Raw genomic sequence first — 72,089 nt, forward strand, 5'->3', positions numbered from 1 at the left:
TCATACTGCATTTCCTTGGCTGGAAGGTGATGACCCCAAGAGATTATGGAAATATAGGATTTATTTCCAAAACCAAACCAACCAATCAAAATGATAAAAAGGAGCTGGCAGCGTGCGCAGGGGATGCGGATGGCTCAAGGAGAACCCGCTCAGTGCTCACAGGGCAGATCGCATCACATTGGAGCATGGGAGAGTGTGACAGCAAATAAATTGGACCTTCATTCAACCATTTAGAAGTGGAAGGAGCTCCCTGGTGGAGGTTATTCAATTTGGTTAGGAAAAAAAAAAAAAAAAAAGAAATGGAGGTGGATACATTTCTTCCTGCCTCTCTATTTTTACCTCTTAGACTCACTCTGCTGGTGATGGAGGAGCTGGTGCCATGGGAAGAATCATTTTGGTGGCTCTGGTCCACACAGAAGCAGGAATTGCCCTGCATTTATATGAGCTGCTATTTTCCTGAATGCTTTAATAGTGCTAGGTTTGAAGTGTTGCCATTAACTCAGCGAGGAAAGTGCAAAGGATCAAATTCTTCCTTTTTATTTCTGCTGTTCATCGTAACTAGCCCTGGTTCACGTCACTTATGCATTCACAGAATTGTGCCAGCTGTGGGATGGGTTTTCTCCTTGCAATATGGTGCTATTGGCATTGGGAAGAGTGGGTGGCTGAGGAGGAGGAGGAGAAGGTCCTCCTGTTCTCCTCAGATCCTCTGCCTTCACTGCCCCATGTTGCTTCCATAAGGCACCATCCCTGATCTCAAAAATGATTGTGGAAGGAAGAAGCAGTGAAAAAATCAAATGAATCATCTTCATTCAAAAGGAAAGCAAGGCCAAGGAAACATGTATATACTTACAGCTCCTACACAAACTCCACTTTGCACCAACAAATGCCTATTTAAAAGGAAGCAGTCCTATCCTCAGAGCTCACTCTCTGCCCTCTCTTCCAACTCTTGCAGAGCAAATTTTGCTTTCTCCACATTTTCCAGCCAGATTACGGATTCTCTGAACTTTAAAGGTGATTAAGCAGCATGATACTGGCCAGCACGGAAAGCAGGAACTGTTCCGAGGGCATTTCTTAAGCTGTCAGAGTCCTTCTGAAAGGCACCTGAGAGCTGCAATCCTCTCAGATTGCCCCGGAGGTGGCAGCATTTCTAATACCAGGGGTGCAGACCAGCAGGGCTTTTTGCAAACACATTGCTACATTTTTCCTAAGGTGTAAGGTGCCTGGCTTGTACACGTGCATTGCAAATCTGCAGGGCAGGTGTCCTCTCTGCAACCACTCTGCAGCCAAGGAATCCCTTGAGGTGCATGCAGAGGATGCTGCTCACTGTGTCCTGGAGGTAGTGCAGGTGACAACGCTGGCACAGGAACCCTCAGCCAAACAGCTCCATGGCATGGCCAGGGAAATCTCCCAGCACTGCCAGCCCTCTGTTTCCCTGAAACCATGGTAACCAGAGAATGGCTTTAAAAATAATTAAAATATTTTAATATATTATGAAATAATATATTGAAATGCTGCATTTCTGGCAGAGAAGATCAGGAGATCGCGGCTTCTGCAAGGTGTGAACATGCTGTCTTCCTGCATCCCTGATTAAACTGGGGCTATGCTCAGCATCTGCCCAAACACATAGTGGAAATTCATCACGAAGAGCACTGTAAAATGAAGCAGGAGAGGAAATGTCTGCACACATTTGAGCTGAGCAGAACAGAGCTGACACCAACCCTGTCTGGTGGCTGTGTGGCAGAGGGGATGTGCATGGCATGGCACGGTCATGGCAAGGTCACAGCACAGCAGGCAAAGGAGGTGGCACAGAACTAGGGGTCATCATGGGACTCCTATTGCCTCTGCCAAACACAACCAGAGCAACCCAGTGCTGCCCAGCATGAAAGAAGGGGAAAAAAAGGAGTCAAAAAGGGACAGGAAAGCCCAACCAGAGAGAAACTCAAGCTCTGTTCTGTCCTTCCCATTTGACAGCTTTCCCATCTTGACTGAAGCACAACGTTGGTAAACAGTATTTCGTGTCCTCACTTTCCTCTGACATGTTGACGTGCAATTCCTCATCCTTTTTTATTATGCATCCTGAGCACAGCACCCAGAGCCTTCCTGCAGTCACAGCTGACAGCCTGGAGTTCTCCCCCATCGCAGCTAAGGCGTTAATAAAAGCTGTTTTGCTCGCGTTGGTGAGGCTGAATCTGAGCTTAATGGATTTTTCCGCTACAAGAAAGTAAGAAAAGAATTAAAACAGTATTCTGGAATGGCTTAAATCTTAAAGTCACACGGTGATAAGCCAAAGGGAGAAGAAAGTTTTTCTAAAACGTGTCCGGGCTTCAGAGGACAACTTCAGAAAGAAACATTTTGGAAATGGGGAAGTGCCAGGAGGGCGTTTTCCCCAACAGCAGGCTCTTGTTGGAGGACCTGAAAATTGTACTTAAACACTGAATTGCTCCATTGTTAGAAGCACTTAAAACATAAAACCTACCAGAAACACGTTTCCCTGTGCGGGCTGTGGGAGCGAGCGCAGCTTTTAGATCCGTTGTTATGCAAATCTGCCTCGAGTTTCAAGCTAGGTTAACATCTATTCTCCAGGCAATTAAAATAGGAGTCGCTAAAGTGGTTCTTGCACCGAGGTTAACTTTCTACAGATGTCAAGCGGTGGGTTTGCATTCTAAAATGATGGGAGGAGCCCCGGTCCCCCCTGCCAGAGATGGAGGGTCGCTGGAAGCACATCGGTGTCGGTACTGAAGCCTGAGGGTTGCAGTTCAGCCCTGACCGCCCCTCAAAGCCAGGCTGAAAATCCCAGTTTGCAGCTCCTGCTGATCCCATGCAGTCCAAGGAAAATTGCTAGAAAAGCTCAAGCAACGAACACATCTCCCGTTGCACCCAGCCGAGCGAACAGCCGAGCTGGCAAGCACCTGCGTGCCCCAGGGGTATGGGAGAAGCAGGAGAGCCGCATTTCCTGCACCTCGGTAATTTGGGCTGGTTTTTCCAACAGGCAGAGCACTGCTGCTTTGTTCTTGCATGAGAGGGTCCCAGCTGCAGACGCTCAGCAGGATCAGTGCAGGGACTTGGGTACTCTAAGGGTGGGCTGAGGGCTGGTTCAGGATGCAGAGCACAGAGGGACAGCAGGGGGGTAATGGGGGTTAATGGCTGTGCAGTTAGAAATCATATTCTTTCAGCCCACGTAGAGGGCTAGTTTCCAAGAGAGCCATTATCTTGGCTCTGGTGTGTGGATATCAGAGCTCCTATGCCCGTTTTATTGGTTAAGTACATGGTTTTATGGCTGTTTATAGGAGTACTCCTGCATACAGAGCAGCAGGGGGGACTGCTGCCTGGGAAGCACTGAGCTAGCATCAATGGCTGTGTGAGCATCCCAACCTGGCCAAGGCTTTTGGATTGGGTGAGCACATGCAGAAGGCTGCCTTAATTTCCAGGTCACGATCCCTGTAAAAACAGCTCCAACCACTTTCTCTTGCTGATGGAAACATTAACAGGGAGCAGGGAGGCAGAGGGAGGCTCACAGCCAGCCACAAGCTTGGAACCAGAGCCCTTCAGGAGGCCTCTGCTCTAAAAGAAAAAAAAAAAAATTGGATGCAGCCCATGACAGCCCACATTTGCACTTGTCCCCTCTCACAGCATCCCTGCTGACTTGCACAGCCCCATTACTCAGCTGTGTTGCATGTGATGCATTCCCCACATCTGGCACAGCAGGGAAAGCAGCTCTTGCTCCTTCCTTGCTAAAAGTTGGGGATGTGAGGGCCCTGGCAGCACCTACACATGTGCCTACTGAGTCCAGCACATGCCACAACAAGTGCAGCACGTGGGGCAAACAGAATGTGTAAAACTGAATGCACTTCTCTCCAACAGGTTTAGAGTTGTCTGAGCACCACCATGGGACATAAGGAACTGCTGCTGGGAGACCTCGAGCCATCCACATCCCTCACCTCCTTACCTCTGAAATGAGTGAAATAGCATCAGCATCCTCTGGGAGCCATTGAGGCAGGCAGGGTTAGATCCTCCACTTTGCAGAGGTGGTAGAAAAGCAGCACCTCAGCTGCCAGCTCAAAACTTCCACCTTCTTTCCACAGGGCTGAAAGTGAAATTCTCATCGTTCATCCATCAGATGAGACATCCGCACTATTTCATTCTGTCTCATGGGAAACCTGCTTTTGAGATAAAGATAGGCTGGCTGCAGAGATTTTATTTTCCTTTATGTAAATATATGTGTAAAAGGGAAAAGAAAAAAAAAAAGAAACAAACCTGAGGTATATTGCAAATCATTTTCCAGGCTGGTGCATTGCTGTATGCACAGAAAGTGACTGTGGAGGTGGGTGACTCAAGCTCATATTCAGACACACTTTTGCTGGGACTTTTTATTATTATCATTTCTAATCAAACCAAAATAAAATACCAGAGCTCAGGCTGCTCTGCAGAGCTCTGTGTCCTAGTTCTTCCTGAAAAGAAGGCTGAACAGCCATAAAGCAGTCACTGTACATCCTGAGCTTCTCAAGGAAAGGCCAATGTCTCACCCTACAAACATCGCAGCCTATGAGCTGTGGGAAGCCTGTATGAACCCCAGCAGCTGTCAGGGTGAGCAGAATAAGGACATGAGAGCAGGAGGGTCCCTGCAGCTGGGCATCCTGTCCCCAGCCCTGTCACCCCCAGGGCAGGTGGGTCGTGGCACTGCAGCTCATGCGTGAGCTGCAGAGCTGATGCTGCCCTGGGTTGCACATAGCAGCTGGGCTCTCGCAGCCAGGCTTTGGAGCATGACACCATCTGCTGCACAGCACCCAGGTGCCAGCTAAGAGCTTGGTCTGGGCTGAAGGACACCAGGTGACATCCAGGAGCTCTCTGCTCCTCACCCCGTGCAGTTTCCTTCCCAGACAGCATCTCAGCAGGACACCTGTGTGCTCCACAGCCAGGTGGAAGTCCACAGGCACCTGGACTTCAATGGCAATGAGCTCAAAATGCCTCCGCAGTGCATTCAGCAAAAGCAGTAAGGAGATCAAAATTCCTCAGTCAGTACATATTGACAGCTACAGAGAGGCTGTGGGAGGTGGCACATGGAATGCTGCAGCTTCACAGGCAGCTCTTTGCCCATTTCTGCAGTGTCAGAGCACAGCGCGTGCAGCCCCGCAGCCTCCCCAGCTCACGTGTGCAGCAGTGGGTCCTCAGCTCACAGCATCCCCTGCACAGCCCACACAGCAGCCTTGGGAGGAGAAAAATGGAAATGAGTGGGAGAACACAATGGGGAATGGTTGTGCTTTTACTTCACACTGAGGTTTGTCAAGGACAACGCTTGGGTGCTTAACTTCCCACCTTTCAAGCCTGATTTTGGCCCCTTGGTACGGTGTGAAACTGTTACGGAGACTGGAGACTGGAGCAGCATTGCTTTAATGGCACTTTTGCATCCCTAGAGGATGCCCTTTAGCTCTGATGTTAGAAATCTGTTGCAGGATGATGCTAGGACCACGAGAAAACAGCTAACAGAGCTGTGTGCGATTTGCAGTGCATTAATACAGCCTGCAGAAACACCAACCAATGATTGTAATTAGCATATGACTAATTCATTGGGCTATTTTGGTTTCTATTTCATCTACAAAAAGTCTCCTGACCATCTCTCATCTGCATATTACAAACTGGCATGCAGATCCCTTGATTTTCTGGTCTAGCCTCCCTGGCAGTTGCTATGAACAGCTCACATTGCAGAGCATGCATAAGCCACGAGTGAGCTCAGCTAAATCCTGTTTCAGTCTGCCCTCCTCCCCTCCTGAGCTCTCACACACCCAGCAAATAACAGCCCACGACCAAACAGCAGAAGGCCTGAATCTCTTCATTGGGGAGATGCAATGTTCCAGAGGAAGAATCAGATCCAAGCTCCAGGTTTCTGTGTAGCAGCTGCCTCTGTGCAGAGCCCAGATGTGGGACCAGCATGGCTGGGCAGAGCAGAGAGGTGCAATGCTCCATTTGGAGTGCTGAGCCTTTCAGGAGTTACCTACTCCTCATCTGACAGTCACATTGGTTTTGCAATAAATCATACAGCCCTAATGACTGTCAAACCACTTAACCATGGAAAATTGCTTTAACGCTACCTCGGCGCATTAATGAATGATCCTTTAATTAATTCAAATTATTGAGCATTGGTCTTGCTTCCCTGCTAGGCTAGAATGACTTCGTGCCAAATTCAAACAGGAGAGCTGCGTTTAAAACTCTCTCTGCAGTCACTATGGGTGTGAGCTGCACAGCTCTCCTTTGGGCCAGCTGCAGCCACAGCTTATTTGCTGCAGTGAGGGAGCATGAGGCTGGAAAGAGGAGGCCTTCAACCTTGAATCTCCTTTGAACAGATCCAAGGAACAAAAGCCTTCCCCCAGCCTTGCAGTCATGCTGCTCCTGCAGGCGTTGGAGCCTCAGGCACAGAGCAACACAGCCTCTGCAGCAACACCACTGTGCACTGGGATTCCCCAGGGTAGCTGGTAAAAGTCTGAACAGCTCTTAGATCTTCTCACGAAAGTACTAGACTAGGTTATTGATTCAGTGCTAATAACATTTGTTTTGATTGTTTATGAAGAGGATTCTAACCTTAGCAAATCTCTTGATGCAGGAGCAAACCCAGTGTGCCTCACCCCATGGGTCAGTAAGCCAGTGACACTGACCAAGCAACAGTCAGAAACAACAGGTGTTCTGAAAATAGCAGGAATCCAGCTCCAAAGGAGGGACAACCGGCTGCACACAGGAAAGAGCTGAGATGGGATGTTTTCTACTCCATACTGAAGACAACATCCAAAGCCTGGAAGCTGAGTGTGGGTGCAATCTGCCTTTAAATGAGCAGCAGTTTCCGGCTTGGTGGGAGAAAAAATGCTGAAGACTTTAAACAGGAAAGGCTTTAAAATGAGATCTGAATGGCAAGACGTTGTTTGCATCTAAGGAAATCAGGGATCCTGCAAGTGCAGGACAGCATGGGATCTAATGCATACCAGAGAGGAGCAGTTCGTAGCAGATGGGTGGGAGGAAACCAAGTGTCACTATAAACTCCCGAATGAGTCAAAAAGAGAGGCAAAATGAGCAAGGAAGGGTCTGGGATCTCTGGAGCTCAAATTTTCCACCTCACATTCTGTCTGATGCACTGGGAGGTCATCAGAGACCTCATCACTGCAGCAGAAGAAAGCTCGGATGTATCCATTGCTGCCCCACAGCTACCCTGGGGAAGGCAATTTTCTGTAAAACAGATGGATTTCCAAAAGCAGTGGATAATATCTCTAATCCACAGCCAGGAGGAATCACAGCATTGATTTTAATGGAAGCAGAATTAGGTAAACTCCAGCTACTAAGCAAAATATTCCCCAGCGATCACTACGAGACAAAACTCTCTGGCACCAGCCTACAGCCCATTGTTAGCCATTTCTACGTAGGAGTTCATTAAAATGGCAAAAGCCCTACAAGGGTGGAAGCTTTCTTTCCTTCTGATGCAGAGGGATAAACAAGGAGGTGAGAGCTGAAAAGACCCACCTCCAATGCCTGAGCCTAGTGGCAAAGCAGTGCTCTCAGCTCCAACCCTGCCTTATGGCTAGGCTGGGGAAATACAGGGCATGTTTTTGAAAAGGGGAAGAATCACTTCTTCCTAACAACAACTTCTGCCTCCTTTTTAAATGACTGGGATCGGGTGTGACTCTGAAGCAATATAGATGGTGGAGAATTAAAAAACGCCACTAGCCCAAGGTGGTGAGGATTTGGAAGCTGTGTTAATTAGAAGCTTTTCCAAAGGAGAATCAAAGGACTCTGCAAACAGATACTGGTTTTAGTGAGCAGAGCTAAGTCCCACTGCTGGAGAGGCATCAGCACAATGTCCTCTGCTGGCATCTCCCATTGCTACAGGGAATGGCTCCAGATGAGGCTGTGCTACACCAGCAGAGTGCAAGCCAGTGATTAATCTGATTGATTTTGGAGGGTGAATACTGCTATATTAAAATGAATTATCTTGTAGCCAGCACTGGAAAAGGATTATCCCTTACATAATGTTCACTGCTCTTTGTAAGAGCCCAAAAGCAGCTGGGTCATCTGATCAAACCAAGATGGCCCATCGTCACTGGATCAGGGAGGAGGAATTGATTTTTCCTTCTTCTTACTGACAACATGTAGTGCAGCAGCTTTATGCACTACACAACAGAGACCAAGGTTATTCAAGAGGATTTGAAAATAGCCCATATCTGAAATGGGTTGGCTGCTTATTTGTTTTCTCCCAGGCACAGGGAAGTGCAGAACAGAACAAGTCACTGTTAATGTGTTTGTTCTTTGATCACTGTTGTAGCCATCTCCTTTTCTGCTTTAGTCAGGGAAGTCCAGAATGTGGAAGTGATTTTGTTTATGAGCATCAGAATGGGCTCCTTTAAATGTTACATGTGTCCTCTTAGCAAGGGCCCAGGAAGGCCATTTAATAATTCAGAACTTATCCAGGGGACTGAGTGTTTTAGTTTATCCCCATGTGAACATTAACTCTGAGGAAATTCTTCCAGGTTAGTGCACTAACCAAGGAAACCAGGTCACATCCACCCAACAAGCACGGATTACCTGTGCCAGCAGAACTGTCTTCTCATCAGAGACTTGCTCACTCTGCACTTGTCCTAGACCATTATTTTCACTTTTCTGAGATGCAATGTGAGGAATACTGCAGGGAGCAGACATCACTTTTTACAATTTGTACTGCATGGGTCTGTGAGTCGGAAACAAGGGCTGCAAACACCAAGATGTGACAGATGTAACGTCCCCTCACACAGCTCCTCATCCTCCACAGGTGTGCAGAAGGAAGAAACCTCCACTACCAAACACCCAAAGACCACAGATCCAGGAGCCCAAGAGCCCAACAGCTGCTGAGCACTGATCCCAAGCCCTGGGGAAAAGCTCACCCTTGCCAGCAGCTTCTTCATGGAGTGACACACCAGTGATGAGTGGACCATCATTTTTGGCACAATAAACCCAAACACCTGCATGGAATCTTCCAGACTGCTGGAACCAAGTATACGTGGTCCAGGTAACAAAGCTTGCAGCAGCAGAGCCAAGCCTTGGTGTGATTATGTGTAGCAGAAAGGCTGAGATGGTTAGAGCATTTGCCACCTCCTTTGGTGGTTGGGATGAGATGGCGGGTTTTGTTGCTCCACATCCCTTGGTACCCCATGCAGCATATCCAGCTCTGTGGGCTCAACTTATGGGTCTTAAGGGTTTACCTGTTTTAGCAGGCCTGATGGTGATGGGTTCACAGTTGAACCTGATGAACTTAGTGGTCTTTTCCAACATTAATGATTCTATGATATGAATGATGCACGGAGACTCAGACCACAGGGGTAAGCTGAGGTCTGTCTTAAAGTTTAATGACTTTATGAAAATGGAACTTTCAATATTTCGAGGATCTCTCCCATTAAGCATCATCTCAGAGTTTGGTGACACTTTAAATGAAGCTGTGAAGAGAAGTGTTTGTTTTAGATGTAATTGGACAGCTGTTTTATTATGAGTTAATGAACTATGGTGATTAAAGAGAATTCAGTTTTAGCAAACCATCTATTAGCAATTAATCCTAACTAAAATCACAACTAAGCAAGTGCTAGGGAGCTTCCATGCCAACGACTGGAAGCAGAAGATGAAAAAGCAAAGCAGCGAAGTGCAACAGGATGGGCAGTGCCCCTCACCAGGATCCCTGCTCCTGGGAGGGCAGCTGTCCACCATCACCAAACCATGCCGTGAGCCCATGTTGCCACCCCACATTCACAGCAGCTCGGGCTTTTTGGCCCGATTCAGTCACCAGGGCTGCTCATACCCTCCACCTGCTCATGTGTCCCTGTGAAGGGCTAAGGAGAGGGGTGGGACAGCAATGACAGCAGAGTCAGAGGAAGAGACCTCTTCTTGGTTTGAGGACATATTTCAGACCTGTTCTCCCTCTGCCCCTGATCCCTTTGGCCAAGCCTGCATGCACTAGAAGAATTGCACAGCCTGGGATGCTCTCTGACATAGGGTTGCATCCTTCCTGCCTGCAAGGATCACGCTGAGCAGCAGCAGCACCACGAGGAATGGATCCTGAGCTGTGCAGTCTTCCACCCATCGCCCTCACACTTCCCAGCTCAGAGGAGGCGTCTTTATTTTAACTGAACCCAGTACCAAAGACCAGAGGCCACAGAAGGAAGCTGCTGGGGTTTCCACCAGAACTTCACAGCTCACGTGGAGCAGCCTTTACTCTGAGAGAGTTGCAGGCAGAAAGATCCAAGGAGTAAAAGGAAGACAGGTACATATGGCATGTGTGCAAATCACTTCTCTCCCGCTGTTAAAGCAAACCTGTTCCTGATCATTGTGCCTTCACAGCAGCTGCCTCGTGATCTTTCTCTGCTTCAGCCCTCCATTTAGCCTTCTTCTCTTCATTCACCCTCAGCAGTGTGTGATCCTTTTTAGCAGCCTTTGGAAAGAAATGGTGAAAAACATTGCATGCATACATTTCCTACCACCAAAGTCCCCTTCGTTTGCACCACTTGCTTTGACACCCCACTCTCCTCTGATATTTCATGATGAAAGACATGAATGTGCTTCTTTATTTTACCAATTTCTCACCATTCTAAGCTTTTAAGTAGCAGAAAAATTACACTGCATGATGTTTACAGGTGCATGAGCAGGTAGGAAGAAGGTAGGACAGTGCACTTGCAACTAGGACATGCCAGTTGGGCTGCAGATCCTCCTTCCATACATGTGGCTCAGCAGAAGAGAAGCATCAGCCATGTGGCCATGGTGGCATGCTGGGCAGAACCACAGGAACCCATTACCCATGGCCACAGGGCAGGAGCAGGCTCTGCCAACACTATCTGAGCTACTCCACAACCTTTGGACTTGCTGAAACACCGTGATACGGAGGTACTGAGCACATGAGTTTATGGTGAAGTGTGCCAGAAGGAACATTCTAACAAGCAAATTGTGCTTCCCCATGCCAACCTCTCCCCTGGAGAATGGGGCAAGAGAGATCCCATGCTAATATTGCTAATATGGACTTAATCTCAAAGCCTTCCAACTGGGTGCTTATTTAAAAATAAAGTCCACATAGACCACCTGATAAGTGTGTTACCCAGAAAACATTACTCACCTCTTTGCCTGTGATGACCATGGCCAAGCAACCCAGCAAGGTCAGTGCAATCATGATGTAGCAAACCTTTATCCTCACAGTGTTCCTTGCTGCATCCAAAACCTCAGACCTGCAGAGGACAGAGCAGAGTTCCCATCCTGCAGCAGCATGCGGGAAATGAGATTGTGAGGAGCTGGGTGACGAATCCCCAAATCTTCCAACAGCTGCCTGTCTGTGCACCATGAAGTGGAAGGCTGAGCAGGAGCAGATGACCACCATCCATCCAGAGTCATCGTCCCAAGCAGCTTCTCACAGCCACTGCTGAGAAATCTCCACCGCCTTCCACAAGTGACTCACAGCATTTATCTGACCACTCATGCTTGCAAGAGACTGCAAGGCCTGAGTCATTCATGAAATCATATCCAGCTGTGGATTCCATTATGTCTGCAAGGGAAAGGCCAACCCCTAAGGACCCCACAAGGCAGGGGGCAATGGGACTCTGAAATGAAACACAACCCTGTAACAAAATACCTTGACAAAGGGCAAAGGGGTCATTTAGAATCGTAGAATCACAAGGTTGGAAACGACCAGCGAGATCATCTGTGGGTAAAACCACAGACCAGAAACCAGGAACTCTTTGCAGACGTCTTCAACCAGATCTGTGAATAACACTAACGTTCCTTTAATAAAAGCTAGCAAAACCTGTAAAAACCCAATGTGGATGACGTTTTACCACGGTGACTCCTGAACTACAGAGCCACTTCCTTGCAAAAAACACTTCTGATGAGTCTGAAATGGATGACAACAAAAATAAGCGAACCCAATTTGCATCAGAGGCAAAACGAGAAGTTCATGCTCCCAACAGTTGGAATTCTTTTTGGACACCAGAAGCTGTAAGCACCATTGGCATGGCAGTCCACAAATACCAACCATGCGAGCAGCCTTCTGACTAAGAAGGCTGGGGTCTCCATCTGTATGTTCACCTCCAACAGTACCGCTCAGCAAAATTAAATTAATATCAAAAGAAAAAAAGGTCTACTTACGTTATGTACTTGGGAATGTCCTCCTCCTTTTTAAAGCGTCCTGCCCACACCAACACCTTTTTGTCAAAATTTGTAGGCCTTCTTTCATTTTTGAATGCTTGAAGAGATTTTGCAAAAGAAAAGAATGAGCAAAGCTTAAGAATTAAAAAAAAGCAAAGAAGCCATTGAATCAACAAGGCTGAAAAGACTTCTAAGGTCACCCAGTCCAATCCCACCCCACCATGCCCACACATCCCACAGTGCCACCTCCCCATGGTTCTTGGACTCCTCCAGGGATGGTGACCCCACCAGTCTCTGGGCAGCTGTGCCAACACCAAGACAGTTAAGGGGGAAAGGGTCCTAAAATTTAGAACAGCACTTTTCTATTCTTTGAGAGCCAAACATGCTTTCTAGTGCCAATAAGAACCAGCAGCTGGGATGAGATGCTTTGTTATATTTAGAACTTAATCATTTTTAAAAATTATTTTCTTTATTTTAGGTAGGTTTTAAACTAAAAATCTCCCCAGTCTTCCCTATTCTGAAGGGAAGAGATGTGGGGCTGCAATCACCCACCCCACAGCATGCTGTCACCCTGCTTGCCTCCTGCTTTCCAACAGGGAACTCAGCAAACTGCCAGCAGCACCAGTAACTCCTCCACAGCATCTCTTTCAGAAAGGACTGATGGAGAGATGAGGTCTGTGAAAGTACAGCCTGGTGGGAGGCTGTCGTTCTCATGCAAGCTGGGTACCAGGTTGCTGTACTCTAATGATGATACATGACACCCCAGAAGAGTGCTGCAGCGATGCCATTAGCATGCTGTCACTGTGAGCATAATGACAAAGGGACTCCAGCGCCTCTTGATGGAAAGAAGAGCAATGACAGGCCACAGTGAGGCCACAGTCCCCTTTGGAAATAGGGGAAGCCAGCCCAAATGCTGGCTTTTGCCTTGTGCACCTGTATAGGCAACCACTGCTTGCACACCCAGGCAGGGTGCAAACAAGATGCTGGGTGATGGTGCCCTGTGATGTGGGACTGGTGTTTAGAAGCATGCTGTGGGTGACCAAGCCATGCAGGAAGGGATGGACACAAAGATGCATGGTCTGAGTATCCCATACTGTCTGGCTGCTGCTGAGGGCACACAGCATCTCTCCCTGCCTGCACTGAGATGGTGAAATCACATTGATTGCCTTTGTTCCACACCTGCTCATGCACACCAGGGGTGATAAAAGGCTGAACAATTCCAGGTATAAATCTTGGCATCCTTACAGTGCAGGTAAATTTAATCTATTTCTTCTCCTACTTTTTTTTTTTTTTTTTTTTTTCAACAGTGCCAGGGAGACCAGAGGTGAATCTGAAATATCAGTGAGTCTGAATTTGATCAGCAGATGGGCAGATTGCTAAAAGGACAGGTTCCAATCCCAAGGAGATACGGGTAAATTCCCATGCTGCAGACCAGTGGCAGCACTGGCAGCCCCACAGTCTGTACTCACCAGGGCGAGGAATTTGGTGCAGAAACCTCATCTGCAGTGGGCACCAAGCAGCTCCCTGGTGGGAAGACCAGCCTGGAAGGATGTGCAACCACGGTTAGGAACATCATTATCATTGAAAGGAACAACAAACAAATCCACTGCCTGGAAGTCGCTGCACTGAGGCATTGCAGTGTCCCCTTCTGAACTGGCACATCCCTGGTTTCCAAAGTGCTCTGTGTGGGGATGGATGGGATGTGGCAGCACTGTACCTGTGGGAGTGGGGATTGCACCACCCACCTACAGAAAGCTGGCAGCAAGCTGCAAGGAGGAGCTTTCACTTTCTTTTTTAGCTAACAGATTCTCGGACATAAGGCATCACTTTGTGTTTGCCACCACAGCAGCAGAACTATTTAATACACAGAAAAAAAACCTTTCTCCCTCTACTTGGAACTCTCAATTGTCTCCATATCCCCAAAAGCATCCATAGCACCAACACAGCAATGCAACAGCACAGAACGGGGATCATTTCCCAGCTGTTCCCTGCACAAACCCTTCTCCCCCCCATTCTGCAGCACAAAAACAGCGACCAAAGAACTTCCACCCACCTGGAGCAGCTGTCTGCAGCACTGCACCCTGCGCAACCCTGGCTCTGTTCCCGACACCTCTGGCACAGCACAGCAGTGGTGGAACAGCATGGAGGTCCCAGGGGTGTAGGTGAGCCCCCCACCTGCACCACCCCACTGGACCACGGCCCAGAATCCTCCCCAGCATCCTGGTGGACCTGGTCTCAGAAGGCTGACCCTGAGCTTATAAAACTATCACTTCCTGTGAGAAGGGAGGAACACCTTTTCACACATTGGCTGCTGACAGTTTGTTTCTGCGTCACAACATTCTCTGTTTGCCAAAATGACACACCTCCCGTGCTGCATGGCAGCTCACGCCCTACGCAGGCACTCCACAAGGCTCCTGCTCTGAGTACTGGTGGAGGTTGACGTTATTTTTCTCCCTCCTCGTTATAATAGGACTAAAATAGGACTGCGTGCTATGCTTTCCCCAAAGATAAGCTTTGTGACTGTTAATTATCACAGTCAGAGTTTATAATTGTTCTCAGCTTAAAAAATAACCTTGCAAATCAGTCCTGTTAAACAACCTTTGGGAAGAGGAAAGGTTTCCTTGCTATCAGAATAAACGTGGTGTGGTGAAAGGAAACCAAACTTGATGTTGCATAGAATTGTTGGAGTTGGAAGGGACCCTTAAAGGCCACCTGGTCCAACTCCCTGCAGTGAGCAGGGACACCCACAGCTCCATCAGTGCTCAGAGTCCATCCAGCCTGACCTTGGGTGCCTGCAGGGATGGGGCACCCTCTGCCTCTTTGTGCAACTTGTGCCACTGCCTCACCACCCTTATTGGAAAAAAACTGCTTCCTTATATCCAGCCTAAATCTCCCCTCTTCTACTTTGAAACTATTTTCCCTTGTCTAGTCACTACAGACCCTGCTACAGAGTCTGTCCCCTCTTTCCTTATGGCCTGTAGGTACTGACAGGTTACTCCCAGCCCTTCCCAGAGCCTTCTCTTCTCAGCCTGTCCTCCTCAGGCAAGATTCATCCCTTGGTTTTCAGATCTCATCAAATCAGTAAACTAAAAAAACATACAAAACCTCAGGTGATGAGTGTTTGTCAGCAAGCTCAACTGGCCATTGAGAAATGACCTATAAAGGGTCTGCCCTCTTGGAGTTCACTCTCTGCAAAGTCTGAGGAGCACTGGATAGTTCGTCTGACATCAGCTGTGCTAACCAGAGATCAAACCATAAACACTGCTGTTTCATCATTTTGATGTTTCTCTTGCATTTTGCATGAAACTCTCCCTGATGGGTCAGGAAATGAAAATGCAAAATACTTGTCTCATTTGGAGCACTGAGGTATTTACTCTCCTTAAACATACGAGGCTCTAAAGCTGATTTACAACCAGGGGAAAAAAAAAATCCATCTGAGAGGAAAAAGCCATTGCCAACAGGAAAATGATCAGAACTATTTAATAATACCATCAAGAGCAATATTGCAGATAACCAAAGTGTGCCTGACTGTGAAGGGAGGAACTGCAAGAGAACAGAGCTCGGGATGTTGGCAGAGATGTTCTTTTATGGCTGAGAGGATGAAAGATGTGAGACAGATGCAGCTCCAGCTCCTGGCCCCGAGCAAAACCTCCGCTTAATAGAGACATTTTATATTTTTGAGAACACGAAGTTACTGATATTGAGGAAAGGAGAAACTTGAAGCAATTACAAACACTCTTTTTTCTCTTTCACTAAAACCCTGCAACGCATCCGGGCATTGCACAATGTGTTCAGCTTAATTTGCTTGTAATTCAGTAAAGCAAATGAGATCCATTTCCAGATTAGGAACCCATACAGAAAATAAAAGGAGATTTGAGCTTCCAGCTGGATCTGCAGACAAGCAAAAGTCAGCAGCTGTGATTGCACTGGAAGAAACAGAAGGGAAACCTGCTATGCTCACTGTGTCCTGCTAAGGATTGTCCTGGGGGGTGCAGAATATGAGGAGAGGAAGGCTGCATTTATACAGCATCAAGTTTACAGGGCCCAGAACACCTGAGCATCCCCATAGGCCCCTTCTCCCTCTGCAGAAGAGCTGCTGGGTAAGAAAAGCATCTTGTCCACTTGCCCCTCTCTGGTGTCAGGGCAGGTGGTGTGAGTGAGCTGCTGTCATTTCCACCTTAAGAGACACGTTCTGAAACGCTGATTGCATTTTGTCCCGGAAGAAAACAGAGAAAGAGAATAAAAGAAGAAAATCTATAGATATATATCATTTTATTTCTTAGCTTCTCAAATGAGGAGAAAATCACAGGGTTTTCAGGCTTCTGCTGCTTGCCCACTGAGAAGTTGCCATTTGTTTGCTCTTAAGGACACACCAGCAAACAGCTGTATTAACTGCGTCTGCTGTGAGAAGAAAAGCACTTCAGGATTTATTATGCCAGAACTCAGAAGTGAAAGACGCCCGGGTCTTCATGAACCCACAAAGGCAGTTATTTGCTCCTGCATTTTACTTCTTTCTTTGGCACTGGGAACGATTATGACCGGGATGAGTTTTGCTGCAGTGCAAGATAGCTAATAAAAAGCAAAACACACCGCTGTGTTAGGAAATCAAGCTTTCCCCTGTGTGCACTGTGGATCTTTCTCTGGCTTAGAGCATCTTGAATCCCTTCCTGAGCAGAGAAGAGATGCAGAGCATTCTGCGTCACCCTCACACCCTTCTCTGCTCCCATGGGCAGGACCAGCAGCCACTTCTCCTCCCCTCCCTAAATGTACACAAAAAGACTTTGTGGAAAGGGAATTGAAAGGCTACAATATAAAATCCATTGCTCTTTGCTTTCTGACTGCCTTTATGCTGTAATTCCCAGCGCCTTCCTTCAGATCGCAGCCAAACCATTGCACAACGAGTAATTTGGAGCCAGGTTCTCCGCACCTGTTCTGCTTTATCTGCTTTCAACAATCACAGGAATGAAAGTTTACCCCTCCAAAAAGCCCAGGTGGGACCAGAATGCCTCCTCCCATCTCCTGGTTCGTTTTCATAAGATTGCACAACAACACTTTCTAGTCACACGTATAGAAAAGAACTCAGAGGATCATTCAAGCAAAAAAAAAAATTACTGCTTTGTTTTCATATGCAATGTCCTCAAAGCCAGAAGGCTCAGCATCCCTCAGCCCTGTGTGCCACAGGAAGCTTTACATGTGAAAGACATGATGAGGAGCAGAACAACAGCAAACCTGGGCTCAGAGGATTTGTAGGACCACAGCCAAGCATCAGCACCAGCTTTTCACCACTTCAGAAACTTGTTTTTTGATAATCATAGAATTGCTCCGGTTGGAAAAGGCCCTAAAAATCATCAAGTCCAACTGCAACCTTACCCTACTACCCTAACTTGAACAACCCTCTGCTAAATCACGTCCCTGAGCACCACATCCAGATGGTTTTTAAACACAATCAGGGATGGTGAATCGCCCAACCTCCCTGGAGAGCCTATTCCAGTGCTGAACAACCATTTCTGCAAGGAAGATTTTCCTGATATCCAACCTAAACTTACGCTGGTACAACTTGATGCCAACCTTGAGTGTTATCAATACAACAAGGCACCTGCTAAAAGGGAGCATGGGCAGTGAAGGACACCCCCTCCCTTTCTGCTTTAAACTTCAGTTGTGCTTTTAAAAATAAAAGCTAGATTCATCTCCCCACCAGTTCCACAATTGTTGAAAATTTTGCGTTTTCCAATATTAGAATCATAGAATCCTTAGAGTTGGAAGGGGCTTTTAAAGATCAATTAGTCCAACTCCCCTTTATTGTTCCTATTCTTCCAAGTGTGATAATATCACCACAAATCTGGGAAAAAATAAATCACCCAGCACCAATAAATATGGCATAGAATCATAGAATCATCATAGAATCAGCAAGGTTGGAAAAGACCTAAAAGATCATCCAGTCCAACCGTTCACCTATTCCCAATAGCTCCCACTAAACCATGTCCCTCAACACAACATCCAGTCTTTCCTTGAACACCCCCAGGCTCGGTGACTCCACCACCTCCCTGGGCATCCATTGCAGTGCCTGACCACCCTTTCTGAAAAGTAATACTTCCCCATGTCCAGCCTGAATCTCCCCTGCCATAGCTTGAAACCATTCCCTCTGGTCCTATTACTAATGACACGAGAGAAGAGGCCGACCCCCAGCTCACTACAACCTCCCTTCAGGAAGTTATAGAGAGCATCAAACACCACTAAGTACTCCACTTACCCTGGTAAATATTGCCTGATTTACATTAGATTGCCATTGGTTTCTTAATACAGGAAGGTGATAGATATGACCTGCTCGGTATTTTCCATGACAAGAACAGTCATTTTCCCTAGGTGAGAAAGATTTGGGCTGGTCTCTACCTTTGCCTTCAACACAAGACAGAGCAGGATTTGGCTTCCTCCCTGAGCTGGTGTATTTAAGCACTTTATATAATCAGAATCATAGAATGAATCAGGTTGGAAAAGACCACTAAGATCCCCAAGTCCAACCCCAACCCTCTCCACCATGCCCATCTCCACATCCCTCAGTGCCACATCCTCATTGATCTGGAGCACCTCCAGGGTTGGTGACCCCATCACTTGCTGGGCAGCTGTGCCAGTGCATCACTGCTCTTTTTCAGAAGAAACTTGTCCTAATAACATCTGAAAATGAGTATAAAAACAGGAGATGGGAGGGGTGTGGCATGTCCTTTGTACAAAGTGCAGGGTTTACAGCCACCTGGGGCTGGAAGGACAAAGCTAATAGCAACAACAGTGAATTGCTGTGCTGACAAAGCCCCAGCACAACCTTTCTCCAGGGTTTGGGATGATGATACAGAGGCAATGAAATGGCACAAGGCTTTCAGCACAGAGGGGCTCTGCACATGGGCCAATGAGTTGAAATGAGGGGTGGCTACCTAGGGCTGGCTTCATCATAGGAGCCATTGGAAATCCTGAGGTGTACAGGAAATGGTGATGAAATTACAGGCTTTACAACCAAGGAAATCGATGCATTATGAACTTTGCACTTATATACTGCACGACTGGACTTGATAGCAAAAATGAGCAAAACCCTAAGAGGAAAACAAAACCATCAGAAGGTAAACCATTTACATTTTGACTCACAGTGTGGAGAAGCACTTAATTTAAACCTTTTCCACACCTGTTTCCCCAGCTGAGAAGCACACTGACAAGGACAGGCTCGTTGCTCACTTGTCACTTAACGATTTTCTTTCCCGAGAAAAATGGCATTGTCTTCAAAAACAGACACATTTAGAAATGTTTCAGCCCATTAGTCGATAGTTTGGGGGGGGGGGGAGGGAGGGAGAAAAAAACTAATTTAAACAGATTGAACAATTCACTGTGGAAATGCCTTTCCCCCACACTTGTTTTAATGTGAGGATGACTTAGACGTTTTCAGCTCCTGCAGAGGAGCCATGTGCTATCGATCAGGCCAATAAACCTGCTGAGATCATTATGAGCCTCTGCTTGATGGGGTCAAATTTTACTTTTTAGTGACTGGTTGAGCATGTATGCAATCAATGTATGAGGGATGTACCCATGACGGTACAGGAGGAGGCACTGCTGCAGGGACAGGCTTGTCCCAGCAATGCACACCATGGGAATCCATAACAGGGCCAGCTGCCTCCTCAAATTTATGAACTGTGCCTTGACAAGCCCTCTGAAGAGAACACAAAACTCTTCCAAAAGCTCCTACGTGAGATACAGCTGACCTATATGATTAGATTCAGCTTCCCAGCAGCTTTTACATGGCCAAAGGGACCATGAGGAAAAAGCATCTCCTGAGAGAAGCACAGTCCCTCGAGTGCAGCTCTAGGAGAAGGTCTGTGACATATGGTCCATGCACTAATGCTGCCTTGGTACCTTGTTCAAACTGCTAACTCCAACCACCTTCACTCTGTTATGGAACAGCTCATGCATGCCCAACGGCTCAGCCATGCCTGGACTCCATCTGGTCGCTCTTCCACTCCTTGCTTGGACAGTACCTTGCAGGAGTTCCAGGCTGTTACTGAAGCTCCTACATAACATAGTAAAGAGATAGTGAGGAGGGAAATGAAACACTCATCATGAGAAGACATATGATGACTACTGGCAAGCCAGGAGCTAGCTACACGCTTCATAAATAAGATTTTACTTCTCTAGCAATAACACAAAGTTCTCCTGCATTATCTGGACAGGGTATATCATGGAAATACATACAAACCAGAATCATAGAATCACTACATTTAGAAAAGATCACTAAGATCACCCAGTCCAACCATCAACCCATCCCCAGCATGCCCACCTACACGTCCCATGGATCAACTTAAGGCCATGACCTCTCATCCAGTGTGCTTCCAATGTGTTTCCAGTGTGCAGTCATAGAATCACAGAATGACCTGGGTTGAAAAGGACCTCACAGATCATCTAGCTTCAACCCTCCTGCTGTGGGCAGGGTTGTCAACCATCAGACCAGGCTGCCTAAGCCACATTAGGTAGGGAATCCTCATTTGCTTAATCTTCAGTAAAGCACCCCCCACAGCTACAAATACTATAGTTGGTGAGACATGTAAAACTGCCCAGTTGAAGAAGAAAGTAGCTAAAGTGAGGATGGTGTTGCCAAGTACACACAAAGGTCAATGAGAAGGAAATAACATAGGAAAATTCAACGCGAGTTGAGATGACCTCAAGGGATTTTGCTGTGGAAATAGGGCAAAGAGCACAGAAGGTCATCTCTTTGGGCAAGGAATGAGGATTTCTGGATATAATGGTTTAACTCAGATGGCCCTGGACTTCCCAGTGGATGCTGCTGAAAAAGTAGATGGAATTTTAAGATGTATGAGAAAAGTCTCTCCAGCAGAGAGAGGACACATAGAATCCTTATGTGAGGTATCTCTGATAGTATTCACTGCTCAAGAAAGCACTAGAGAAGAACAGATAGGTGGGCCAAATCACAGCATTGATACCTAAACAGAAGATAGGCATCATCCCTGGTAGATGCCAAGGGCTGCCCATCCCTGCTGCTGCTCCTTGTACCATGCAGCAAAGAAAGGGAGTGTTTCCATCCCTGTGTTAGCTAATGAAGCACACATGGTAACGCAGACAGCCGGGCCACATGGCTCACCAGGCTTCTGCAGCACTGCCGGGAAGCTTAACTTTGGGCTGTAACTGCACAGTCATTAGTGTTTACAAAACAAGCTTCCAGGGAAGCAAAATTACACACTGAGGAAATAATAAGAAGCAATGTAATCAGATGTGAGAGGGAGATCATTTCATTACCTGAACCAGGCCTCATTATTCACCATTTCCCTGGTAAGAGCCGATAAATGCAGGTTAATGAATTTGAGTGCTGTGGACGAGGGGGAGGAATGCTGGCTCAGCGCTGCCGCATGCTGAGCAGGACCTGAGAATCCAAAAACCTAAAGTGCAAGGGGTAAAATACCAACGGACCCCTTACAGCACTGCAGTGAGACAGAGAGGGGTTCAGAATCATAGCATCAAGGTTGGAAAAGACCCACAGGATCACCCAATCCAAACAGCCACCGATCACCAACAGTTTGCAAAGACTAGCTCTATTTTTTTCTACTCCTTTTGCCTAGCTCACAAGCAGCATAGCTCCCAAATTTCACATAAAGCACCAAAACATTTGGCAAGGCTCCCCTGGAAGGACCACATGCACTACCAACATAAGATGAAAACCTATTCAGAGAGGAACACACATATCCTAATACTACAGGGAAATGTTGCCCTCGTCTATCTTCCAGTGACAAGTTTTATTTTCCTGCCTACCATGCACAAGCCATCCATCACTTCCAGAAAGAAAAGGTCACTCTGTTCTTGCAACCAACTCCCAAGCCCGTGCCTGGACCTGGGCTTACACCAGGGCCATGAACAATGCTGTTGTTGGGAATTGGAGACAATACAACTGCATTGGTGCAGTGGGGTCTGAACACAGAAACATCTCGATTGTCCATATGAGAAAACGGTCACTTAGCCAAAAGAAGAAAAGGGCTTCTAAGTTCATTTATAAAGATAAAACCACATAGCCCCAATGCCTGGGAGCAAGAGCACTGAGAGGCAGCAGCAGGCTCAGCAGGAGCAGAGGTCCATCCAGCCATCAGCTCCTCCTCACCTCTCCCAGCTCTGTGCTCCAGGGCTTGGCCGACACCTCAGCAATCACAGTCTCTCATTACAGCCTTTCTGCCCGGCGCATTAATTTGGTCTGTCATTTCACAGCCCTGCACCTCCCTCTGAACAGGTGGAACACGGCAGATTCCTCTCATTATTTTAGTCTTTGTCAAACCAATATGAAATCAGAGTATTCTACGTATTTCTAGATTTTCCCCTGGGCATTCACCATTCTCTGATCAGCAGCTGTATCAAGTACACCACTATATTTCTACCTCCCACAGTGCTGTCTGCAGTATGTCCTGTAAATACGACCAGTGTTTGGCCTTTTTGGCTCCTTGTCAGTGTTTGCTTATTCTTTTCTCTCTTTGCTTTCAAAGCACTTGAAAAGTATTGAAAGTAAAACACAAGTGCATGGTTACAAGCTGCCTCACAAGCTTTCTCTCTGTGGCTCCAAGAGGGGCTGTTCCTTTTCTGAGCACTGAAATAGGCAGACATTCACTGCACACCATTGATACAACTGCACCCAGCTTCCACCAGCACTGCAGCCCTCCAGCCATTGCAGGCAGGCCTGCAGAACTCTGTTGGCACTCGATCACCTCTCAGCTCCACAGAAGTGCTGCCAGTCGAGGAGCTGCACTGCTGCTCCAACCGTTCCTTAATAAAACTCTCCACTGGGATCTGACCTGAGACAGTCAGTTGAGCATCCAGCTCAGCAAACTTCTGCCACTATTTCCCTGCCTGAAGGTCTGCACCCTACCTTGTGCAACACCATTGCAACACACAGCTGTGTGCTCAGCCCCTTCATACTCAGTGCCTGCAAAGCTGCATCAGGTGAGCACACTGAGATGCATCTCTGCCTGTGCACGCTTGCAGGTGAGGGGACAGCCCATGCTTTCACTCTATCCCAGGCTCCCACAAACAGGAACACAACTCCGTCCTGCTGCACAAGCTTCCTAGCAGTAGCACTATTTGTACCCAGCTCTGTTTTAATCTTTCTGCTGCCATCTAGATTCTGGCAACAACAAAATCAAGTGAATGCAATCCATCTTCTGTTTGCTTGTTTCCCTGTTTGCTCTTTCTACCAGGCCTGACACAGAAAGTTGCTCACATCAACCATGGAGCTCCTTGCAAACTCTTCTGCATTCCCAACTGTTGGGCTGGGGGAACCGTATGCTGTATTCAAGGTGCCTACACAGACTTCACCTCCATACTGACTCCATACCTCACTGAGGTGCAGTTTTACCTACATAATTGGCTGCGTTTTCACGCACCAACAAAGCAGTTTAGTAAAGCTGTCTCCATGGGTTTAACTGGGGAAGAAAGTCTGCCTTTAATAACTGTGACCATGCCATCAGCTGTCCTGACCTTAATGGAGCTCAGGTGAGGCTGCCATTCCCCACAGCAATTCTTTCAGCAGATGTTCCAATTTACACGTTGCTGCCCCTTTCACCACAGCTTCTCAGCCTAACATCATGTCCTGTGGCTTGGCCAGAGGCTGCTGTCTTTGATTCATCTCATTTCTATAGCTCTAGCCTTCTGAGGATCTACTGAATAATCCCAAGCCAGTCCAAAATCAACTTCTTTTCCTTTTCTCTTTCCAAGAGTTTTCCTCTCTGTTTATTTTCATCCATGGAAAGTATGGAATGAGAACAGGGCAACCGTAGGGACTGCACAGAATCATAGAACTGTTGGAGGTGGAAGGGACCCTTAAAGGCCATCTGGTCCAACTGCTGCACTGAGCAGGGACACCCACAGCTCCATCAGTGCTCAGAGCCCATCCAGCCTGACCTTGAGTGTCTGCAGCAACGGAGTACAAACACCTCTCTGGGCAACCTGCGTGTTCACCATTCTTGGAAAAAACTTCCTTAGATCCAGCCTAAATCTCCCCTCTGTTACTTTGAAACCATTTCCTCTTGTCACAACAGACCCTGCTGCGGAGTCTGTTCTCTTCTTTCTCACAGCCCCTCTAGATACTGAAAGGCTGCTCTCAGCTTTCCCCTCAGCCTTCTCCAAAGAGAATCCACCTTGCAGCCCTAAGTGCAAAGGGTAAAATGCTGACTTACCCCTTGCACATTTGGGAGCAGGGGGCACAAAGCTCCACTGTAGGATGGAGAAGGTCTATTTATGGGGACAACCTGTCTGCTGGGGTGACCGTGGTCAACTTCTGTCATACTGCAGCTGCCTTACCAACATAAACACTTCACTGAGACCATGCAGATCTCAGAGCACCGAGCATCTTTTTTTCCACCCAGCTGAAACGTAAAAGGTAATAACACAACTAAAACTAGGAAAAAGAGGGAAAGGGAAAGAAGAGAAGGCAAGAAAGACCTTTTGATACTACTGGCCGGATTCAAAGCTCAGCCACCGCCCAGCAGCCACCAGCAGGGCAGGAACGAGTGCCAAATGACTCAGCTTTAGGAGCAGCGCTGCGCCCGCAGCACGAAGCCACGCTGCTCCCTGCTGGTCAGAGCAGCACCGGCAGCACTGAGACTTTCGTAACTTGAATACAAGCCCGTAGACCGCCTTCCCAATGGAAATAACTGAGGGGATTTATATTTGCTCTCCTGTGCTGGGCCCCTAACTAATTGCCTTGCGTACATCTACAAACGCCACTTGGAATTCTTCTTTTTAAATGTTTCCATGCTGTAGATGTGGCTTTTCAGGCTTTTTGGAACTGCTCACACATCTGTGTTCTCTTTCTGTCTGAAAACATACTTGTGTTTTGAGGCAGTCCAAAATCGACTTCTTTCCCTGTTCTACTTTTCTCTTTCCAAGAGTTTTCCTCTCTTTTTATTTTGATCTAAAGCAGAATCGTTCTCTTTTAACATTTTTCCTTGAAGAAGCACACAAACAAACAGTCATTTAGATCCCTTGCCCAGCACAGAACACCCTCCCATCCCAGACCTTGCAACACAAACAAGCACTGCAATGTTTGGCACCAGCCCTCATCAGAGAGGAAAGCGCTTGGATCTGCTGCCTCTGCACAGAGGCATGTAACCCTCATGGTTACATGTACCCTCCATGTAACCCTCAGGGGCCATCCAACAACCCCAAGGGATGGGCCAGAGCTGGGTTGGTGAAGAATATGAATACCAACACCTAAATACTCTTTAAAACTCCTTGGCAGATGGCAGCACTCAGCATAAAGAGGAGAAAATCAGCTCACCCCAAAAAGACTGCACGCACTGGAAAGATGGGGTATGCAATCACCCAAATCTGGATCTCCAGCCCTTGAGAAGTTGCCTAATGTCACTCTTATGGGAGGTTCCACTGGTAAACATCATGAAGCTGATTCTTAGAAGCACCTATGAGCAGAAGAAGCTTCAGAAGAGTCCCAGCAGGGGCTCCCTGCAGGGCAATAGATGGAAACCAGGTGTTGGCCTTCAGCATCTCTTGTCAAAGCTCTCCTGGAACTCTTTTGGAGCTGGTTTGGCCAACCTGCTTCCACACCACTTCTTGGTTACCTTCTGTATGTTCAGACTAAGCTTTGAAACAGGGCTACTGCATTCAGTCCTACCTATTATAAGAAAAGTCTTTGTCCAGGTTGAACCTTTCCAGTTGAACAGCACCAAACATTGAAGAGGTGGTGATACTTCCCACCCCACCAACTGCTGCCCCCCACCTCCATACAAAAGGCTGAAATCTCACTTTGCAGCTCCAAAGAGCCATTAAAAACAGAAAATTACATTTTATTTGCAATCAAGTGTTGATTTGTCACAAAAAAAATCAGTACAAAACATACAGCGAGGTGTGCGTCTTGGGCAACAAGCCACGATCCACAGTCCTTCAATGTTCAGAAACAGTGACAAAGCCCTGAGAGGAAGGGATGAGAAACCCTGCTGCACTGTTCCTGAGGAACAATTATCACAGTGAGAGAGACATGCCCCAGCACAGAAAATGTATGCTTTCATTCCATAAAGCCTTATTTTGGGTTTTTTTTTAAGAGGGGAATTCAGTCCTATTGTGAGTGAGGTCAGCTCTCCAGCTATCCCATTAGTTCCAAGGTAAAAGCAAAAGTCTGCTCTCCCAAATACATCACAGACTTCCTCACTCTTCAGTATTCTCACACATCAGCAAATGTTGGACTACTGGTATTACAAAGTCAATTCTAACCTTCACCTGGCGGTTCTGCTTCTTTTAGCTCTATCCAAAGACTGATGACACTGTTTGAACCCTTAGAAAGCACTCTGCTTTCCCCTGCAAGGAAAATCCCAGGAGAGAACAAGCCTTGCTGGCTGCATGGAGAGCAGAAATCAAAGGTTGCCACTGGGGGCTGCAGAGCCCAAGGACAGATTATTGGAGATATGGGATTTTTGAATTATAAATGGCTGAATGCTGGGCACAGAGCATGACACAACAAAAGGTGACTTGGTGGGCTCCAAGAGAAATAACGATAGAGCAGGCGTCTTCTCACCGCCTTATTTCCAGTGATGGCAACTTCTTGCCACTCAATATTTAGTTGCATAGACAAAATGAACACACTGTGTAGATCCTGAGCAGCCTCACAGCATTGAGCAAGGTTTTAAGAAAAAGTCTTCATGTTCCCTGAGCTGCAGGGGCCAGGCAACAGCACAGCCCCACACAGCACTGCAGAGGGGACAGTAGAAGGAAGAGCTGCATGCTGCCCACAGCACAGATGTGCATGCAAGTACAGCACCTTTTGGCTTAAATTTCATGTAGCTGGGAAGCACCAGGGTGTGTTTTTATTCTTCTCCACGCCAGTAGGCACAGTCCAGCTGGATACTGGTGGGATGGGACCAAGCATGCCCAGTCCATCAGCCTGGGGAGGCTGCAAAGCCTCCTCCTGCCCTCTCAGACCTGGTTACCTGGGAAGATCTGTTCTTCCCCAAGAATACAACACTACAAATAAATAATGGGGCTTGCTTGCATCTGAAGGCTGAACTTGGAAGGGCAGAAGGTTGATTGTTGTTTTGCATTGTCACTTTCTAACAGTTAAAGAAAACACACATCTATGTTAAAAGTTGATCATCCAAAGAGCCATCTCATTCTCGGAAATACATAAAGCCGGACACAGTAGGAATCTCATGCTCCTTTTCCTTTTTGGGAGTTACAACGTGGCTGTATCTTTCTCCCCGGTGACATTCCAGGTAGGGACCCCAGTTTGCTGTGGGCCTGCAGCAGCTTGCGATGCGCTGAAAAGCAACAGCAAGAGGCAGTTCATATCTCACCTTACTCTGGGCTATTTTTAAAGCTCCATAAAGCTGTAACTCTAAACATGTCCCTAACTCAAGAAACAGCAAACATACCATCTATGTTTTATAAAACATTCTGGACAGATTCAACTATTGAAGTCAAACAGACTGAGAAAACTGTGACCAGCAGGACTCTTCTTGCAAAGCCTGGCAAGAAGAGCAAACACCAGATCTTGTACTTGCTCATTTCAGTGAGGAATACGAGGCAAAATTCCAGAAAAATAAAGACAAATTTTCTGGAAAAAAATGCACGCACACACACACATATATGGTGTTCTAAGTAAGTGGAATAACAACAAAAAAAACAACAACAAAAAATCACTGTTGAATATGTGGGCACACTCCCAGAGAAACAGACTTTATCTTCATACCAGACCACAGTAGGGTATATTTGGCTCTGATATAACTACCAAAGATGTGGTTTGGTGTATAAATCCAGGTGATGGAACCTTGAGATATTCAACATGCTTTTGAGAAAAAGGCACAGGCATTCCTGACGATGCCATGAAAAGCAAAACTAGGGACAATGACCACTGCATTGTATCCTTACCTGAAAAAGGTTTCCTTCTGCTTTAAATATTTTTACAACAGCCACAATGGGAATCCAGATGACACAGAAGATGATCATACACCAGCCAACAGCAGTTCCCCATGTTGGATATGGCACTGAGCCATAAGTGGGAGCTGAAAACGTCACTAACGACCAGACCAAAATTGCCTGTTTAAAAGTATATATGAAGAAATAGATAGGAGAGAAAAGCAGATTTCCAGTTGAAGTCAACTTGGACCATATTTCCAACTTAGTTTAAAAAAACCCAAACAAATGAACAACCCAACCTATCTACACATTCTGCAGTTTCTTCATGCTTTCTGAACATGAGATTTGTTGTACAGGATTCAGTGCTGAGCTATGGTCAAACTGTAAGACCGGCAGACAGAACTCAAAGAGGATGTTGACATGTAAGCCAACATTTTAAACGTACCTACATTTAAACAAAACTAGATTTCTGGGTTCTGTTGAGCCCAGCACTGGAGGACACATGTAACTGAGTGAGCTCAGCATCTTTTCCTGTATATGTTTTATGTGCTCTAATGTTCCTTTACTTACAGGAATGAAAAATAATTAAGATTAAATGGTGGCAGAAGGAAGTTGTTTATAAGGAACATTTTCTTAATTATAATCTGAAGAGAATAAAGACAATGCCTTCTGGCCAAAGAGACCTGTCACTGCCCATGGATTTGGGATATTAAGTTCAGTCATACAACAAAATCCAACCATCTACAGTCACAGCGAGGAACAGAGGAGTAATGCAAACCTGAGAAGTTTATGTATTTTTACAGAACAAAAGAGAAATCTCAGACAGGTGAACATCTGGACATCTGAAGAATAAACCTGTGCAAGAGATCTGTCCAGAAAATGGGATTTCTATCAAACAAGAGGCTAGGTTTATATATATATTCTCTTAGCTTGCAATGATGAGAAGCCAACTGCTAAAATAGACAATCTACTTGGCTCTGTGTTACTCCTTGGAGCGTAGATCCAGTTTGCTGGATCTGAAGGTGTAGCTTGTCCTGGAGAGGATGCTGGAGTCACCATCCCTGGAGGTTTTCATGAAACACAGAGATATAGCACTGAGGGCTATGGTCAGTGGGGATGGAAGTGGGTTGATGGTTGGACTTGGTGATCTTAGTGGTCTTTTCCAACTGTAACAATCCTATAAGTGGCATGTATTGAACAGTATGGATAATGCATAGGATGCTCCACTGTCTCAGCTATAGCTTATCTTTGCCTACAGAGTATGGGCATTCATCCCTGCATATTTACATGGAAACCTATCTGTCACCAAATCAATAAATTCTATCACATTAATATAATCCAGTCAAATGTACTCACCACTAACAGCACAGGAGTAATGAAAAACCAGCACATCCTCCACCACATCCAGAAGAAACAGCTCTTCTTCCCAATCATCATCTCTATGTCTTCAATAAATCTGTTTCCTCCTGTGGAAAAACAATCACACGGTGCGTCGTAAAGCACATATGGACATTGCATGTGCCTATCAAAATGGCAGAAGGAAGGAGGTGGTCAAGGTCAATAACTCCAGTTCTATGATAATTAAACAAAAGGCTTTCACCATTAAGAAGTCATAAATCTTTTACTGCAGAAACAAATGTTTAATGTATGCTCTGTCTGTATAATCAAATCTATAGTCAAAGTGTGGTTTTTCAATGTCAGTAATTTACCATAAATGTAGACGATGCCTATTATCTCCAGGACTGCAGCAAAAAGAATTCCCCATCCAGCACAGAAGTGATCTATTAAGTTCACCCAGTAAATTCCTGCCTGCAGGACAAACAAGAAAGAGGTAAAAACGTACCCAGTGCCCATATCTTTATGTAAATAAAATTCTCTTGTTCAAGCCAGTTTAACTGACCACCAGTCTGAGCTTTTCAAATTCCCATTTCTCCAGGTTAAGCACACATTTGCAAACATTATTTCATTTACACATCTCTATGAAAAATTAGAAGGCAGGTCTGCAGATCTATGGTGTTTTGTCACATTAAAGAGATCCGCATATACGCAAAGTGTATATAGACAGCTGATAGCAAGATTCAAGTTTGGCACTTATAGTATTCATAGTTGTAGCATAGCTATAGTATATATTAGCATCAGCAACACGAGAAAGAAATAAGACTTGCTTCACCATCTTTAATGCTGAGCTACAGGAATGGCTGTGCCAGTTAGCAGCTCTGATAGGCTTGTGCTCTTACACAAGTTTCCCACATTGGTTGAACAAGGCTGTGAATACCTGTATGCAACAGCAGGATCACAGACCAGGGGACAGCTTTATATTTCACATTCTTTCATACCACGTCCTTTGCAAATCCCCCCATCATGTTTCATAACCTATACGCTTTCCTTGACCGTACACTGCTGCCTATTCACCACAGTGATCTTTATATTCTCAGTCCAATTACACATAGGAATCTGTGTTTCTGGATGTAGTCCTGGCAATTAACCTTTAGAACTGTACAAGCAATTGCCTCAAGAAAAAGCACACAGTGTACTGGAAATCCCATGTATTTCTGGAGGAGTAATGATGTGTTAATAGGTTTTTTATGACTTGAACAGAGAATTTCTCAAATGCTGCTGTGTTTGGTAGTTGGTTCTGAACACAAAGGTTCTATCCACGTCTAGCAGCAGTTCCCACAAGGCTGCAGACACGCTGTGTATATATGCTTGAAATTACAGACAGTCTTCTAAACCCAGTAGCAAATAGTCAGGTTGATGGCTCACAGGCTATTTATAGGCCTTTTATTTAAAAACACATCTCAGTTGAGTAACCACACAACACCCTGAAGTACTCCAGCACTTCCCCATGGGAATTTCCTATTTGCACATCCAAGCACACGGACAGCATCGGTGATTTTCTCAGACTCATGCAAATGGAAGCGTTTGGGGAAGCTCTTTTCACATTGCAAAGGGATGTTCTGACCCACTTGCAGAATAACTAAAGCCACTGCCAAAACAAGTATGGCACCTTACCTGAGTAACACAGATAAGACCAAGAAAGAAGAGCAATACACACACGCCCAGGGTTATAGGGATTCTCAACTTTTTCATCATTTTGGGATATATATCTTGTATGGTGGTTGTAAGTGTTTCTGCAAGGGAAAGATAAGTGTGAGTTTTGAAGAGCACAATTTAGAAAGGTACTGTTCATTTGGGAAGCAATCAGTTACTTAAAACCCCACTCACCTATAGTGGCAAACTGGGAGTCAAGGCCCAAAAGCAGAAGCATGAAGAAAAATAAGAAGGACCAAAGAGGGGAAACTGGTAACTTGGAGAGAGCCTCAGGGTAGGCTACAAACGCCAGATCAAATCCTGGAAAGAAGCAGAATGATGGAGGTTACTACTATGTTTTGTTCAAGCTCAGTCACACCAATGGTGCAATGATCAGCCTACCTGAGTCCACGACCTCTGAGACAGGTCTCTTCAACACGAATGCCATATGTCCCAGGACAGAGAAAATTGCAAACCCGGCGAATACACTGGTGAGGCAGTTTGTTACACAAACAAAAATGGCATCCGAGTAGCAGTTGTTGTGGAACTTGTTGTATGAAGACAAAGCAACGAGTCCACCCCATGCCACAGAGAGGGAGTAGAATATCTGAGTGGCTGCGTCCTTCCAAACCTACCAGAACCAAGCACATGCGAGTTATTATTAAAGTTATTATTAAATGCACCATAGCTATTCACATGTACTGTCCATGGAAGCTCCAAGATTTTTCTACATCCAGACTAAATATCTGATTTTATTTCATATGAACTTCAGAATAGGTAGGATGTAGCATGCTGGTGATGCTGCAGTCTCCAGCACAAACAAGGTCCTCTGTGAAATCATAAAGGCAACATCCCAAGTATGTTGCCAAATATTTAGGCTTTACTGGGCCAACTTTGAAGAAGAGATTCAATTCATTTACATACATAGGTTGTCAAGATGTGAGTCTTGTCACAGTGCCAATGAATAAGAAAAACCAAGAGAGGCCTCAGAAATGAGCTTCCATTTGCTCACTAACTTTTGTTCTTCACACCGTGACCCAACCAAATCAAATGATTTCTGTGGGAAACTGTGCCCCTGCTGCATCCCCTCAGTTAATGCCCAATGCTCACCTACGACACCACAAATGAACCATACTGAATATTTGCTTTTGTTCAAGCAGAACTAATGTACTGAACTACAAGGAAAAATCATCCAGGCTTCCTTTGCACAAAGCACCCTTCCCTACCCATCCAATTTCCTGAGGCGATTTGCTGGGCGATGCACAGCCTGGATTTCTCCTTGAAATTCTTACAACCAAAGCAAGAGGGCATCGTGCAAGAGTTTGATCCCACACCAAGGACCATCTCAGCAGGTTTTGCTATGGTGAAACTTTGCCTCTGGAGAACTGCTCAAAGGCAACGTGATGGAATTTGCTGCTGTCCAGTGTGGAAAGGAAGGAACAGATTGAGAGTAGCTAGAACAGGGGCTTGAAGCTCTCATAGAGCTGGGGTTACTGGAGAGCCAGAAACCAGCTGTCTATACAGAACTCAGGGCAGGAAGTGAAGAACTTATGACTGGATAAAAAAATAAATTGTTCTGTAAATGCCAAGCCCATATAACCACAGAAATGCTTCCTGACACCTGACACTTCTCACCTCTGCCTCCATCAACTTGGTGATGTTGGACTGTTTCCCAATGTAATATTCAATGCCATCCAAAGCACCTTCCAGGGTGGCTCCTCGCACCAACAAGATGAGTAGGATGACATATGGGAAGAGTGCAGTAAAATAGACAACCTGCAGAAAGAAGAGCAGGGACACATGTTAGCAGTGATGAGATGCACAGCCTTTCACGCATGAGGAAGGCCAAGGGTCTGGGCTGAGAGCTGCTGGTACAAAGAGCCGACAACCCGGGAAGTGGGACTGGAGGTGAGCACACGTCAAGCACCAATCATCTGGCTTAGCCAGTTCTGGAGCTTCATTCCAGCAGAAGGCTCAAGCCACATATCCACTTTTCAGATAGCTCTCAATCAGTTTCAGAAACCTTTTCTGATATAATTTATTGCTATGGCAAGGCCTGGACTCAACTACCTCAGATGCATCTTACTATGCAATGCTTCTAGCAAACAAGACCTGAAGCTAGCCAAAATTAGGTTATCAGGATGGAAATATCTCCTATTGAGACCAAAAAACAAAACAAAACAGCCCACGCTGGAAACTTTTCTCTTTACTGGGAACAAGGACTTTTCAGCTCTCTCAGACACAAATCCGGCTTGTTTGTCCATACAACTTCTAGCATGGTGGGAACCAGGCCAGCAGCGAGTTTATCATGCAGGCTGTGTTTAACAATACCATTGTTTCCCAGATCTTGGTTTCGGTGTTACGCAGGCAGATAATTGAAAGAACGGTGCTGGTTTCACCAAGCCATAGCCCTGCACCAGATGGAGAGTCTGTTTTTGAAGACCTCTCTCATATTTGCCTGCAGTAGTCAACTCTCTCAACTCTTCATCTCTTCCTTATTCCTGCCCAGCTAGATAGTTCTGATTCTTAACTTTCTCCTCAAGTAGTCTTACCTTCATACAGAAGAGAAGTGACAGAAGAGCCATTTGCGAGGAAGCCAAATAATGCAAGTTTTAGAGGAACAGTGTGGCATTATAAACGATACTGGGAAAGCTCAGATACTCCACTACAAAGTTCTGAGACAAAAAGCAGAATGCTTCAAATAGAGAGGAGAATAGGAGGAGGTATTAGACTGAGCAAAGCAAGGCAGGCAATGCGGAACTTTGGAAAGGCACAGTGAGAGGAATTAAGGAGGAAAAAGAAAATGAGTGCAGAAAGGCTGACAAAGTTCCTTACAACGGATTAAAGGAACAAGTAACAGAGATGCAACACAGGGAATAAGAAAGAGATATGGGAAGGGGATCAACTAAACTGAGAGAAGGGTCTCGGGCAGAGGGAATGAAATACAGCTTGAGTTCTGAAGAGGATCCTCCCTATCCAGCAGAACACAGGCAGGCCTGATAGTTCAGCACAGCCAGAGTCTGAAAATAAGCACCTATGGACCTGGTCCCTGCAGGCAACTCAGAAATCTTGGGTACAAACAAGATTTCACAACCCGGTAGGTACATGTACAACTGTTGGCAAGACTTGACCTTTATTGTCCAAACATCTTAACTGGTCTGTAGGTGCAAATAATTACTGGGTGTTACCACAGCGTATGTGCATGTGCTGTCACATGCACACCTTCATCACCGCCAGCCAGCTGGCTGCCAGCACCCAGCCTGCATCACCTGAGTGACAGCATGGTCTCCAAACACAGGGCAGCCCCGGTGGAGCCAGCAGAGCAGTGCCTTAAGTAACTGCTGAGCAATCAGCACCTTACTCATATTTTATATAACAGTTCTGAAGCCAAGGCGCAGCAGCAGAGCCTAACAGTGGGTCAGCATTGCATCCTGCCTTGCACTGGCCTCCCTCCAGTCCAGGTGACACTGGGATTGCTGCTGGGTAGGATCAGGCCAGAATCTGCCGTCTGCTTTTCCTCACTTACCTTTCCAGAAGATTTTATGCCTTTAAACAAGGCAGCTCCAACGATCATCCAGGACAGGAGCAGGCAGAGGGCCAGGTACCACACGACGTTGCCAGTCTCGTCCAGCCCAGTGGAGCGCTGAAGAGCCACTTTACTGGAAGCACAAAACAGCACAGTGAAAACAGTGACAGAAGCACTTGTTCCTCTACAGTCCCTTCCTGAAGGAAAACGAGCTGCTTCCTATAGGTACTGGCACTGAGGAACACTGTTAGTGGTTGTGGGGGGTGTGTTGATGGTTGGACTAGATGATCTAAGATCTTTTCCAACTGTAATGATTCACTGGTATATTTACAAGATCCCGCAGGCAGCAGCTATAACTGCATGATTGGAGCTGAAAAACTTAAAATGCAGCTGCGTGTTTTGCATTCTTCAGCATCCACCGGCCCTCAGCTCCATGACCGACTCCACAGGTCCCATCATGCCTCCAAGTTAACCATGAGATTCTAACAGCAGAAGAGCCCAGGACAAGAATCAGTTCTCAGGCAGATAGAAACCACACGGCTGAAGAAATGGAGATTTCAAAATAAGTTCTGATTATGATAATAAGTATATTTTACTGCATAAACCCCCCCCCCAAAAGTAGATACCATATACAACAACACCATGTAGTCCCAGCAGAACTCAAGAAAAGGCTTCTTCAGCAGGACTATTTTTCAGCTTGCTACGTATTTGCTCATTTGCTTCCATATAATTTTTAAGGGCCCACAGTCATCAACGAGAACTTAAGTTCCTCCTGCACAAATTTCCATGCTTACTCCCATTGACAAGATTGTTTCTTACTTACTTCCAGTACTGTTCACTAGGAAACTGCACTGGTTTATAGTTGATGGTGCCATTGATACACGTGAGGTTGTTGCTTGTGATGAACGAGTAGTTTGCATGAATGATTTCTCCACCTAACATTGCACTGCAGTCCTTTACTGAAAGAAAAACAGCAGGGAAGAAAAGAGACAATCAACAAGCAGCGATTGAAAAAACAAAGTCAGCCTACAATGGTAAATATGTTTTCTAAACAGTTACAGCTTCAGCTATACACAGCAAATATAACCTACTCTCAGCATTCAAAAGCTCTGTATCAGCATTTACCATAAAATCTGGTGGAAGGTTACTCAAGACAGTATCTTCAGCTGAATTTTGTAGCGCTGTCCCTGTTTTAATAGTGTCAGAGGTTATATGGCAACTTGTTTCCAACTGGGCTAATAACTAATAATTATCACATCAGCTTCACCTTTTGCCTTAAACTACCCTGATAAGAAAGCTGGGGAGATAAGTGTTTGGCAGTACATGCGCTGCCAAACATCAAGAATAATAGCATTGAGATATGTTCTAAACAGTTAATAAAGTATGAAATCAATGCCTTATTGGTGCTCAGCACTGCTGTATCTACAGAAGAGGCAAAGGATAATGAAAGCAGCCCTGATAAAAGCTATAGGAATACTTTTGCTTCCCTTGAGAGAGGCATTTGCTTTGCCATTAGGCCTGGTGAAATAGGAATGCAGTATTTCTTCTGGTACGTGCAATTGCCAGGAACATTAGAGTTTAAAGGCGAGGGGGGAAAAAAAAAAATGAAGTTCACCCCAGGTCTCTGTAGATTTCCCAAGAACCTAAAACTGGTGAAAGAGAAGATGGTAAGCATTATGCTCATGAGTTTAGAATCAAAATCCAGGAATCGTTTCCTCAAGCCATGGCTGCCATCTTGCTCCTGTAATCTCTCCCAGAAAACAGCCCAAAGCACACTTTATCAAGAGTAATATTGAGCCATAGCTGTTCAGCACAGTACCTAGGCGTGTTTTGCTGCAGAACTCATCTGCCCAGGAAAAGCAATCCGACCATGGAAGCACTTTTTGAAATGAGGCAAACAAGTAGTAGAGTGCATAGGCAATGATGACGTTGTAATAGATTGCCACAAACGTTGAGATGATGACCATCGTGACACCCACTCCTACGAAACAGAAAGATGCAGAGTCTTAATTACTCCAAACTCAGGTTGAAAAACTGAAGAGCCTTCAGTTCACTTTTGAAAGGCTTCTCAGGACAAAGACTACTTTTAATAACTGCAAAAAGCTACCAGACAGAAGGAGTACATCCATGAAATGAAGGGTATGATCCAAACTGACCAACCTAGACGTGCTTTTGAAACAAGGTTCAACTTAGACCCATAGAAATAATTGGACTAGTTATCAAGTCTAAGGAAGAAATTCAATAATTTTTTCCTCTCCTAGCTCAGTGGAAAGCTTTGATTTCTTAGTAAAATAGAGGAAACTACACAAGACCTAGCACAGATCATTTTAAAGATACCTTTGTAATTACTAGTTTTGCCAATAAATGAGAAATAGCAGAAAATGACAGAAGTCTGCCATTAATACTGGTATTCTCCTTTGCTAAAATGAACTTTGTTCTGAATTAGAGGAAATCTGCCAAACATCTCCTAATCATTCAGGGAGTATATTTAAATTTATATCTTCACAGACACGCAAAGCGTTTGCTGTGTCTATAGACTTTTTCTTTGAAGATAAACACACTATTCTTCTCTTGAAAGGTTGGTTGTGCTGCTGAGTAAAGACTGGCAAAAGTGCAAGTCAACCAGCCAGTCTGTAATCTCCTTTGTTTTGTAGAAGGTGGTGATTGAAGTACTTACTGTAATCATAAAAGAAAAAAAAAAAAGAAAAGAAAACCCTTCTTTGTTCCTGTATTAATTTCTCAGGTAGATAGAGGACAAACAAGACCAATTACGTAGCCATTTACACCCACATGCACATAATCTGAGTGGATATAAGTGAGTAAAGCACGTGACTGGTTGTTTCCAAACAAATAAGTCTTCGTGTAAAATCCAAACCCCCACATAGGAAGGCAAACTACCACTACAGAATACAACAATCCCTCTTACCATGGAAGGCACTTCACCTTGTGAAGCTGAAGCCTTAACTATTAGATCCATTGGATCAGTTTCCTACCTACTGGAAGTGCAGTGATACCTGATTGACTGCACACCTCAACCAACTCTATATGCCTGCACCAACTCTGGTTGGCCAAATGCAGAATGAGCACATCAACATGGAACTGTCCTGCGAGTTGTTTGGGATTTGTAGTGCAAAGAAAGCGGTAAGGCAAAGTTTGGTTCACAATCTCTTAGGTAGACTGGCAGGTATGCAAGTGGGGTTTTCCCATCACGAAGCAAACGTGGTGATTTACTTCTCTCCAGATAGCTGCAGTTAGCATGAATTACTGATAAAGCCTCACACAGTTAGAAACTTCATGGAAAATCATTACCCACATCTGTTTATCTGTTTGTTAATAAGGAAGACATTTATCTGGGAATGTAATACTAACCCAGTTCCAGTAGGAGCATTGTCCACACATCAAACAGAAAAAGCTTCTTAGTTAATAATTCTATGAGGAAATTGTCAATCTGCATCTGTTCATTAATAAAATGAGGAAATTTAACAGTACCAACCTTGAAACAATGGTAATATTCTCCAGATGGAAATGGGGCCTAGGCTGGCAAACTGCCCAAGGGAGCATTCCATGAAAAATAAAGGCAAGCCAGCTAATGCCAACATCAATGTGTATGGGATTAGGAAAGCACCTGAGCAGAGAACAAGAAAAAAGCAGAAAACAATGAATCTTTCACTATTCACTGCATTTTATACGACCACTTTGCCCCGTCTCAAATACCTGCTGTGGCTTATTTGCTTTTTGCAGAACATAGGCATTTATATGTAAAAGTTGTTTTCTGTAAGACTAATAGTACCTATGAAGAAGAGACTTGGGTTACCAGAATTGATTTACATGGGATTATTCCTCTTATTGAGCTAAAGGGATTTTGCAAAGACTACTGAAGATATCGCTCTCAGAGAACCAGGAACACTGCTCAGCTGTAGGCTTGGTCTGCTTTCTATTTCTTTTAATTTAAGCATGGACAAAAGTATTTCTTCACATCCTTAGCCACAAGTTGCAGCTGCACCGTCAGAGAAGCTACAGGATATCAAAGTATGAAAATTATGTTATATGGTTGGCTGACTCCTATGTCAAACAGGATCCCAGCATGGCTATTGTGTAAGCCCATTTTAGAGCTCACATTAACCTGACATCAATGAGAACCCTGTCCTGTGGAAGGGATTGGCACTTCTTTTGTGCACACATGAAGAACAAGGAAAGAGAGAACACAGCTTTCCTGAACACGACCCGACATCCACATGTGTAACCAGGCAGAAATCCATCCTCCGTGCTGCCTGACTTAAAAGCCACTGAGGACCCAGTTCTACAAGGAACTGCAAATACCTGCTGTAATTTAAGGATGCGAATAGCCCCCTTCAATTAGCTGGGGCAAAGAAGGATACAAGAAGCAACACAATGGTGCTTTAAATGCTAGATCTGCTGCAGCAGATACAAACCACCTAACAGGTAGGCTGATGTCCTGACTTATTTTGTTTTCACAGTTTTGTTCAAGAGCCATAAGGAAGGCAATCTGGCCAATAACTCAAGCCAATAAAACTTCTGTACTAAGAATGCCATCTTGCATTCCACACACAGTTGGATGAACTGTACTGCATATAAGAGTTCAAAATTTGACTCAAAATGATTGTTGGGCACAGTAAATAAGTACACAGAAGTAAGCACACTGCAGATACTAGACATCTGCACTCTTTCTAATTACCAGTGGTTGCTTGGTGGGTAGACAGAGCTCTGGAAGAGCAGCCAGAGAATCTAGAGCCTCCATTTGGCTTTGCCAGTTATTCATTATGTAAGCAGGTAGAGGCTTTCTGCCCCACACTTCTGTAGAATCTGATGGGGATTATTACTGAGGTTGGATAATTATTTCAGCTTAGCTCATTTGTCCGGGCAAAACAAAGACTGAGGGAGGACTCAACTGCACTCTATAAACATATCAAAGCAGTAAACACTGAGGAAACAGAACAGCTATTTAAGCTGTTATCAATGGATATTGGCACATTCATAAAGAGGTGCAAGTGCGTGATGAGGAAGTCAGAAGAGTTCTGCAATACTCAGATGGAAGCCTGCAGTTAAAACTAAATCATATCCCTCTCCTCAGCCAGTACTCAAAAAGCACAGAGATGCTTCTTCCTGCTCTTCCCATTCCTATCAGCGGGCATCATCCCAGTTCTCAGCGAGATGCTCACATCCAGCTTTGACAAAACACATCCAGCCTCAGGACTGGCCTTCATGGCTCTTGGAGATAGCAAGGTGTGCCCACCCAGAACTGCCATTCAATACAGGTACCTCCGCCGTTCTGGTAGGTGAGATATGGAAAACGCCAGACGTTGCCCAGGCCCACGGCGTAGCCCACCATGGAGAGAAGGTAGTCAGCTTTGTTCGACCAGTTGCCACGATCTGAGTTTTCATCATTGTCACTGGCGTGAGCATCTTTTTCATTTGACAGACTGAAGTCCTTGGAAGAGAAGAAGAGGGAAGGCTCAGGATCACCCCAGCGGTAAGCAGGACAGTCGTATCCTCATTTATCTGTCCACAGCATCACCTGAACATCTCTGGGCAGGGCAGTCAGATAGGGTGGGCAGAGCCAGGTGGGGTGACCAGTCCAACTGGTCTTTGACCAGACAGCACGAACCTGTTAGGGTCCTCCCAGGAGCCCAAAGATTCTTCAGAGCCAATTGTATCCTGCTCCTCCTACCAGCTCCTGGGGACAGAATTTCCAGGAACCCCCTGCTCTGCCTCTGTACATGCCCAGATATATCCATACTTGTCTAAGTACTGAGCTCATCCCCTTTTGCCCACCTATTTAGGTCCCCCTGTATTCCTGTATTTACCTGCATCCCATCTGGATAGATGCTTTAATGTCTGCCTAGGTACACCATATCACCTGCCCAGCGCTTCCAGGTAGCCATACCCTATTTACTCAAATGCCCCTATGCCCACCTGAAGCACTTCCATACCCTACCTGCTCAGGTGCATTTGTAACCCGCCTATTTCCCCTCCCAACACACACCAGTCCAAGTGTCCCTACACCTACCCGAGTACCCACACAGCCCACCTGCCCCGTGCCCCATCCCCACCTTCTTCTTCCCGCAGGATAGGAAGCCCGGCAGGCTGAGCATCCCCATAGCCGCCGCTGCCGGAGCCGCTCCGCTCTGCCCGCGCCGCCCGCTGCGGGCCCTTTATCGGAGCCGCCTCCCTCCCGCCGCCCGCCCCCCTGCCAGGAACCGCGGCCCCGGGGCTGCCCCACGCTCCGGGCGGGGCTGCGGGCGATGCGGTCCCTCCCGCCCCCTGGAGCAGCTCGGGCGCCCCGTGGCCGCTCGCCCCAGCCCGTGCCCACTTCCCCTCCGCACGCCCAACCCCTCGCCCACTTCCTCGGGAACACCCGCCCGAGCTGTCCCGGTCCCCTGCCCACTTCCCCTCCTAAGTACCCCCTGCCCTCTCCACGCCCGGACCCGCTTCCCCTCTCACACACATTCTGCTCCTACCTATCCAACTTCAGCCTTCCAGCTTCTCACATACCTGCCAGAACATCTGACCCCACATCACCCCATGCCTCTCCCCGCAGAACCACTGCCTGCCCGCCTCACCTCCGTTCCTGCCGCACGAGCAGTTCCCAGCACACCGGTCTCCCATCACATCCAACACCCATCCCTTCCTTCTGTTCCTTCTCTCCCTTCTTCACGCCAGAGTCTCAGCTCAGGAGATGCATGAAAGCCAAGGGCACAACAGGGGTTAAACTTCGGTTTCTAAACACCTTCCACGCACAGGACACACAAAGACAAGACAGGTCATAAAAGCAAAGCCACCCCCAGAGGAGGAATTTAACAAGCAATGGCTTAATGACAACGATGACTTAACTGAGGACCTCCTGTGCTTCACCAAGTTGAGCAGCCTTCCCCATGTATACCCTATGGGCACTCAGGAGCACAGCAGCTAAAGCACACTGTGGTTCATGATGGTCAGCCAGCTGCCTCGCTGCTCTCCATTGCACCCACTCTTTTCTCTCACCTGCATACACTGTTCTCAATTAGTGAGGCTCCTTGTTCAGTAAGGCACTACCCAGCCTGAGTCTCCATGTGTTGTATCAGGAGTGAAAAGTGTATGGGAAAGCACCTGAAACACAGGTCAAATCAGATTTATTTATCTTTTTAATGCAGCAGCTTCTCTTGGATATTTCTATTTTAGCCCCTGGAAGGATGCCCGAATACTGCGCCTTTGGAAACAAAAGTAAGCACAAGTGTATTGTCTTGGCACAATGAAGGCTCTGCAAATTAAAGGTAAACAAATTAAGAAAGCATTCCTTGATGGGCTGCCTGCAAACTGCAGGCTGTAACAGCCAAGTATGAGAACACAGAATGCCAGCCTTCAGTTCTACATGGCACAGCACACAGCTCGCACACACCGAGGGTGAGCTGAGATTCTTCTGAAGCCTGTTTGGATTTAACATAAGCTAAATTAACCTGACAATCCCAGAGTGAGTTGTGAATATGGAATTTTTAACATGAGACAGCATGATTTTGGTTTAGGTTATGGATAACCCTGGGATCTGGGGACCACTGGCTCCCCAGGTAGAAAAGAACACCTTCCTGCAAGCAGCACCCGACAAAAGCATCCAAATCTCTTCCAAACTCATGATTCAGAACTGGTTATCAGCTTGTTTAGAAACAAAACGAGATGAAAAACAACCTGCTGGCCACAGCCTCTCCCTCCTTATTAGGATTAAGTGCATGTTGTAATGCTGTGGAGTCACCAGCTGTGGCATTCTCTGTGTAACTCGAGATGACTAAAAGTAAAACTATACCGGAGGTATCGCTCCTGGGATGCACTCAGTTTCTGACCACGGGAATGTTCTTCATAATGCATTTTCTGTATTTGAGGACAGTCAGCATTCAGGAGGTGATCAGTGAAGAGATGAATTCAGTTAAAGGAGAGAACTTTGCCTGGGGCAGGCCTTCATTTTGCCTGCTTGGTAGATATGCAGCTGAATAGCACAACAGTTTGATCTGCAATTTCTGGAGGCTGAAGATCAAACTCAGGCCCCAAAGGCTGCTTCCCCAAAGCCAGCAGAGCTACCAACACCATAGCAGCTATCTAAGTCACTTTTTACTTTGGAAAATCACCTCAAACTATTACGAACTCCACGTACTGAGCATTCTGTCAACCCAATTAATAACACTAATAAGAATTAGGATGGTTTCAATGCACTGACAACACAGTAAACAACCCTGAAACTTGCTAAAGATATCTGTGTTTTCCATCTAGTTACAGCAGTGGTTTTATCACATGTTGGATATGGCTCTCAGCAAACACAAACACAGCTATGGCAATGAAGTAGAGGTGTTTGGTGCGCTTATTTAAGAACAAGATGAGTAAACTATTTCTTAATCTGTATCTTCTGTGATAGCAATGCTAACTAATATTGGCACCGGGCACACACATTCAAAACTGAATCAGTAGACAAAACAATCATTCATTTACCATTCCCACTGCCAACAAGCAGAGGGTAAAGACCAGAAAACCCACTCCAAGAAGAGGAGTGACAGCTATAGAATAAGGAGGTGACGCCACACTGGGTACCATGAGGCAAGTGTCATGAACCTGCTCCACACCTAGGAATGGGCAAGGGGTGTGCCAACAGGCATTGCGTGGTCATAAGGATTGTTGGTGCATTCCCACAAAATGGAAGTGAGGGACTACATATCTGTAGCTGCTGACGAGCAGAAAGTCTTCTCTCTCTTCCTCTATCCCAGCATCATCTCAGCAGCAGACAAACACCAGCTAACCAGGTAGCAGCAATGCATGCAACCAGAGAAAAAAGGAAAAAAGTTGGTCTTCAGGGTCTGAGGAAGATGACCTCAAGCACTCAACCATCCATCAACAACACATAATTACTGTGACCCATGTAGCTCCATGGCCACATTGTACTCTTCTTGGTGAGCAGAATCAGAAAGGCAGAAGGGATGTCTTGTGGTTGGTGACCCTGCATGTAGAAGGGGGGTCTGCAACTAGATGATCATTGTGGTCCTTCTCAACCCAGTCCATTCTATGACTGATCCTATTCTGATCCTATGACTGCTACAAGCCAACAGACCAAGCAAGGCAAAGCAGACATCTGGCTCCTGCAGGAGGTGGAATTACCTTCTCCTGCACAGGTGAACAACAAAATTAAACACAAAGCATTAATTTAAATATAAATGGTAGGGCTTAGCAAAGTTTCAGCCTTGATTAAAGGACAAAGTGATAATGAGTAAGACTGTTTCCTTTGTGGTTAACTGACCTGCAGGTGATCTCGAACAACCTTTACCATTAACTTAAACCACTGATTGGTCAAGCAGTCCATGAAAACAAGACAGGATTCTCCACCTGTGAGAAAGGTATTATTGCTCTGTGTGCAAGGTGGGAGAACATCTAAAAGGGAGGGATATCCAGAGCTGCTCAGAAAACAGTGATAGTGTTAATGAAGGCACAAGCTATGCAAATTGCAGAGACGAAACCAATTGTCTCCCTTGCCTCATCCTAATGGCTTCCATCCAACAGTTGGTGTGAATCAGCCAACAGAGACAAGAAGCGTACTCCGCTTCCAACCCTACTGATCCCTTCAGGGCAAGGGTGAGATTTAGCCCATGGGAAGAGGAGATAATCTTTTATACATCCTTATTCCTGGTTGTGTTGTTGTTCTTTATCAGTTCTGTGCCTTTTCTGCATAGCTGGGAGGTTTGTTGCTGCCATTCAGGAGGCCATGAAGAAGCTCACATCTGCTGAGTTGGGATCTCAGAGCCAAGAGCACATTTTTTTTAAAAAAAAAGAGTTCATGGATTGGGAGTTCTAAGAATTTTGGATTAATTACCTTAGAAAAGTAGTATCAGAATAAGTGTATTCTCTAATTTCTCTAATATTTGAAGAGCTTTGCTCACTATTTGAATATTAACTGTTGGTACAAAAGAGAATTTAAAGTAAGAGGAAATAAAATGGAAAGTGGAAACAAATTAGTCTATCTTCATTTTGAATCGTTTGAGAAATACTCCATCAAGGTTTTTACCAAAAATATTCCCATAAAATGTTTTTATTTTGCAGGGGTGGCATTCTCTGAAGGAAAAGCTCCACCATATTTTTAAAGGAACTCCTTATGCATTATGTCATCACATTAAATGTCCGTATTAACCCAACTGCAAGTAATGGTACCTGATCCCATTTTCTTCCCAACCTTAGCACTTCTGAGTTCAGCTGTGTGGTTGTCTGAGGTGATAAGTGCAGCAACATCACTCCTGCTGAGCTTTTTGCCTCTAGGCTATCATACCCCAAACTAGGAGCCTGCTAATTAACTCACTGATCTCCTCCAAACCAAGCAGCTGGAAAAGCACCATAAATGCAAAATGCACAAGTTCCCATCCATCGAATTAATAAAGGTGTTTTCAAGACTATTTGCAAGACTGTCAGCTTTTTATCTACTGTAATCGATCTACACACTACAAGTTCCAGTCGCTGAGAATCTGTTGGTTTGCCACATGTGAATACGATGCTTCTCAAACATAGAGCTCCATCTAGAGTAAAGATCAAAACAAAGAAAAAAAAAGATTAAGGAATCCAAAGTCAGATCAAATAGAGGCTAGATGTCTCTATCAGACATGTCAACCCGTGAAAATTCTCAGCTGAAATACTGACTTGCTTTGGAATCACTAAAATGAGGTGAACAACTGCATTAGCAGCCCCAGAAAACTTAATTCCTGCAGTTCTGCTGCTAAATATGGCCCAGAGCAATTCGGCTTTCCATGGGCAGATGAGCCTGCTGCCAAATTAGCACCCAAGGCTGTGAGACATCAGGCCAGCCTCACCCCCAGCTGCCTCCTGCCTGACCAAATACCTTCAGCTTGTCTTCAAGCAACAGAAACTGTGTGTAAATGCAAAACCTTAGGTGAGCATCCTGAAAGTCATAACAACAGATACAACTAAGGAAAGGGATGAAATAACTAAAATCTGGGAGGTGTCAGAATATGACGACTTTGCTCTTGGGAAACATTCCAAAGGCACTAAGGAGTCATTTTTAATTGAGTAAGACAAAGCCTACAGATGAGTACAATGCTATTTTCAACTATGCTGAACTGAGGTCCCTCACTCTCATCAGCAGCTTTTGAAATACAGGCTTTGACTACCATAAAGCAGAAAGGAAAGCTGTCAGCTCAGTCTAACTTTCATTCAGGTAACTTTGCATGCTAACATACCGTGCTGTTATGTGATCTTTAATGGAATTATCCTTGGGTTTATCTTCCTTTTCAACAGGACAAAAGCCAGGCTGTTCGCCATGCCTAATATATTAGGAAGGCAAATGCCTCCATCAATGCTTTCCTTTTTGTAGTATCTATTCCTGTAGGTTACAGATACTCTCAGAAATGGCTTATTCAAGCCAGTGGGACTCCTCACATGGGCAAAAGCAACCTCACATTAAGTAATAATACCATAAAATCACTTGTTAAATGACTCAATTAAAAAAGGGAAAAAAAAACCCCATACATTAAAGATCCAGTGCAATATACAGTGTGTAGTAGTACTTTTCCATGTCACCAAACAAACATTATAGAGACACTAAACCAATAATAATGTAGCCAAGTACATTCAGATTGTAAAAGGAAAAAAAAAAAAAGTCATTCAAAAGGATATGGATGATATAGACACCATTATTACAAATATGCAGGCCTTCTACAGCTCTTCTCATCACTAGATTTTGAAATTCCTTAGAGTAGAAATGAGTGATTTTACCCTGCTTTTATGAACAGGTTGATCGAGTATTTTAGTGCTCGCTTGTTGAATAGAAAAGACATGAACTGTAGTTGAACTCCATGAATCCCCAACCCCATTATTTCTTTTATCTCCACAACATCTCCTTCTTTATAAAGCCAGTGAGTGCCTTCAGATTCCCCTCAAGAAGAGAAGAAAGCAGGCACCTCCCCTCCCCCAAATAATCTATAATTGGTTGGAAAGTCCTTTAACCAGGAATTCCATCAGCCATATTAATACCCACAGTTGCCACAAACCTCGCCACTCCCTTGGCTTTCTTCCCTTCCACAATCAGACCTTTCCAGCCCAGAGGCTCTTTCCCTCTGGCTCAGATTTTTCTGAGCATCTCCAGCCCATCCTCTCAGTCCAACAGCTCTCCCTCCAGGAACATCCAGCCCCAGCAGCCCAGTGGGAGGACCAAGAACCCCAGCTGAGTGAAATGGGCATGAAGGCAACTCCCTACTCCACAACGCCATGCCATTAGCACGGCAGCAGCAGAAACACCTGCATTCCTTCAATATGCTCCCTGAGCAGGCACTCCCACAGCCAGAGGGATGCTGTTTTCTAATGACAAACTGATTTTAATCAAACCACTCTGATCAGCCAACACCGAGGATCCTTGGGGTCTCCCAGGTTCCTGATTTCTCCTATCTAAATGAAAGCCTGCAGTGATTAAACACGATGGGGTTAGGCAACAATCAAGCAAGCGCAAGGCTTTCAGATTACAATTTTGGATTGCAATTCCACCTCACCACTCTTCTGGGCCAGTAATTTATTTTCAGGAAGCGCTTTCAGCTTTCAGACTTTAAGAAGTTTGAATACAGCCATAGAATCATCAAGGTGGGAAAAGACCACTAAAATCACCAAGTCCCATCGTCAACCCATCCCCACCATGCCCATCACCACATCCCGCAGGGTCACATCTCCTAATGGCACTCATCCAGAAGCTTACTTGGGTTTCTCTTGTCTCTGCACATTTTTTTTTAACATACAGTTGTACAAATTGAATGCCAGAAACAGGTTTGCGATGAGGAAACCTCCAGGACTGCTCTGTGCAGCTCTGAGCAAATTAAACTACTTTTAGGACCTTGTAAATAGGTTGTACAGATTTGTTGCTGAGTCCTGGTAGGCAGTAAGAAGTTAAAAGCAGTATCAAGCCCCAAAGTGTATGAAATATCTACTTCAAAAACAAGAAATGGATACAGAGATGCATCTGTTCTCATATTCTGATATAAACTTTGCACACCAGCCTCTCACACCAGCATAAGTAGGTGTATTTTTCACACTGTATCAGCCTGAGGTATGGAATAGTTAAAATACGCTGTGTTTTTAAGCTATGAACAGGAGAGGATAGAGGAATCTGATTGCTACATGCCTTAATTTTTATCCAAGTTTCTCTGTCTTACTGACAATCAGGACCATTTTCCCAATAGCTCAGTACAGTGCCAAGAGGACAGGGAAATATCCAAGGCAGTTTCTTTCCTTTATTCCATCTGCTTCCAAGCAGATTGATCTGATACTTCAAAAATTGAGCAGCAGCAGAATTTTTTAAATAGCTTGTGAGCATCTGCGAGCTGAAAGAAAGCAGAACTGTGCTGAGTACATTTTGTGCCCATCAAGAAAGGATATTGCAATCATGCATGGGATTTCCAATGTCCTGAGACATAATACCTGGAATCCTGTTGTCTTTCAGCAGAGGATGATTACGTAACAACACACCCATCTGAAAAGCCAGCTGGGCAGAAGCGCTTCACAAAGGAACTGCTGCAGAGTGGAGAAATTAGATTCATTCAAAACAATAATGCTTGAGTGTCAATTTTCAATTAAAAATTTGTGATTCATGTCCAGAATGATTCTATGTTTAGATGTTGTAGCTTAAAGAATTAAGCTAGCTAATTCCACGCCACTCTGTTCTACAGATGTTTCAAAACAGCATTTTAAGACATTCTAGGTCTTAACGTCTGGGTCTAGACGTCACCCAAACCATGACATTACCTGCACCCTTCCCAGATATGCTTGTTCTGCTGTCAGCAAACATCCAGCTTTGAACCAATATGATTATTTTCTGCAGAGGAGACAGTCCCATAAGGCATATGGGACTATCATAGTTGATATGTTTTGACATATGAAACACCCATATTTCATGTAACATTGTAGGTTATATGAAAATTTGCTTTCTGCTTTGGGATAAGGTTGGGTTTCTTTGTTATTTTTTGTCTGTTTTGGTTTTCTTTTTCTCTTTGTGTGTTTCTTTCTTTCTGGTGCTGTTTTTCTGGAAAATGAACCTGGATGTTGGAATGAATTGTTCTGTATATAACTTAGTCACTTATAGTCTGATGCATGGAACTAGAGCAAGAGAGTGCCTGGATCTTCCTAGAGTAAGAAATAGTGGTGCTTACCAGAGCACCAAGGAATGTGCACATCCTAAAATGAAACTCATACTAAAGAAGACATCTGTATCAGAGGAGTCAACACATGAATCCTTCTAACAAGGGGATTAATACTGGCTGCCCTTCTCTTTCGTGAGTGTCAGTGCTTCTTGTTTCTTGGCTCTTTGCTCATATATAGTATTTCTTCACAGTCCAAATAACACTTTTGTGTCCAAATAACACTTTTGTGTCCAAACTTGTTTAACTAGTATTCTTCCTTGCTAAGTGAATGTTGAAGAATGGGGGGAGCAGGAGAGAAGAGAAAAACCATTGGTAGAAAATAGTGTGAGACAGTGGGAGTTGCATTCACCCACATGCTTAACTGATGGGAAGACTGTCATGTTTTCGTTTACATTCAATGACATGCACTCAGGGCTTAGTCCTGTCGTGAGTCAGTAACTGGCTGAGCCACGAGATGAGTTATTTGCATTTATTAACCTCAGGAACATTACAGGGAAGTTGGTGGTGTTGTGAAACATTTTTTCATTGAAGACTAAAAGGCTATTGACGATGCACGTTCAATTAGAAATTCTGATACATCTATCTTGATTGTTTCCTAATAAATAAGGCTTTTTAAGCGTTGTTGGCTCACTTAGCTAAGAATGCACTTCCACCATAAGCATGCATTGGCTGACAGAATGGATCTGGATTGCTGAGAGGGAACTAAACCTTACAGGAGAGTTTGATCTGCAACACTGGCATACAGATTTACTGCCATAGAGATAGGTGTGTATGAATACTTAGATCCAGTCCTTCCTTATCTGCTTAAATCAAGGCCAGATAACATGTCCAATAGTTTGAATATTTCAAGCAAAATGTTTAAGGACATGGACACCCGCTTTAGTCCTTTCACTTAGAAAGATAAAGATTGCAAACTCAAAAATGCTATGACCACGTGGCACTCTGAGCAGGGGTTTCCCAGGCACACTGAGGTCACAGATGATAAAAATGGACTGCAAATAGCTCACTCAGTACCTTTGCTCCTGGACTTGTGGATATTTACCTGCTCAGCACTTGAATATTCTCCCTTAGCAAAAGACAGCATCAAGCATTATTATGATGGCCTTGGAAGGAAAAAGAAAGAAAGAAGAGTAGGCTTTTTAGAACGGATGATCTGAAAGAGTTTATCCTAATCAGCTTCCTTAGCAGAAAGGGTTACTGTAGAGACAGAAGACCCAAAGCAGGATTCTTGGAGAGGACAGATCTAGGTGTACAGAAGTGCCATTCTATTCCCCTCCTAAAATGATCAGTCCTCATTAAGGTATTTTCCCTTCTTCTCCAGGTAGAGCAGCGTTCTGCAATCTGATGCTTCTGAGGATCAAAGGTACTTTTTAAACAACCCTTCTTGTATTTAATTAGCTTCCTTTTCCTTCTTTGCTACCCCCACCTCGTGTTTTTCCTTCCATCTTTCCTTTTGCCCTCTATCTGTTGGGGTCTACGTTATCTCCTCCCAGTCGTTGGTATTCCTAAGGTAAATAAAGAAAATTCTTCAGGTCACATCTCGGTGCCTCTGGTCATTCTGATATTCCTTCTCTGCACCTCTTCCAGCCCGAATTTGGCTCCTTTGAACATGGGTAAATCCAGGCAGAGAGAGGAGAGGATAAGGATGCAGCCTTTGAAGACAATCTAAACACTGTGTTTACATGAGAGCCCAAACAGGTGAGCACATCCTCTAGCCATTTGAAAAGCTGTTGATCTCAGCATGGTGATAAAGCAGAGCCAGAAAGTCTAAAGTTTTTACCACCTTGATACACTTACTGATTAAGGAGATTCTTTGGTTAACATTTGAAGGCAGTTTCCCAGAGGAGACCAAACAATCTAAACTATATTTGCAGGAGATTCGGTCATATTAGTCAGTTTTATAGTAAGAAAAATGTCTTTTCTTATATAAAGGAAGCCTCAGTCTTGAACATTACAAAAAGAAAAGAAAGAAAAGAAATACGCTGGAACATATAAACTTTTTTGGAACAATTGATATTTTTCTGTTGTATTTATATTACAGAACTGAGAAATGCACTGTTGAGGATTTCTGTGTGACTTAGTCTGGAAGGTACCTCTAATCCAGTCTCCTGCCTATGGGAAGAATGGCCATTTTTCCCTCCCACAGGAAACAAAATAGGATAAAATAATATTGAGATAATTTTGCACAAGATGTTATTTAAATTCTTGGCTTTCAGCATTTTTAAGATGGGATGTGAAGGAGAAATCCAGTCAGCTTTCAGCTTTATGAAGCTGGACACTGGAGATAGCAAGTTGGTTACAGAAAAAGGGCAATCATTTTTGGCGAGTGCTGGTCATCCCATCGACCCTTCCTCACCAGTAACAGTCTCATCTGCTGTAAAACTATACCTAATGTTTATCAGATACAGCTATTAGATCTTTCCATTTCTAGGAAGCAAGCATGGGTCTCTTTTCCAGATGACCCCATTCACAACCTGAAAAACATCTCTAGGTTTTGCCAGAATTCCTGTTGTTTCAAATTCTCTCACTGTAGGATCACATAGTCTGATCCAAAGGAAAAGTGGTTGACTGTGGGTGAAGTATGTGAACATCTGCAATATCATTGTGCCACTGGAGAGAACAAAGATCCAGGCTGAAATAAGGACTTGGGTCTTGCTATATCTACCCACTTTCCTGAAACTGATTTTTCCTTTGAGAGCTAGCCAAGAGAAATACCTCATCTTGGTCTCCAACTGAACCAAGGCAGTCAGACTTGTCCTTTTTTAACACTGTTACACTAAGTATTTCTACTGGAAGTCCTGAGATCAAATTTAATGAATATCAGTGGTAATACGAGTAAGGTTCTTAAAAAGAGAGATTCAGAAAAATGATCCATGCTTAAAAAAAAAAAAAAGAAACACCAAATCAAAATACTGTTGGAGATGAGAAAAGCCAGCAGTAGTGTAATATAAAATACAGAGGTTCTAAAACCTTGAAAACATTTAAGGCTACAGAAAAAATAATAAAGCGAGGGTTTGACATCTGCAGAGAAGCAATTATCCTGGAAGAGGCAGATAAAAGGTGTTAATATTTCTGAAGCCTGAGATGAAGCTTGAATATGGCACTTCAAATTCCCTGCTGGTGGAAAGCAGCATATAGCTCATCTCTTCCTGCCTGTGAAGCACTAATTCTTGTCAGACTAATGCTAAGACAATGTAAGATTTTTTTTATATAAAAATATAATATTTTTCCTCATAGGAAACATAGGCTGCTTTTGAGATGACATTGGAAAGAAGACTTAACAGAACCATGAAAAATAAGTAATCACAGCAACTAATAGCCACCTCCAGGTCCACGTCTGCCTGTATCCCATGGCAGGGCAATATGGCAGGTCTGCCCAATAAACCACAGTCTGGTCACGATGATATGAAACCCTGCAATAATGAAACAATAAAGCTCTGTGATCATCCAACCCTGCAGCTGTCCCTCTGCAAGTGTCTATAAGCCAGTCCCCTGTATCCTCACTGGATTTAAAATAATTGAAAAGCTCTCCTGTGAGATTGCAGGATGAAATTTCTCATTGTTGTTGGAATCTTCCAGCCTCTAAAGTTGTTGACCACACTTATTCTGAGTGAGGAAGAATTTACAGATGTGGTAGATAAGATGTGTTTGTGTTTATCTTAGCTATTTCCTTTTCTCCCTTCAGCCCATTCCTTGTGCATCTATCTGTTCCTGCTTCTTCCAGTTTGGATTGACTGATATGTACCCAGACACCATTTAATCAATATACACAACATCTAAACCATAGACAATCACAACAGAAATTCCAGTTTCAGAGCAGGATGGTGAGAAAGAGCCAAAGTTCAAGCTTACTTGTGGAAGAAAGATAACAAGTCTAATTGTCTGACAAACACTACCTCAATTCCCCACCCCTCTAATGAGATGCCAAGCTTAGCTTGTGTACATGCGAAGCTGAGATGAGCACGAGCCTTGGAACCTATGTCAGTCACACAGGTCATGCTCAGATCACCTCCAAAGCATTTGTAGATGTACCTTCTCCTCTCCTCTCCTCTCCTCTCCTCTCCTCTCCTCTCCTCTCCTCTCCTCTCCTCTCCTCTCCTCTCCTCTCCTCTCCTCTCCTCTCCTCTCCTCTCCTCTCCTCTCCTCTCCTCTCCTCTCCTCTCCTCTCCTCTCCTCTCCTCTCCAGATTTAGCAGGCTCCCTCCTCACAATGCATCAGGGCAGATGTTCTGCCAGCCTGCACCCAAGGAAACTCAGTGCTTACACAATGATAGCCTCTGATTCTGGATCAGTCCCTCCCAGCCAGGGCTGGCACAAGCCTTACATCTGCATGTGCTGCTGTGGTCACCCCCAGGCAAGAGGAGCAGCTGGGTGCCTGTGGTTGGGTGAGAGAAATGTTCTCAGGGTGTGCTATGGCTGCCAGGAGCTGCAGGGTGACTCCTTGGTGCCCTGCCACTGCCTGCCCTCTGAGATTTATTTTCTGTAGAGGAATTACTTGTCTTTGCAGTTGCTGAAGAAACGAAGCTACTTGAACAGCACTGAAATCCATAGGGCTGGTTATCCTGGCAATGGGGCCTTCCTCCCAAGCCAAGATTTCAGACTTCAGTGATGATTGGAGCTCTCTTTACTGGGCATCCCCAAGGGGGTCCAAGAGTGCCCTCCCCGGGGAGGGACAACACATGGGCGCATGGGGACTGCTGGTACTGGTGGCTTTTTGCTCTTCTTCTTTCTTTGAGAAGTAGGCTGGTTATTAAACAGCAGCCCTCTCATATTAGAAGTCTCATGTATACATTCAAATGTGTCTGCAAATGAAAATCAGTGTCTGGATAAAATGCCATTACAGCCTAAAAATCATTGGGAGCAAACCAGAGCAAAATGCTTCTTTCTCTATCTTTTGTTATTCCTGTACCCTTTTGGTTCTTTTTATGACAAAACACTTGGATAAAACCAGGGATTAATTCTCATTCAACAAAGGAAATCTTTTTTGAAAATAATTATTTTCCCTCTCACTTTTGTGAAGGAAGACAGAAGCCAGATAGCAGTTCTGACCTAAGCTAAGACATACTCAGATTTTGTCAGACAATATGTTGGCTTAGTTCTTGTCTTCGTTCAAAATGAGAAAACATCACAGATTTCCAATTCTTAACATTTTATTTTCTGCCATTTTGGCACCTCTGTCAGTCCTATTTCTTTGTTTTTCCTTTTAAAAAGCTCTAGGACTTTAACATTTTTGTACCTGTATGCTTTCTGTGGCTTAGAGGAGACGAGAAATATTGCTCCTTTTTAATCTTTGTCAAACTGCACTGCCAGCATCTTCCCACTGCATCCCCACGTTGTTTTTCCCTGCTCCCAGTCCAGCCATGGGGCCAAGATAGGTGGAAATGTGGGAGGATCTGAAGCTGACATTGAGCTGTGTAAAGAGGCAACTCCCAGATACTCCCCACTGTTGGGCCACGTTTTTGTTTCCTGGTTGATTTCTTTCAAAGGTGCAAGAGTTTAAAAGAAAACAAAAAACTTTCCTTCAAGTTACTTCCATTGAAGTTGATCTATTTACATACAAGAGGCTTGAGTTGAGACACAAATATAACCCAAGATAACCCTTCCTTCTCTGTTTTAACCAAAGAGAGTTTATTCAAGGACTTATCAGAGCCTCTCTTCCCACACACTTGAGAGCAAGAAGACCATGTAAGTGGATTAGCATGTAGTTCCACCTGCAGAGGTCACAAAGTAAAGGCAAACTTATGAAAAGCTCAAGAAAGTCAGTAAATAATCACACCACAGCTGTTCTGGCTATCATGTCAGCAGAGCCTTGTAAAACACCCACTCAGCACAAGAACTGACACAGCCTTTGAAGCAAATGAGAATAGGATTGAGTTTGACAACTGCAATGAGAGGAAATCCCCAGACTGGGCCATGAGAAGTGTGCTGCTGCTGGTTGTGAGTTTTTTAGTGCACAACTCTGCTCCTGGGGCCAACATGTTCCAGTAAAACCACAGGTGGGATGTAGCAGGACTGGCTCCATCCCAGTTTTGGGCATGAATGGCAGCTCCAGAGCTGTACCTACATGGGGACAAATGTCAGCTTGCCTGACAGTCCCCTCCAAAACACTTAAAATGTTGGATTTCTCCCCATTCTGAACACAGAAGGAGTCAAAGCCAGGCTAGGAATGTGTCCATATTCATAGAAGAATCCTTCAAGGGAAACCAGCCCCAGCTATAAGATAAACCCTAAATGCCCACTCTTTCACAGTGACTTTGGGTTTATCACTGCCAGCTCCTGTCTGCCTCCACCAGGGCTGGGCCACAGCTGTAGTGACAAAGGTGGACGTGTCCAACACTTACAGAATATTCTGTGTGTATTTATCACTAGAACTCATGTCTACGGCCTAATTCTCTGCAGTTCAGTTATATTCAGTGTTTGCTGCATTTTTTCTTCAAAGAAAGGCAAAATAAAATAAAATAAAAGCTAAAATTGGATCAAATAGAGACTACAGTGCCGGGAATTAGATTGAACACTGTGTAACAGGAAATACGTACCAGTGTTCCTGGTCTGGAAGTGTAACTCAAATCCAATCATTTTTCTGTTTAGATGCTCCTCAGGAGAATCTGGAAGTTATTGCAGTAATAGAAATAAAAATTCAACAAAATTATAGGTACTTTTAACAACTGGATTATCTTCTCACAGCTCTCTCCCTTCCAACTTCCCATTGCAATATATCCCTGTAATAACTCCCAATTGCCTGAAGTAAAATACCTCCAGAGACAACTGACACATGCTGACAAGATCCGGGAGAAACAGCAGTTGTTTTTTATTCCAGATGGTACTTTATGAAGATTCAAGATATCATTTGATTAATTATCCAATTCCTTAACTTTCCCCCAGATTATAAAAGGATTATGGAAACCACACACCCATAGTTTGATATTCAGGTGACTTCACCTATTGTTTAGGTCTTTCCTCCTTGCAGCCTCCTTTTCTCCAGATGAGAGGAATATAATGTGTTGATTTACACAAGAAATCTGTCCCAGAGCTGCAAATAAACGATTCCTTGCACTCTCTCCTTCTGTCCCTCATCCTGCCCAGCAGTGCCCTCAAACCTGCAGTGTCCTTTCTTGAAGGGTTCAACCATTTCTCATTGTCATTTTCTTCTCCTTCTCTCACTGTCCTTGCTGTGGCCCGGTTTGCTCCTAATATTTAACATAATTAAAATTTGTTTCTTTCTATAAGTCACTGACCTACAATTTAGCTTAACTATTGCTGTGTATCAAAGGGTCAAGGGCCAAACACCACAGAGCACAAGGGACCCTGGGAGGCACACTGTGAGACTGGAATACAGATATAACCGAAGCTATCATTTCCCATTTACAATCTCCCAGGACTTTGCTGCTTGGCAGCAAGTGCTGAGGAGCTGAACTGGACAGCAGCTGCTTCCAGAGCACTGAGAAGTTGGCACCTGATAGAGGAAGTGTAATGTTCAGCATGACATTCTTCATATCTTGGCTATGGAGCAGTCACCACTGATCCCTGCAGACACCTTATTTGCATTGATAACAGAAACATGTATATGGAAAGCACTCAGCACACTGGCTTAAAAAGCCCAACAACAGCACGGTCACAACTGGAGTGAAGGAGCGTTGAGTCACTGCTCCACCAGGCAGAGCACACAGCCATGACTAAGATCCTTGGAAGGAAAAGAGTTGGCAGGTTGATGCTTAACCCAGGAACAAGAACCTCTGAATCATCATCTCTCAGACTGTCCAAATCAGAATAAAGTTAGGTGTCAGATTTCTGTGCTGAGAAGAGAGATCCAAGCTGCACTCCCCTTGCTTGGAAGGCTCGTTTATTACACTTTCAGCTGCATCAAACATGCAATACCTGGGGAATAGTATACACTGAACCCTCCTTTGCAATACCCTCTTCCCTGGGCCATCATCTTCCCCCATCCTGATCATGTGCAGTTCCCTGACCCTGTGCTTGCCTCTAATTTCTGTGGCTTATTACAAGACTTATATCTATGTAGGTAACTCCAGCTGTGAAGCAGTGTGTTTTGTACATCCCAAACCTCTCTCTGCAAGCCAAACATCTCTAATTCCACAAACACCTCAGGTATCTCCAGACCATCCTCAGTTTTATGCCTGCTGGGTTTTTTTAAGGTTTCACAATCTTTTTATTGTTATTTGATTGGCATTGTACATCAGATGTGTAGAGACAGTCCTGGTGCCCAAGGATGGGGGAAAGTTATACGTTCCATTCCAACAAGAATGGTACCCTGGACTTCTCAGAAGAAATCTTGGTTTCACAAGAATTACAACCCAGTAATAATCTAATGATATGAAGACTTGGGCATACATTTTAAGGGATGCTCACTGTGTAACATTTTAAAGATGCCTCCCTTCTCTGACACCGCTCCAATTTGTGAAACAAAATGCATTCTTGTAAGGAAAAAAAAAATCTTCTCATGTTTGTGCTCCAAAAAAAATGTGGACAGCAGGAGTAGATTCAGCACAGACATATAAAGAGCTGTAGGAACACCTAGCAGTGTTTGGTGTCAGCCTACATGGGAGTGGTGCCCATTCTTGTACTCTATTTCATCACATCACTGTGGCATCCAGGTCAAGGTTGGCATGAGTTTCAATCTTGTCTTCTTAAATGTATCAACATCAATTACACTTTAATTATTTGCTCTTTTAGTTATGTTTCTGTTTCTGATGTTGATTTTCTTCTGTAGGCACATAGCAGTGAAAACATGAAATGAACCCTAAGTGAGCGTAAGCCAATGCAGCGTAATCAGAGAGTTTATCTGTTGTACCATAAAAATGATATGATATCACACACATTGTTGAGATCAGACTGTGTAAACAAAAAGAAGTGTCTTAGACAGCTGCTACAGTATTCTTCGTCAGGAAGCTTTCATTGCTGTCAAGTTTAGTTAGTCATTATGCTCAAGAAAGGCTGGGGGAGATGGGGGTGTCCAGCTTGGAGAAGAGAAGGCTCCAGGGAGACTCATTGCAGTGTTCCAGTACTTAAAGGGAGCTTATAAGTGGGAAGGAGACCAACTTTTACATGGTCTGATAATGTAGAACAAGAGGGAACTGCTTAAAGCTGAAAGAGGGGAGGTTTAGATTGGAGGTAAGGAGGAAATTCTTTACTTGGAGGGTGGTGAGGCCCTGGAAGAGGTTAGCCAGAGGAACTGTGGATGTTCTGTCCCTGCAGGTGCCCAAGGCCAGGTTGGATGGGACCCTGGGCAGCCTGAGCCCTAATGTAGTGGTTGAAACCTACCCATGGCATGAGGTTGGAACTGGATGGCCTTTGAGGTCCCTGCCAACCCAAGCCATTCTGTGATTGATCATAATCATAATCTTGACTTCTCTTCCATCTGTAGTGATCGATACTCCTTCTGGTAAGGAATCACATTTGATTAGTAATTTGTAATTACTAATTTTGCATGAAGCAATGCACACTGATGTGTTAAAACCAAACAGCAGGCAGTCATCACAGGCTGTCTAAAATACTGCAATGACAAAATAAATTGTTATGGTATGGAGATTTCTGATTAGGCTTTTGGCAAGGAAACACTTCTAAAGGTCATGTATGATTACAGAACGATTACCAAAGGCAGGGAGAGAGCAAGGTGACCATTTCCAGGAAAGAAATGGGGAAAAGACCAGAATAAAAATAGTCAGGTCAGAGCTATTCATTCTGTTGCAAACTGGAATCCCCCAGTGTAGCAACAGTCTGACCTGAATGAGCGGAAATCACTTAAGGGCTAGGGAACAGCAAACAAAGTATACATCAAGGCACTGCCAACAGAACTGGCACTGCAGGATCAGGATTTCATCACTCCAGAAAAGACTGAGCATTCCCACAGGGAATACTGGAACAGTTGCTCTTGCCCTCGAGGCATATGGCTGAATCCAAGGCAATTGACAAAGACAAATGCTGTAGAGAGTGAACTGGACCCATCACCTGCCCTGACGGTGAGGGATGCAGGCATCTTCGCAGTGCTGTACCCACAGCATTTTCAAGGCTGAGTTCAGAAACTCTAACAATAACTGGTAGTTGCCAAATGAAATTCATCTGAACGAGATGTCTTACTTGCTTTGTAATTTTATCTTCCTATCCACCACATTGCTAAGAAAAGCTGTGGCTCTGCTCTTTAAAACGTGTCCCAAGTTCTACGTTCCTATAAAAATTACATTTAAAAAGCCATGAAATGCTTGATCCAGTAAATAATAATAAGGTTGTTCTGATCTTTAGAAGTGAAGCCTACCAGGAAGTTGTTTCTGAAAGAAACTTTCAGCTCTTCGTGATTCCAAAGAAAAGAACTCACAGCATCTCAAAAATTCTAAACGGACAATTTTATTGTTACTGTTACTGCAAAATCAGGTGAGATAAATGGAATTACTGGCATGGTTTCATATTTCTCATGGCTTATACAGTTCTTACAAATTTTTAAACTGAAAACATATGGCTTGCTTGACAAAGCGACAAGCTTGAGACTAAGAACATCCATTTGATTCTGACACTGCTGCCCAATTTCTGCCTTCATTCTGCACCCACAGCTGCCAGTGAGGATGTAGGAGGCTGGGACACGCCAGGAATGTAGACACTCAGTTTGAGAGGGCAATTTCATCTTTCTGTTTCCTCTTATATAAAACAGGGAGGACAATATGTGTTACGTATCTCACCTAAGGTTATCACTGCATAGCATTCTGCAGTGCAGAACAACTCCAGACCTTGCACCTGTCTGATTCTTCAGCAGGACAGGTACAGTGTTAAAAGTTACGTGTGATTATTCCAAAAAGCTGCATATACAAGTATATGTAGTCTTCAGTCCCAGTAACTGGTGAGCCTAAATGCAAGCAGAGCCCAGAGCCCGTGCTCCATCTGAATTCAGTGGGGTGAAGAAGCAGATGCTTCTCCGCTGTTCAACCAAAATGCATGTCTCAGCCTCCTTCTTCTCCTCACCCACCAGCAAATCTGCCTGAAAATTGGTATTTCCTGCCTCAGATTGGGAGTCCTAGACCTGATCAGATGTGGGATGTTTTAGCAAAATGTTATCAGAAGGCAAAGCTTGATTGTATGCCAGCTTGCTCCCCAATACTTGCTCAAGGATTGCACCAGAGGTTGAATGGGCAGGACCATGTACAAGGGGAATGTCCATCTCTGCAGTCCTTCCAGACCCTGAAGCTGGTCTTCTCGGGAGCTGATAGCAGACCCAGACTGGTGTGGGGAGGGCAGCTGGTAACAGATGATACTGTTTAACCTCTCATGAAATTACCATGATACCAGCAGGTAACATGCTATTAAGTCTTAGGGCAGCGTAGGCTCTGAAGGTGTGGGAGGGGGTGTTTTTCTCTCTCCCAAAACTCATAAGCACATTCCTCACTGAATGACGTCACTGGAAGGGTGGAGGAAGGAGGATTTCACTTCAAGATAAAGGCGTTTCTGCTGAAGCAGAAAGTAAAGGTGTCACTGAGATCTCCTCCTTCCTCCCAGTTCCCTGTCCTACCACATCCATCCTCTCTTGGGACTGCACTTCAGGAACGCTCAATCCCCACAGTCTGCCTCCACAAGCAGGAACCCACGTGCTCTGCATCTGGCATCACTGTGTCTGACTGTGGGAAACTTGGGCACAGTGTGCACTGAGACTGGCACAGCAACCTACCCACCACAGTGCAACAGCAAAGAGATCATGGACAACTTTCCTCCTGCATAGGAAAGACCTCTCCTAAAAGGCTTCTGCCCTCACACTCCTCAGCTGATAAGCACTGCTGGGACCTTTAGTTGACTTGCACATCTCTGTAGTTGGGAAGAACGTTCCCACTCAGCTGGCTCTGGTCCAGCTGTCATGCCCAGGCGGAGCAGAACAGGCTTTCACAGCACTGAGGCTGCTGAGCACAGCTCTGGTTAGCTGGAGATCTCTTAGCACACTGCAGCAGCCAGGCATGGCCAGCTCAGTGCCAACCCTTCCCAGCTGCTCCAATTAGACCTTGCCACTCAATGGCCCAAGACAGGAGCCAGCTCTGTAGTCCCCTGCCCTGTTGTTACTCTGTGCTTCAGCTGCACTGTTCCAAGACAGTTAAGCTCCCGAGGAGCAACAAAACTGTTGCCCAACAGGGAGAGTCTGACTGCATGAGACAACACTTCCAAAGAGCTGGAATCATACCAGAAACCTGTTAGCTGCCAGATCAAAAACAAATACTGAGCAGTCCTTTTCCCTCCCTCCCTCCATCCAAAGGTAAATACAACAGCAACCTTTCACCCCACACCCTTCCCAGGTGCTCCCAGCAGCAGTTTCCTTCCCATCATCAAAACACGTGACAGTAACAAGCCCAACGTGCCTCCTGGTGGGAAAAAGAAAAGGAAACACTGCCATTGGTGTCTCTGAGGACACTGCTGAGAATTAGAGAAATGCCTGTTCAGAGGTTTAAGCCCTGCAGCAAAAATGTTAGAGGACCACACTAAAGCAACACCTGACCAGTTCTTCAGGAAGTACATGGCAGATTTTTCATGACACAGTATTTGGGGGTAGTTTTCTCTCTGCAATCTCTACAGAGATCCAGGGGAGCATTACACCCAAGTTACACCTACACAAATAATTGCTTTCTGTGACTCACACAAGTTCAGGCTGTTGTGAAAAAGGAGCTGACTCGTACAAAGCTACAGGATAAAAAAAAATGGACAAACTCCGCTAGTTTTCCTACACTGGAAAGAGATAAAAATTAATGGAGAAAGACAATCGGAGCAGCTAAAAGAAAGAAGGAGCTGAAGGGGAAAAAAAAGCTATAGCTTCCCACTTTGTAATGTAGGCAGCAAACTGACAGCCAAATTAGGTGATGGGTTTGTTTATTCAATGGAGTACAAGAGGGGATTCCTGTGTGGAGCTCTCTAATTGTTACATATGCTAGGAGCCTCCCAGCACTGCTCTGCTTGTTTGTAATGGATTTATGGAAAGGAAGACAATGTTAACACATTTGGAACAATTACAAGGTTAAGAACCAGGTCTTCTGCCCTGCCATTTGTACCCTGCTATGTTACAAGACAAAATCAACAGCAAAATGTATTCAGGAGAGAAACAAAAAACAAATCTTGACTTGTTCTACTGAAACCAAAGAATATTAGGAGAGTAGGAAAGCAACCATGCACAGGAGGCAAGAGGTGTGTAAATCAGACACAGAATCTACCTTCAGCTCTGGAATGCAGTGCTAAAGCACTGTGAGAGCTGTAAGCCAGATAGAAAGATGCCAAAGTAGAGATGGCCAGAGATATGGAAGATAAAAATGTAAGTTTCTATAAGTAAAAAATAACAAAAAAGTAGAACTGATGAGATAATTGCTAACAGGGGTGACTGGCTCTAATCCTGCTTGAGGCAAGGACAGTCAAGTTCAGCTCTGAAATGCTGACTTTGGAGCTTCCAAAAGCTGGCTTCAGTGGGCTTGCAGAAAAGCAAGGGTGGGAATGGGAAAGGAAAGCAAAGTTTGGGTGCTTTTGTCTTTCATCAGGAGTTACTGGACTGAATGTGGCTGGTGGGCAGCATCGTATTTCTCAATATTAACTTTAGCCTTTGTTGGAGGTTGCTATAAAAAAAAAAAGGAAATCTAATGGCATCTTGTTAAAAATAACCTCACAAAGGAATGTTCCATCTTGGCTGAAATGCAGCATTTTTGTCCGTGTGTGCCTGTTCTGTGTGTAATTTTATCTGTGTTATTTCTTCAAGTTTGGAAAGTTAAGACATTAATACTATCGGAATTCTGAAGCTTATCAGAAAAGCTCTGGGGCACTTCTTCAGTTCTTGTATGTGAATGGTTTAAGAATATTTCCTCGATTGCACAAGACAGAGAACACTGGAGGACACTGCAAGCTGCAGGAAAGGAAAGGTTGCTGCTGATAAATCTGCCTGGTGGTATTTATTTACTGAAGGAATTATTTTGTTTCAGATAGAAGAAGGTTAAATTTATACCAGAAAGGCCCAGCAAATTTGCTCTGGGTGACTGTACACATTGAAAACACAACTTATTTAACTCAGCATTGCTGCCTGGAAGATGGCCAGAGGAGCACTGCTCATTGCAATGAACACAGCCAAACACACTGCTCTTACACTCTGTTATAGTGCACTCATCTTGTGCTGTGCTATGGAAAAAGCCATGGAGATCCATCCCACTGCTGCCTATAAAGTTAATGAAAAATGAACATTTTCTGTCGGATAGATCATCACCAGCAAAGAATGAAGTATGCACCTGAAATATTTCATGAGAGCTTTTGATGACCTCCATGTTGCTCTTTAGCAATGTATAGTCTTAGGTGGAATCTTATCTTGTCTTCTTTTCACTTCATTTCTACGTAGAAATTTTTTTTAGGAGGCTGTTTTAGGTAGGCAAGAAATGAAATTGACCCTGCTATCATTACACACCACTGGGACTGCAATATGGATAACACTTGATGACTTGTTTAGTGCAGGGCTAGCATCCCCTGCGCTTGCACACACTGATAAAACAAAGCCCTGATGGACATAGTGAACATCTGCAGTAAGGAAGTGTTTTCAGTGTTCATTTGAACACAGTTCAATGGACAAGGTGATTGTACTGAGACTATACTGCACCTATTGTACAGCAGATGCCTTTGAAAGCAAGGGTACCACTGAAAGACCAGCCAAACACCTAAAGCACAAAGTCAATATTTAACAGAGATGCTTGACACGTGCTTTAGGGAACCATCCGTGTCATTTACATTTCTCATCCAAGTGAGATTATGCACAGCCAGCTAGGAGCCCAATTTCCTTGTGCAGACAGTGTGTGAAAACCAAATTATCTCCAGAGGACAACAAAGAAACATGAAGTGGAAAAACCCATACATTCAGACCCCCCTCCAACCATTCCAGTAGCTTGAGGCTCCCTTAAAGGCCAATACAGAGAGAAAAGGGCCCATGAAACAAACTGCTGGGGATCCTTTCTCACTGCTGAAAATAAAGGAAGCCAAGGATCCTGCTCTGCTCACTGTTGAGAAAAACACACAGGGATTTCTGCAGCTCCATACAGGTGGTCTGGTGCCAGCAATTACCTTTTCTGAACATTTTTGTTCAACCACACTTCACCTCTCTCTCAGCTTCCATACAGTTCTATGGGGTGGTGGAGCTTTCACAAACATGTCAGTGAAGTTACCAGGTAGAGCAGAACTGGTTTTCCTCTGAGTGCCACAGCAAGCTGTCAGTAACTTAAACACTCCCCAAACAGACAAAATGACGAGCAGTTGATCCACACCTGAAATAGAGATGCTGAATGCTTCAAAGCACAGCCAGCTGCAATCTGACTTTCCATGCCTTTTAATTTGAACATATAATAAAAATATCCTTTTAATAAAAATAATTAATATTATTAGTGTACTGTTGTTAGTTCATACTTTTCAAGAAAATGGTTTTCCACTGCAGTAATTAAGCATTAGGTGGCCTCTTTCTTCTTTTGGAGAAGGTCTGATATGTCTTTCTGTGACCTAGAGACTTAAGGAGAAAGAAAGAAAACTGATAGAACTTTGTTCAGCTAAGATTTAAGATCATTATTGTAAAATAGCCCATTGTTTCCCAACTGGAATGCATTCACTGCAAATCAGAGTACGGAACAGAGTATCCTGGCTAACAGCCTAAGCTTTGAACAATGCCTCATCCACACAGCAACCTCCTGGGAGATACATGCAGTATCTTACCCCTGAAATACACAAAAGAATATCTCTTCATCCAACTCAGATATAAGAACGTACAGAAAGGATCTGAAGACAGAATTGTTGCTCTTCTTTACCCTGCTTAGGCTTTCACAAGGAATTTCCAAAAGCACCATCAGAGCCTCACCTCCCTCTCTGAACCAAGATCCTGCACTACAATCACATCCTTTTTCTGCCCACTGAAAAAGCAGAGAACGGTGTTAAATCATGGAGCATTTAAGAGACTCACCTGGATAGTAAAATCCTAATAGGATTGAAGCTTCTAACAGAGACCAGCACATAATAGTTTTATGGGAGCATTCAGCTTTCTTGAAGAGGCTAATGAGGAAATAAGGCATTGCCTACAGCAAGAGAGCAATCTGGCAAAATGGCTTCGGGGCAAGGGTTCTTAATTTGCCCTTCAGTATTTCCCAACCACTTGAAAGTACAATCGCTTTCTTGCAAAAGCACCGTGCTTTTGCAGAATGAACTTTGTGCTAAACAAATGCCTGCAAGCACGTTCAGTCTTCAGAGCAGTATGTGCTGTGATGTGAGATTACGTGAGGAAATAAAGCATGCTTTGCCACGGCGTGGCTGAGCAGCTGCTTCCTCTGTCAGTAGAAATGAGTTGAACTTGTTTGCAGGACAGAGAAAAGCACCTGTAGATGCTGTCAGCACTGCACCACATCTTTACGAGCTGTTCAAACACAGCGTTAGAAGTGGCCGGGTTTGCTGTTACCTTTTAAGCTGCTCAAACACACATCCCTGCAGTCACAGCTATGGCAAGGATTGTGAGACAAGCACGGGTAGCAACACCAACACAACAAAGATTTATGGCAGGATCCACGGCAGGGGGGAGCTCTGAGAACAACCATTCTTCATGTGCCTCCAACTGCATCAGTGTGGCTCGGCAGGCCACGTGCTCTCTGTGTCCCAGAGCACCAGAACATGTTCTCAGCGCTGTCGCCTGCTCTGCGACCCAAGGAAAACCCGCATACATTCCCCAGCAATTATTCAGAGGCATTCAACCTGCCCTCGTGCTGAATCCGCCCTGTTCGTTCCACATGAACCTCTGACTTCTTTTCAAATGGCAGAAATCTTTTATTTATTTATTTATTTTTGATGGTATTGCCTGAGGAGAATCTTGCTTAACCCAAACGTTGCGTTAGCAGTCAGTAACAATGTGAGCTACCAACCAGCTTGGGCACGGATAAAATCTGCTCCTGCCTTCAGCATGAAGTTTGCTCTGGATACTCTTGCAGCTATAGACAAGCCCGACATTAAGAACATTCCTATCTTTCCAGTACCTCAACTCCTGGAGAGAGTCACCTGCAAAGTAAACCTCAGCAGAAGAGCCCCTACATCAGGTAGTCTTATTGCAGTTCAGATCCAATCTGGACTTTGAGCTGTAGGAATAAACATTCCTGACTTTTCTGGGTAATTTCATCTCCGGGATGAAGGAAAGATCTCTTTGCAGTCCTTTAGGGGAAGAGGATCAAAATGAAATCACTGCCATATCCTGGGCTGAGAGCCAGTGATGTCCAAGGGACTTCCCCAGTTAATACAGTACATTTAGTATCATCCTCTCCAATCTTTTTTCCAGACTTGTCCTTGAAAACAGCTCCCTTAGGTTGTATAATTTCTTTGCCAGACAACAATCTGTTACCACACATTTGAAAGAAAAAACAATTATTCTCTTATTTGATACGTTGATTATATCATGAATTATATCTGGGTCTGGAAGTACATTTCCATCTAGACTTTTGTCAAACACATTTACTTCATACCGAATAGCGCATGGTGGATTCCTCTTCCACAGAAGCTTGAACAAATTCTACACAACATACTCATCTAAAGGAAGATTACTGGTGCAGTAAAACAAGGACATCTAGCACACTATTTACAAAGGGATCCAGGATGCTCTAAAATGCCCGAGTTCACCACAGTAGGGATTTGTGTAGATAACCAAATTCTGCTGTCCTTACTTTGGAAGGAATCTCTTGCACCCAGTGAAGGGGTTTGCAAGGTCAGCTGTTAGTAGCATGAGGGTCATGAGACCTATTTCCTAATGTGTAAAATTCCTAATGTTACTTACCATAGCAGTTGAAGGAGTGCAGAGAAATGCTGCTTAGCACCTGCAGAGAACACCTACCATGTTCTGCAAGACCCTGAACAGTAACATGCCATATAACCGTCACCTCACCAAAGATTTGAGAAGAAACAGAGTTTAAGTTGCTTTCGTGCAACGTATGAAACACTTTGCTTTCTCAAGAGATGAGAACTCTGCCATGACACAGCTGTATGCCTTGTGCTGTTTGTATTCATTATTTTCACTTTCCTGCCATTGCGAAAGGACTTCATGTTTGGACACTGTCCTAATGCTTAATGCAGATGGTTTTCTGTCATTTTTGAAGGCTGCTGTGTGTTGTGTATGGCACTGCACCATGCCAAGCAGGGCACTGTGGGGCAGGGATGGCTGAGGCCAGTGGCTCCCCACATCCAACCTGAGCTGCCGGCTGACTGCATGCATCTGCTGGCAAAGCACAGGGGTTAGGGGGAGGGCATGGCATGGGATATGTCACATTTGCACCACTGCAGCACGTTGAGTTGGATATTGTAACTGACTTTCTTATTTGCTGCAAAAACAATACAACATTTCAACTCACGCATTCTGGAATCAAAACTCACACTGGATCTTGTCTTTAGGGGATACAGTGGAGCTTTGCATACCTATGTTTGTTCAAACAGAAGAGCTATTGGCTGTCAGAGAGGTGAAGGTGTAGGTTCAGATCTATCTCACAGCAGGAAAATCAGTGTTACGACCCACATCCTCTTCTGTATCACTCTGGTTTATCCCTGTGAAATGTTTTTGGGATTAAAAGTGTTCTGTCTGGAGCTTATAGTATCAAATTCAGATTCTCTCTCAGCTGCAGAGGAAATGGAAAGCAAACATTTGAGCGAGGCAGCAAGCAGGGCTGGCTCACTCCCTTTCCAGACCAGGGCCCAGGAACATTTCAGCAAGGACTGCAGTTATATCACCCATGTAAGTCTCCCTCTGGCTTCTTGCCCCGGCTTACTGCCAGGGGCAGACAGGCAGCAAAGCAAAAAAAGTCTGGTTTTGGAAGCTGAGGGAAGTTACACCACCGTCTACAGACGTAAGGGCTGACACTTGAAGCTGGCAGGCTTACAGCCTGGGCATGGAGAGGGATGGATGGATGGATGGATGGATGGATGGGTGGGTGGGTGGATGAGTGGGTGGATGGGTGGGTGGATGGGTGGGTGGATGGAAATCCCATGGGTTACAGAGGACACAAGTACTGCGGGGAGGTGCTTCTGGGCTCCCACTGTAGAAGAGGTACAGCTCCCAGCTTCTGCCCTTGCTGTCTCCAGCCACACTTGCACCTCCTTCTGCACATGAGACCACCAAAACCCAGCCCTGCTTCCTGTGAGGGCACTCCAATGATGCAGAGTGGTGCAGAGCACAGCTGTGGAAATGATAGTGTGGGAGAAGGTCTGCAAGTACCTGGCTAGGTGAGGGAAATGCACCCAAGCTTGCGGCTGCTGGCTGGGTATCTCACAGGATTAGGCATCACTTGAACCTCCTCTCATTAAACCTGTTTTCCCAATAAGCAAATCCCTGTTTTGACTCTCGCTTCTTTTGAATTTATTTGCTTCTTTCATCTTATTTCTTGAGAAATACGGGGGAGCATTGCTTCTCAGTTAGGCACCTCAGTAAACACTGCAATCTGTCAACCACTGTATCTGGGGCAAAGGGTTTGTGATGCTAAACAGAGCAGCCCTGGGCTCCTTCCACATACAGGCACCATACAGGTAAGGCAAAACCACAAGAGACATGAGGAGAGCACACCCCAGGACAGGCTGCACAGTCCATCACAACAAGAGCACTCATTTTTCTTTGAGAGAAGCAGAGTCAAAAAGCAAGCAGTGAGCCTGCCAGCATCAAGAGAAGGCTGCCAGACCACCTCATCTCCACGTTGCATCTTTCCTGTGTTCCTGCCAAAACAGCTCCCAGAAGATATCCAAAAGCCTTCATTTTCATGGGGAAGCACAGCTCACCCCTTGGTACTCTGTGCCCTACAGGCAGGAGAAGGGGACCCATCACAGGCAGCAGGCAAGTTGTGGCAGTCGGCCGTGGGGCAGCAACATGATATTTCTACCCATAATCTGGCCTGAGGAACAGGACAAATGTGCTGAGTGTGTTCCAGGGCATGCTCAAGCTGCATTGACTTCTCAGGGAGAACAAGCTGTACCAAACATTTCTTATTGTATATCTTGTATAAACAAGACATTTAGCTCACCACTCGGCACTGGCTTGTGCTAATAAATGCCAGTGGTTTTCCTTGCTTCATGTTTTGAAGTTGCATATTAAAGTCAACTTAGAGATGTGCACAGGATGCTCAGTTTGGATCAAGGCTCTTCGCAATTCATTTAAGCTAACGGTAATCAAATACAGCCAGAAAAAGGAAGCTGCAAATAGGATTATATGTACAACTATGACAGAGACCAAATGAACCTGAGGAAAACCCATCCCTTCCAGCCATCTCTGGGGAAGAACACACTAACAGGCCCAGAATTGTTCCAGAACATTCCCATATCCAAACAAGCCCTGCTGCCACTCAGCTTTGACTCCAAACCCATTAACTTTTCCATCTGGAAGAGCATCATTCACCCCTTTGCAGCTTTCTTCACCACTGATACAAGGAGCAGGCACAGCCCTCTGAACTCCAACTGCTGCTCAGAAATTCATCTCACTGCACTCACAGAGCAAGTAAGACAATGAGCAACCAGACACACTCTTGCATTTCCCTGGTAAAAATTGTGTGCATCATTCCAGGGCAGCAAAGCACCATCAGTGGGGTTCCCTAGCTTCCACAGAGCTCCTTGGGCTGCCTGGCTGTTTTCTGGCAATCCCTAGGGAACACAAGACTTGTAAAGGACTGGGGCATGTGAGGGAATTCGGGTTTTGACAGTGAAAAGTTGTAGCATCGCACAACTTGGAATTATTTGCAAATATCAGGGAACTGTTCACTTAAAAGGAAAACAACAGCTTCTAAATTTGCAAGGAAAAAAAAAAAGAACCTTACATTTTTGTCTATTCTTTGTCAGAAAATTAAAAAAAAAAAAACCAAAACACACTGAAGCTATGGTAAATCACATTTTCCATTTAAAAAAGCCTGAAAAATCCCATGAGAAACTGAAGTGTAAGGAAGTCACAGATCTCACCCATATTCAGTTTGCTCTAAAAATAAAGCAGCACTCTGACACAGCACCTCCCTGGCTCCCAGCTCAGGTTCCTCTGCAGACAGACTTTTGGGGCTGCTTGTTTTACCCAGGTGCTCAAACTCACAACCTATTTGAGATACACAGAATATCTGGCAAGAAACGTCACCACCAAGCTAGCAGGGTCTCTTGCTCTGTCATTCCTGCAGAAGGTGACCTTCTGGGTATGCTTTTTTTGAACGTAGCGATTTTCCTCCCCTCTCAGCCTTACCTCCCACCTAACTTTGCTTGTTTCCATTTCTTTTCCCTAGCAGATAGCAATGAACGCACCGCCTCAGCCCCAGGAAGCGCTCGCTAATCTCTGCCCTCTGGCTGCAGCAACGGGAGATTCTGCTTTGCTGCTCTCTCAACCGGAAAGCTTTCCCAGCCCCTCGCAGGCATCAATGCTGCCGCAGCCAGACTTCAGATTCCTCTCATATTTTCCTACCTGTGAAGGTTTGTGCATCAAAGGCAGAAGGCACGAGCCTTGTTAAAAGCCGTTCTTTTTTGAACAGGTCCAAATTGACGCACTAAACCCGTGTCTTAGCGTGGTAGCAGATGGGCAGCATTGGGGTCAACTCCTGTAGTTTGTTTTGGTTTGTGACTACAGAGATTACCAATCAGTGGCACAGCTGTGCTCATTACTGACCTGTAAAGCAGCAAAGGTAAAAAAGGCTCCAATAACCTCTTATTACTTCTCTGAGCCGGACACTTTGAACACCTGCTAATTTTCTTTATGTAATTATTTGTTTTGCTGTAACACCACTGCGTTGTTTTGCTCACTGCTAAGCAATTAACAGTTTGTCCTTCCAGAAATATCCGACGCCCCAGACGCTATTAACTCGTCGGAACATTTTCAACACAAACATTCCAGGGGAAACTCAGCGGCGCCTCTTCCACTTTCTGGAACGAGCACCTCTCCAACCACATCCCCCCCATCACCAGAACGCCACACCGGGGCAGGAACCACCAGGAAGAAGTTGTTCATTCCGCCCAGTTCCACACAACCTCCTCATCCCACATCACTTTGAGGCTGGCAGATTTCCTCACAAAATCCCATTCTCGTGAGCACCAGTGAAGAAACTGACCCTCACCCTAACAGCAATGGATGGCTCTTGCATCACGTTCCCATGGCCTGCAGGCAGCAACCAGCTTTGGGATTTCAGAGAGGCCAGAATCTTGGTTACCCTGCCAGCACGTTTAATTTCTGACCTATGGACCCAGAAGTGCTTAAATAAGCTTCAAAAGTAACTTGCTGGATAGATTTCCCTGAAGCCACCAATCTTTTGGTCACTCTGGGTCATTCAGTCTGGGAACAGCCTGCTGGAAAGTGATCACGGTGCTATCAGGTCCCTCTTTTATAATGAGCCTATCAAACATGATCCTTTCAAAAGGATCTAGATTGGTGCTTAGGATCAGTATCTTACAAAAGCAAATTTTAAATAACCTAACATGACCTCAAAATAAAATCCCTCTTTGCCAAATACTTTCTTTTTTCCCCTTTCTCTTATTTACAAATGCATGCACTGAGATGAGGGTAAGATTTGGAAGTCCCACCATGGTTTTGTTTATGGGTATGAAGACAGAGTCACAGTCTTTTTGCTTACAGTACCTAAAAATTACAGTAGTGATTGACATTTGAAATGCAAAAGTCCAATCAGAAAGTCCTTTCCCTGAATCTGCTGGGCAGTGTGTGGGATTTAAGCACGTAGCACTGGGACTTGGCATGCTCAGTTCCCAGCCTGTTACCATCAGAAACAATCACAGTGGAGCAGAGCTAAGGACCATCTGTCCTGTAAACCTGCAACCTGCTATGAGAAAGTCATAAAAACATGCATGTGGTAGTACTTTCCCCTAGGAATGCTCTCCTGCCTCTGGCACAATTTGTAGATCCACTTCTCCACGTGTTCTCAGGACACTGGGCAGGAGCAGGAAGCGTATCTGATATGTTTAACATACATTAACAATACACTTTCAAAACTATACATATGTATATAATAAAAGTCTAGTATTTTCCTATATACAGGAACAAAAGGATCATCACCGCTTTATTTACACATTCTCAACTGAGAATCTCTTTTAGAAAATCAGTTTAGCCAGGATGTGATACTCAATACCTATGCAGTTGTAGCTACAGTGCCAGGTTCCTTTGGTATTTATTCTGTGTTACATTAAGGCACTTGCTTGATCTCAGTCACGTATAAGCTGGTACTTAAAATGCCATCAATTGAGTTCCTAGCCAGAATCTTCCCTCTCCGTAAAACTTGAGTGCTCATTGTGGAAAAGAAGGAAGAACAGATCCTCATGGATGAGATAAAGACTCTCCTTCGAATAGGTGCTGACTGAATGATCACAAAATGAAAGGAACAGGAGGGAGGAGTACAGCAG

At 44.8% G+C, this 72,089-nt stretch overlaps 2 protein-coding genes across 2 annotated transcripts; both read right to left on the minus strand.

The window, feature by feature from the left end:
• Positions 1-10,321: 10,321 nt before the first annotated feature.
• On the minus strand, positions 10,322-19,697 carry LOC306951352 (protein FAM162B-like; the record flags this gene model as incomplete). Its single annotated transcript, XM_079541839.1, has 4 exons — positions 10,322-10,429; positions 11,105-11,213; positions 12,127-12,223; positions 19,694-19,697. The coding sequence occupies 4 exons, from the start codon at positions 19,695-19,697 to the stop codon at positions 10,322-10,324; spliced, it is 318 nt and encodes a 105-aa protein (XP_079397965.1).
• Positions 19,698-27,269: 7,572 nt separating this feature from the next.
• SLC6A14 (solute carrier family 6 member 14) lies at positions 27,270-40,692 on the minus strand (the record flags this gene model as incomplete). Its single annotated transcript, XM_079541972.1, has 14 exons — positions 27,270-27,419; positions 28,030-28,197; positions 29,374-29,483; positions 29,727-29,826; positions 31,030-31,148; positions 31,243-31,368; positions 31,450-31,678; positions 32,683-32,823; positions 34,574-34,706; positions 35,397-35,532; positions 36,393-36,554; positions 38,067-38,198; positions 39,854-40,022; positions 40,645-40,692. The coding sequence occupies 14 exons, from the start codon at positions 40,690-40,692 to the stop codon at positions 27,270-27,272; spliced, it is 1,923 nt and encodes a 640-aa protein (XP_079398098.1).
• Between the last annotated feature and the right edge of the window lie 31,397 nt (positions 40,693-72,089).

The sequence above is a fragment of the Tetrao urogallus genome (genome assembly GCF_951394365.1).
Source record: "Tetrao urogallus genome assembly, chromosome: 13".
Lineage (NCBI taxonomy): Eukaryota > Metazoa > Chordata > Aves > Galliformes > Phasianidae > Tetrao > Tetrao urogallus.